This window comes from Armigeres subalbatus, chromosome 3, assembly GCF_024139115.2.
Source record: "Armigeres subalbatus isolate Guangzhou_Male chromosome 3, GZ_Asu_2, whole genome shotgun sequence".
NCBI classification, from domain to species: Eukaryota; Metazoa; Arthropoda; class Insecta; order Diptera; family Culicidae; genus Armigeres; species Armigeres subalbatus.
Window position 1 is genome coordinate 112,258,857 of NC_085141.1, and position 69,021 is coordinate 112,327,877.

The 69,021-nt window shown below is 41.2% G+C and overlaps 1 protein-coding gene across 1 annotated transcript; it reads right to left on the bottom strand.

The window, feature by feature from the left end:
- Positions 1 to 11,246: 11,246 nt before the first annotated feature.
- On the bottom strand, positions 11,247 to 34,200 carry LOC134227971 (glucose dehydrogenase [FAD, quinone]-like). Its single transcript, XM_062709689.1, has 4 exons — positions 33,864 to 34,200; positions 12,994 to 13,303; positions 11,613 to 12,931; positions 11,247 to 11,547 (listed from the first exon to the last, which is right to left on the bottom strand). The coding sequence occupies exons 2-4, from the start codon at positions 13,301 to 13,303 to the stop codon at positions 11,338 to 11,340; spliced, it is 1,839 nt and encodes a 612-aa protein (XP_062565673.1). The 5' UTR covers positions 33,864 to 34,200; the 3' UTR covers positions 11,247 to 11,337.
- Positions 34,201 to 69,021: the final 34,821 nt, after the last annotated feature.

A 69,021-nucleotide genomic window follows, 5' to 3' on the forward strand; every position in this document is an offset into this window, starting at 1 on the left:
AATGTGCAATGTCTCACCCATCTTCATGAGTTGGGATAGCTTCTTGGGGCATCATTGAAGCGTTATTGATACATTACAGATCTTGGTATTCTAAATAATCATAAGAAAAAGCGAGATGTCCCTGCCATTCTTTTGAGTGGAATTTGCTCCTTGGGACATCGTCACACCATAATGGAAACATTACAGTATTCCCAAGTCTTCTTAAACACTCCCAACTGCCCTTAAGTTCAGTATTTCATACTTTCAGTTATCAATCAGAAGATGTGCAATATCTCCACCATTATTTTGAGTTTAAGGACAAAAAAATCGTTTGAGTTGGATTAGCTCATTGGGATATCAATTCATTTTTCGGAGAAGAATCGTTTGACCGAATGCTACTAGGCCGAAAGTTGTTTGGCCGAAAGTCATTTGGCCGAAAGGGTCATTTGGCCGAAAGGGTCGTTTGGCCGAAAGGGTCATTTGGCCGAAAGGGTCATTTGGCCGAAAAGGTTATTTGGCCGAAAGGGTCATTTGGCCGAAAGGGTCATTTGGCCGAAAGGGTCGTTTGACCGAAATGGTCATTTGGCCGAAAGGATCGTTTGACCGAAATGGTCGTTTGACCGAAAGGGTCATTAGGCCGAATAGGACATTTGGTCAGATAGGTCGTTTGGCCAAATAGGTCATTTGAAAAGTGAGAAATTAGGAGTAAGAAGAGAGACGTCTCAATTCTCATTCCTCATTTCTCACTTCTCATTGTAAAATGAGGTTCTTACTTCTCACTGTAAAAAATAGAGGCGTGAAGTGAGTAGTAAGACGTCTCACTACCACTTCGCGTTTCTCACTTTTCACTGTGAAAAGTGAGTAGTGAGACGTCTCACTTCTCATTTCTCACTTCTCACTGTGAAAAGTGAAACGTTTCACTACTCATTTCGCGCTTCTCACTTTTTACAGTGAGAAAAGAAAAATGAAGAGTGAGAAGTGAGACGTCTCTCTTCTCATTCCTAATTTCTCACATTTCAAATGACCTATTCGGCCAAATGACCCTTTCGGTAAAATAACCCTTTCGTCCAAATGACCCTTTTTGCCAAACGACCCTTTCGGCCAAATGACTCTTTCGGCCAATTGACCCTTTCGGCCAAATGACCCTTTCGGCCAAATGATTTCGGTCAGATAGGTTTCAGCCTAATGGTTTGTTCGGCCTAGTGGCATTCGGCCAAACGACCCTCAATGGTATGTTGTGGGAACACTGTAGTTTGTATATAATCATGTCATATTGTTTCAACTCAGCGCCAAGACACCATAGATCGGTCTGTTGGTCACGTGCAACATCAAAATCAAAATCCAGAAAGGTTTGGAAGCTCCAGAGCATCTAACAAATCTTCGTCTACTTTTTTATAGTGCTAAAGAGAGCGTAGAGTGGAACGCTATGCAGAAGTTTTTATGCGACTGTTAATGACGCGCGCCATTGTATGCCATGTGCAATCAACGAGAGGGAAATTTGCTAATAGTGAAGATCAGTACTGGAATTTCTCATTTTCAATGAGAGAAGTCACACGATGTTTACATAATATCTACCCCTTTCTATATCTATTTCATTCATTTCATTTATTTAGTCTACATCTATACAGATAACACTGAATCAACAATTTGACGCCACAATACACGGTTCGAGGCCGCATCTCTCCATCCTCGAATACGCCCCACGCTCGCCAAGTCGTTCTGCACCTGGTCTGCCCATCTCGCTCGCTGCGCTCCACGTCGTCTCGTACCTGCCGGATCGGAAGCGAACACCATTTTTGCAGGGTTGCTGTCCGGCATTCTTGCAACATGCCCTGCCCATCGTACCCTTCCGGCTTTAGCTACCTTCTGGATACTGGGTTCGCCGTAGAGCTGGGCGAGCTCATGGTTCATTCTTCGCCGCCACACACCGTCTTCTTGTACACCGCCAAAGATGGTCCTAAGCACCCGTCTCTCGAATACTCCGAGTGCTTGCAAGTCCTCCTCGAGCATTGTCCATGTTTCATGTCCGTAGAGGACTACCGGTCTTATTAACGTCTTGTACATGACACATTTGGTGCGGTGGCGAATCTTTTTCGACCGCAGTTTCTTCTGGACACCGTAGTAGGCCCGACTTCCACAAATGACGCGCCTTCGTATTTCACGACTAACGTTGTTGTCAGCCGTTAGCAAGGATCCGAGGTAGACGAATTCCTCGACCACCTCGAAGGTATCCCCGTCTATCGTAACACTGCTTCCCAGGCGGACCCTGTCGCGCTCGGTTCCGCCCACAAGCATGTACTTTGTCTTTGACGCATTCACCACCAGTCCAACTTTTGTTGCTTCACATTTCAGGCGGGTGTACAGTTCTGCCACCTTTGCAAATGTTCGGCCGACAATGTCCATGTCATCCGCGAAATGAATAAATTGACTGGATCTGTTGAAAATCGTACCCCGGCTGTTACACCCGGCTCTCCGCATGACACCTTCTAGCGCAATGTTGAACAACAGGCACGAAAGTCCATCACCTTGTCTAAGTCCCCGGCGCGAATCGAACGAACTGGAGTGTTCGCCCGAGATCTTCACACAGTTTTGTACACCATCCACCGTTGCTTTGATCAGTCTGGTAAGCTTTCCAGGGAAGCTGTTCTCGTCCATAATTTTCCATAGCTCTACGCGGTCTATACTGTCGTATGCCGCCTTGAAATCAACGAACAGATGGTGCGTTGGGACCTGGTATTCACGGCATTTTTGAAGGATTTGCCGTACAGTAAAGATCTGGTCCGTTGTCGAGCGGCCGTCAATGAAGCCGGCTTGATAACGTCCCACGAACTCGTTCACTAATGGTGACAGACGACGGAAGATGATCTGGGATATCACTTTGTAGGCGGCATTAAGGATGGTGATCGCTCGAAAGTTCTCACACTCCAGTTTGTCGCCTTTCTTGTAGATGGGGCATATAACCCCTTCCTTCCACTCCTCCGGTAGCTGTTCGTTTTCCCCGATTCTGGCTATCAGTTTGTGCAGGCAAGTGGCCAGCTTTTCCGGGCCCATCTTGATGAGCTCAGCTCCGATACCATCCTTACCAGCTGCTTTATTGGTCTTTAGCTGTTGAATGGCATCCTTAACTTCCCTCAAGGTGGGGGCTGGTTGGCTTCCATCGTCCGCTGAACTGACGTAGTCATCTCCTCCGCTGCCTTGACTTTCATTGCCTGTACTCTCAGCGCCATTCAGATGTTCCTCGTAGTGCTGCTTCCACCTTTCGATCACCACACGTTCGTCCGTCAAGATGCTCCCATCCTTATCCCGGCACATTTCGGCTCGCGGCACGAAGCCTTTGCGGGATGCGTTGAGCTTCTGATAGAACTTGCGTGTATCTTGAGAACGGCACAGCTGTTCCATCTCCTCGCACTCCGCTTCTTCCAGGCGGCGTTTCTTCTCCTGAAAAAGGCGGGTCTGCTGTCTCCGCTTCCGTCTATAACGTTCCACGTTCTGCCGGGTACCTTGCTGCAGCGCGACCGCCCGCGCTGCGTCCTTCTCCTCCAGAATCTGTCTGCACTCTTCGTCGAACCAATCGTTCCGTCGACTTCGACCCATATCCCCGACGTTGTTCTCCGCTGCGTCGTTAATGGCTGCTTTGACTGTATTCCAGCAGTCCTCAAGAGGGGCCCCATCGAGCTCACCCTCTTCCGGCAACGCTGCCTCGAGATGCTGCGCGTATGCAGTGGCGACATCAGGTTGCTTCAGTCGCTCTAGGTCGTACCGCGGCGGTCGTCGGTACCGAACATTGTTGATGACGGATAGTTTTGGGCGCAGTTTAACCATCACCAGATAGTGGTCAGAGTCGATGTTAGCGCCACGATATGTCCTGACGTCGATAATGTCGGAGAAGTGCCGTCCATCAATCAGAACGTGGTCGATTTGTGATTCTGTCTGCAGTGGTGATCTCCAGGTGTACCGATACGGGAGGCTGTGTTGGAAGTAGGTGCTGCGAATGGCCATATTCTTGGAGGCGGCGAAATCAATTAGTCGTAGGCCGTTTTCGTTCGTCAGCCGGTGAGCGCCGAACTTTCCAATAGTCGGTCTAAACTCCTCCTCTTGGCCAACCTGAGCGTTCAAATCTCCTATGATGATTTTGACGTCGTGGCTTGGGCAGCTGTCGTACTCACGTTCCAGCTGCGCGTAGAATGCGTCCTTATCATCATCAGTGCTTCCGGAGTGTGGGCTATGGACGTTGATTATGCTGAAGTTGAAGAACCGGCCTTTGATCCTCAACCTGCACATTCTCTCGTTGATCGGCCACCACCCGATCACGCGCCTTTGCATGTCGCCCATCACTATGAAAGCTGTTCCCAGCGAATCTATGACAAAAGGTCGAGGGACAAAAGGTCGAGGGACAAAAGGTCGACAGACAAAAGGTCGAATGGACAAAAGGTCGAAGGGACAAAAGGTCGACGGGACAAAAGGTCGAATGGACAAAAGGTCGACGGGACAAAATGTCGAAAGGACAAAAAGTCGAAGGGACAAAAGGTCGAAATTACAAAATTGGTTAAAATTGAAAAGCCATAGTATTGAGAACAAAACAAATGAAAACTATGATGTGAGTGCCGTCATCAGGGGGGCACACGTGGCCAAATAAGGGTCATATTGGCCCATGTTTTCAACAAATTCAGCATATTCATTCATTTATTTAGCTTACATCTAAACAGAAACCACTGAATCAACAATTTTACGCCACAATACACGAGTTAATAATTCGAGAACACGGAGTTCTGTTTAAAAAAAGTTAAACGTCTCACTACCTTCACTGTACACAACCAACTGATTTATTATCCTTAACTTAACTACATTACAAGTATGCTAAGTCTGCACTGGCTCGGTAGGTACAGGTTTGATGATCGCCTTCGATATCGTTCGCCTGGTTCTGCTGATGCGCCTTGATGTTGCCAACTCCAAAATGCTGACACCGATGGGAACGTCGATGGAAATTCACAAAGTCCGGTCGGCAACGACGTTAACTTACGGATCGATACCGCATCTCTCCAGCCTCGAATGCGCCCCACGCTCGCCAAGTCGTTTTACACTTGGTCTGCCCACCTCGCTCGCTGTGCTCCATACCGTCTCGTATCTTCCGGATCGGTAGCGAACACCATCTTTGCAGGGTAGTTGTACGGAATTCTTGAAACATGCCCTGCCCATCGTACCCCTTCTAGCTACCTTCTGGATATTGGGTTCGCCGTAGAGCTGGGCTTGCTCGTGGTTCATTGTTCGCCGCTACAAACCGTCTTTTTGTACACCGCCAAAGGTGGTCCTCAGCACCCGTTTCTCGAATACTCCGAGTGCTTGCATATGCACAATCATGATTTTATCCTGAAACACTAATGCAGGATCGTTCATGCTGTGTACCATGAGAGAGATTTTTTCGTTAATGTTGTATAATATACAACATCACGCATGTTTCAGTGTTAAAATGATTCGTACGGTTGAATCACCGAATAATGTGCATAATGTAAACTGTTATATACGGCTTAAGGCCAGTTTTTGTGTACATGATTCAGTGTTTATTTCTTATTTAAAACCAATAATAACGTCACGTTGAATTAAAACCAATAATATTCCCATCTAATACATGATGATGAGTGGAAAATGAATTTGACACACATTTATTCAAGAGACTTCTGATTCTCCATGATCGACATCGGAATGTAATGTATAGGAATGTATAGGAAGTCGCGTTGGTGAAATAATTAATTATACGACACTGAATCAAAGATACCAAAACCAACGTATTTCACTCAAACATGCACTCGAAGCGACACGTGTTACAAGAGCACGATCTAACAAGTTTTAATTTTTCAGTTCTCGAACTAATCAAAATCATAAATGGTCGCCCTGGCTGTTGAATATTCACCGTAAATTGGTTAAAGAACTGCCCATGAAATAAAGAAGGAGAAATCTCTGGGAAATGTAACAAGCTAAATTTTTTTCAGAAACATGTTTTCAAACTAGTCGTATATTTAGTATTTTTCATGTATACAGAAGTATGAATTTTTAAATTTTGTCCATTCGACTTTTTGTCCCTTCGACCTTTTGTCCCGTCGACGTTTTGTCCCGTCGACCTTTTGTCCCGTCGACTTTTTGTCCTTTCGACCTTTTGTCCCTTCGACCTTTTGTCCCATCGACCTTTTGTCTCTTCGACCTTTTGTCCGTCGACCTTTTGTCCGTCGACCTTTTGTCTTTCGACATTCTGTCCCAAAGCCGTTCCCAGCTCGTGTTCCCAGCTATATCTATAGAAATGCTAAAAAAATTTAAAAAAATATTTGTCCCGTGACAGTGCATGAAAGTGTGGAACATCTGATTTATTTTTGTGTTTATTACCACCTTCAACTCGGTTAACTAAAGGAATATAATTAATTTATCGACAAGTCACTATTCTTCGCATACAACATCTTTTCATGACTGCCTTTCATGCGAAATTGATCTAAGAACCCACGATTCTTTTATTTGGTCGCCTGAAATAGAAAAAGGCGCTTTGCTTTCTGTCTTATGACGATTACGATCTTTTACAGTACTGATCAAGATTATGGCAGCCAGGTGGAAGGAGTGCCTCGAGGATTTGATAAAAGATAATAATCCGATTAACGATAGAACAGATGGTTAACCTACCGATGGTCCTTGATAAATACCATGAGTATAACTTGTAGACTACCCATATGTTCATCGATTACAAAACAAAAAATGAACTGTGGCAGATAATATCTAAACATGGTTTTCCGATAATACTGATACATGCAGTACTTGATGGCTAGGAATCAACATAGAGGAACAGATGGCTTTGGCAGGTTTTGTTCTATTATTGGCAGGGGGGTTTTTGTCGACCGAATTTTATGAAATTTGGCCACAATATTCTTTGATATGCAAAGAATGTTTGGGCCAAATTTGAGCATAATCAGTCATAAAAACCCCCTGCCAATAATAGAACAAAACCTGCCAAAGCCGTCATTACCCATACTCTGTTTTTATTTCTGCAACTCGGCAAAAATCCGCACAGCCGTGTTCCCAGCAAAATAAAAACTTATATGACGGACAAAACGATGTTTGTAAGCTGATTGTCAGCCACTTTGACAGAAATCTCGGCGAAAAACATGTTTGCTGGGCTCGGCTGTGCGAATCTCGGTAAAAGTTTAACTAATTGCTGAGATCCTGGTAAAAAAAAGTGTGAAGATTTCGGAATAAAGATGAAGCGTGGACAAGAGCGTGGATCTCGTTTGTGACCTTAGATTGAAGTAAGGCGATGCGCTTTTTAAATTTGTTGTTCAGCATTCCACTTGATGGTGTGATTAAGAAATTTTGCATTCAGAGGAACGGCACTATCATCACAGGATCACATATGTTTCTGGGCTTTGCGAACAGTATCGACCTTATTAGAGTCGATCGCAGAACGATCCGCTAAACATGGAGATGTTGAGGGTTGGTTTAACCATTAAATCTTTCAAGTCGAAGTACCGAGATGAAGTGGAGTTGGTGATGATGTGTGCTAGATGGAGATATGTTTGACGTAGTTGAATAGTTTGTTAACCTTGAAACGCTTGTGACATATGACAACGATGGTATCCGTGAAGTGACATCCGCTGCGCTGCTGCGAATAAGGCTTCCAATGGTTTACGTAACCAGCTTAAGGACCGTATCATGCAATCATAAACTATTGCGTAATATACGCGTAATACATCCAGGTTTTTTTTACGCGGTTGGAATTCATTTATTTCTCGGTTAACCCAAAATTTCACAGCTTTTTAAATACCACCTGAATTTTCTTTATTTTTTTGTGAATTTTTTCGTGGGGTTAACTCATTGTTTCATTGACTCTAAAGGTCTTAAACGACTAAAACCAAACCGTGTAAAAAACCTGGGTGTATATAGCGGGAAACTAGTAAACTATCGAGTGTGAAATTGAGAAAATAAAGTAAATCATAGAAAAAGACTTCAGGGGGCATGCAAAAGATAAATAACTTTAACGTTGCTCATGCATCTGGCACAATTTATTCATATGGCCGACGGTTTTTCCTTGCTGATTGCGTTGAATACGGAATTTTAGTTAAACACCATATAGGGTTGAGGATGGTATTCCAGGCTGGGTCCACAAAACCCGGCCCAGGCTGTGAAACCAAAGTTAGGAACATTAGTTTGCCAAAATTTTTCCATAATCATGTGTGCTTTCTTGAGAACTTAGGACGCAGCTTGATGAATTTAAACTTAAAGATGCAATTGTAGGTGTGCCGAAGCGCAATAGCCTGCCAGGAGTACATACTTGCCAATACCCAATTTTTTAAATATAAAAAACTTATATGGCGTAGCCACTTTGTATCTTGAAAATGCGAGCGTTATGGAGAAATTGAGCATCCTAGAAATTGACCTTCCTCATCCAATTACCTCAATGCATTGGCTCGCATCAATGCAGTCTCCCAACCTCCTATCCGATCCCACCCTTCCTCTGGAGATCAAACCCTACCTCCAGTGGAACATTAACGGATTTTGGAATAACTTACCCAACCTCGACATGTGACATTACAGGCGATTTTTCTGCCCCTATCCTCTTCTTGGGGAGATAAAAGGTCATTACCCAGCCTGGGGAGATCTTAGGTCAGATCCCCGAGCGATCGCACTTCTAGAAGTATTTGAGACGGCAGACCTAGTGCCTCTCAATAATGGGTTATCCACCGTTCAGTCCTTTCTCCCTGCTCTCAAGTGGGAAGTGTATTTCGATTTATTTGGGAGCAACCACTTTCCAATTTTGGTCACCGCCCACGCATCTCCACCGAACATCTCCCGAAGGCCGCGATGGCGCTAAGATGCAGCCGATTAGAAGGCATATGACCACCATATTCGAAGCGCACAAGAGCAAAATAAACCGTCAACTCTACCCAACTTCACCTAAACCATGTTAGTTGCAGCCGGTGTTACAATCCCACAATCCAGTAGTCGGCCAGGGCGGAAGGCATTCCGCAGGTGGTCTGATCAAACGCGTCGGATGGTGAAAGCAAGAATAAAAGCCCTCTGTGCACTCAGGAGGCTTCCCGCTGGTCATCCAGGCAAGTTAAGTGCGTTACAGTTGTACAAAGAGAAACATTATGGATGCAGGTCAGTCATTCAAGAGGCCAAGAGGAAACAGTCTGAAGATTGTATCAACTCTGCTAACCCGACTCAATCCGCCGTTGAACTATGGTGAACAGCGCAAGTGGCAAGCGCAGATTCTTCCCCATTCACCTCGATGCTCAAGATCGTACCATCTCCGATCTACTTGAGGTAGCTAAATCACTAGTGAATACTTCCCAACATTAGCATAGTTCCAGAGGACCATCGTCCTCTGCCAAACTTTCTAAGAGTAGCGGACAGTCGTCAGGTCCAGATGGAATAGGGTACCCCATGTCAAAGAACCGCCTCCCCCAGCAAAATACTGTTTCTCGAATTGGTCAATCAGGCTTGGACTGGCCAAATCTTCCCTGATGAGTGGCGATAAAGTTTCGTTATTCCAATCCCGAAAACCAGCGTTTCCTCTCGAGAAACTCCGCCCAATCTCGCTGACCTCCTGCGTATCCAAGGTCGGCGAGAGGTTAGTAAACCGCCGGCTACGTGAAGAACTCGAAACAGATGGCAGATTCGGTTTTTGGCAGCACGCCTTCCGCCCAGGCTATGGAACGGGCTCCTGCTTCTCTGGCTTGGGAGACGTCCTACAGGACGCCTTCAAGAAGGGCAGACACATGGACCGACATTTCGAAGGCGTTCTACAGGACATGAACACCTTTCGTTTTCAACTTTGTCCGGAATTTCCAAACAGGTTACTCCTTCCAAGTACTAATTGGAAATCAGGCTTCGAGAAAAAACTACCGCACCCCAAGGGTCTGTCTTGGCTGTTACTCTGTTTCTCATCACCATGAACGGTGTGTTTCGCTTCTTACTTCTTACTTACATCTACATTTTTATATACGCCGACGGAATTCTGTTGATTGTCGTCGGTGACACTCCAGCACACAAGCGGATAAAAGCACATCCTTGCCTTCAGTGCCGTTCTCCGCTGGGCTACTCGGTGGGGTTTCCATGACCGCCAGCAAGTCCGTCCGTAGGCACGTTTGCTTGCAGAGCGAGACATGAGCTATCCGGTCCGAACATAAAGTTAGGGGTACACCCCATGGTTTTACGGATGAGTCGGGATCGTGGTCACAGAGAAAAATCTGGAAGTCTCGGACAGCTTCCCGAACATTTGCAGCATTTTTTCCGCTAATGCCGCTTTAATTTTCGTCGCCGCATAGAGAAAACCGATCTTAATCTTGACAGATTCTGCCAGCGAAATTTGAGAGCATCCTTGTCAACATCCTTGCTCGAACACAATGTTTTCCTGAATTCTAGGGCACATCCGTCCCTCTGGGGGATACCAAAACCTGGATAAAAAAGATATTGTGGGAAGACTGGGACCGCAGTTGGTGATCGCCACCACCTCTTCCTGGACACACCTCCCTTAAATGAGAAATCAGCAGGTCATCTCCCGGCTGGTCACACTGTGAAACCTGCGATGTTCCTAACTAAGTATGTACAACATTACCTCTGCCAGTACCCCAAATACCAAGCCTGCAGGGAGGCGTATGGGATACCCAACAGCATCAGGAACGCTCTTGCATACGATACCGCCAGTATCACCGCCCTCCTCTGCTTTCTCAAAGCTGGGGGCTTAATTCGTCACATTTAGACACAACATTCTTCGGGACTCGCGAGTAATATTGCGGGTATAAGACCCAGTATCCGAGGCGCACGTGCACTCCTGGGCTTCATCCAAGGTTTTAAGTCACATCCTACCAGTAATAAGGCAGCCCCAACCCGGACCTTAAGTCCCTTTGCGTTTTTTCAACGCTGCATTATTCCAAAACGATCAGTTGCTAACGAGTCATCAGATTCTTCTCCAATCGCTATGATCCCATGGCTTGCGAGATCGACTTGACTTACTATGTCGATTCTGTCTTATATGACAGGTGCGAATGGATTTACATTTTTCTGTGGCGTTGAAGAAGGATGTACTCTTTGTGGATTTCCCAAACTTGCATCTTACGGATGATCAAAGCTCGCAGACGCCCAGGCTGGAATTGAACCAATGCCGACTGGGTTGGAAGTCAGGCATGCTTGGCACCAACCAAAACATCGCTGATAATAAAAGCTTAATAAATAGGTAAAAGGCAGAAAGTAGATAATCCTTTTTTCGGAAAGTAATAGTACACCAGTAAACAGATGCAACATACTATGTATTTACAATTACCTTTAATGACTAGAAATTAAAGAAATGTTCACCTGGACTTCAATAACATCGAGAGCTCATCAACTATCAACCTTATTGGCCCAAGCCTTCTTCACCATATCAGCAGCCTTCTCTCCTATCATGTAAACCACTCCATTGGTATGAGCTGCCGGCAAGAACGGCATTATAGAAGCATCCACAACCCGCAGGTTCTGAATGCCATACACCTGCAGTTCTGGATTGACAACTGCTTCAGGATCACTTGATGGGCCCATTTTACACGTTCCAGACTGCAAGAGAGGAGTATCGTAAGTTCTGTGACCTATTTATACAGACACATTTTGCCATTTTTTACCTGATGTTGAATGCTGGCTCCAACCTGTTGCAAACAGCACTTCCAATAAGCATCACTTCGAAACTCTTCCTTCTCACACCCAAAGAATGGCGCCTCTAATAGCTTTGCCCCGTATGGAGCAAAGCTCTTCGCTTCTCCGATCCTTACCGCTAGCTTGATACCCTCAATCATTGTAGACATATCCTTCGGATGATCGAAAAATCTTCCCTCCATCTGGGGCCAGCGGTAAGGATTTGTACTCTTCAAATATAACCGCCCACGGCTGCGAGGACGCATCAACACCGGTGCGATCCCGAAGGCATGGCGTCCCCTTGCTGATTCGAAAGTTTTTCTGTAGAATTCCTCCGTCATTCCGAAGGTATGTCGAAGGGATCCGGATTCGTCATTGTTCAGAGCACCGGTTCCCAGCACCAGCTCCATATCCGGATAGTCGGCTGGCAAATCAGAATCTTTGGTTTTCACGAACGCGATGCCTTCCGCTCCACCTGGCACCGTGAACGGTCCCTGCCGATTGAATATGTAGTTCAAAATATGCTCAGGTTGTCTCATGTCCTGTTCACGAATGGTGACAGGTTTGTTAACAGTGAACACCAATCCGGAAAGCGTTGCATGATCCTGGAGATTATATCCAACCTTTAAATCTTGAATGACAGGAATACCGAGAGATTCAAGATGTTCTTTGGGACCAACTCCGGATAGCATGAGTAACTGAGGGGATCCTATAGCTCCTGCTGAGAGTATCACTTCTTTTGTAGCTTTTATTTGATAACGCTTTTTATCTTTCGTGAATTCTACGGCATATGCTGCCTTCGTTTGGGAATCAATTAAAATTTTGGTAGCCCATGATTTCATCGATATGTGCAAATTTGGTCTGCCTGCAACAGGTCTAAGGTAAGCCCTGGATGCACTACAACGCTCTCCATTGTTCATGGTTGCTAGTGCTTTATAGAAACCAAGCTGAATCGACGCTTTGGGGTCGATTTCATTGTATCCCAATGATTTTCCAGCTTCAATGAAACGCCTTAACATTGGAGTCTCGAAAGAACTTTGCCCGATGTGTACGTATCCCTGAGAATTATTTTCTCGACCTTTTATTATTTCTGCCTTTTCAAAGTACTTTACGACGTCCTTGTAGCTCCAACCATAGTTGCCGTTTTGTTCCCACTCGTCGTAATCTCGCTCGTGTCCTCTGCCGTAGAGGAGGAAATTTATAAGACTTGTTCCACCCAAGCCTCTTCCTTTGGGCCAGTAACAAACGCCTTTTTCCAGACCCTTACACGCATTTTGCATTGGAGCTGAGCGATAGCCCCAACTAAACTCTGAAAAATAGAAATTCTAATCACTTGGTCACAATGCAATTATAGAATGGATCGAAACTTACTGGTGGCGGTTGTTAAACCAGCAGTCAGTGGCACATTGACCAGAAAGTTTTCCTCTTTTCCCACTTCCAGCAGTAGCACGTTCCAGCTGGGATTCTCACTGAGCCGGTTTGCCATTACAGATCCCCCAGAACCGGCGCCGATGACGATGAAGTCATACTCTTTCAGGAACGAGGTCGTATCTGGGATGCGAGACGATCGGTTGCCGTACAGAAACAGAAAGCTGATGTCATCGAAAATGGTTTCAAATGGCATTTGCGGGCACGCAAGATGGATGATGAGGAAAAATGGCACCAAGGATAGTCTCATCATCTGCAATTGAAGAAAAATTAGAAGCTGGTAACGAAGACCTAGGCTAAGAGAAGGAATTCTATTAGTGTGGAACATAGAAGAAATAACATTATATCCATCCATATAGGGAAAGGCCCCCAGCGCCGGACACCTCCCAATACTGAACACTTCTCAAAACGATCCCCATGTCGTAAGATTTTTTTAACTTGAGATTGAAAAAATGTACCCACAATTTTGTTGCTTCAGCTTACTTTGCAAGGTTGTAATCAACGCTATGAAAATTCTTCTTCAAGTCCCTTTAATCTTCATATATAAAAATGAGTTCCCATTTCCTTTGAGGCAATGCAACTCACGAACGAATGGACCGATTTGTATGATTTTTTCACTAATTCAAATTCAAAACGGAAGCCACGCATAACTGTCATTTTTATTATTCCAGCTTTGCAGCAGCACAGCATGCGTGGAATAATATAAATGGCAGTTGTGCGTGGCTTTTGTTTTGAATTGGCCCTTGAAAACGCGAGTGCAATTAGTTTTAGATTCCATGAGGATTGTCCTTTATATCGATCAGCCCCTTTCAGATTATATAAGATGATACATTTGAGTCGTATTTTGGTTGACGGTCATAATTTGCTGGATATTTTATGAAAATAAGGTCTAAAACTAATTTCGATATCCGAGCAGTTGTCCCACATATCCAGACAGTATGATTATTCATGTGACAGTCATTTTTAACACCTGTATTGTCAAAGTTACACTAATTTTGCTCAGGTTTCAGGTAGCCACAGAAATAAGCAGAATAAAAAATTGAAAATGACATCGGAAAAGGTGGGAATTTTAAGTAACATGTATGCAATTAATCAGGAATTAGGAGAATCAAAATAACCTCTACTCACACATTTTAACGTCTACAACTCATTGTAAGTGAAACAAATGGCCACCTAAAATGTTTTCTTTACATTAGAGGTTTGGTCATCTTTGAACATGCCGCAACTGTGTCCGGTATGAAGGGACAGTTTTATGAACCGCAACATTTTGATCCAAATTCATCATCAAACTACATCTTCTTAAAACATGTTCAAATGCTGAAATATGGTTCGTGTGAATCATAAACTATCATATTTTGTATTTACGGTGTGTAGAAGTTAACATAACCCGTATGGTTATTGAATTTCGCGTAAAACACTGGGAAATCTCCCCCTACTAGGCTAGATGTACCAGTTGTGGCTATAGCACCAGTTGTCGCACTAGTGCTTTATATGCCAAATGGCCAATCAAATCATCGCAAACCAAGTTCATATCGATAAAGCATATTCATATGATACGATAACACCTTTGATCTCCTCCAAAACAAGCAAAACATAATTGTAAAAATTGATTTTGCTTAATTTTTGACGTCCTTTGCACCAGTTATCGCACTAGTGGTCCCTATTTGGCCAGTCCCATAAGAAAACAATGGGATTTGCCAAATAAGGAACCAAAATTAAGAATAGTGCCACAACTGGTGCATGCGTTCCTATTATGGATTAATAAATTATGAGGATAATAACAAATTTTATTGTGGTTTTCACAGCTACTCTAAGGAGCAGGAAGTAAAACCTTTCGCTTGATATATAAAGTCCACCCACATGCCTTTTACTTATTTTTTTAAAAATAGTTGTTCTTGTGTATGGCGACAATTGGTACACCCACCCTATGTGGAGAACTTGAGAAGTATCCAAAGCGATATGATTTTTTTAGAAATATTTTACAGTTGACACCGCTGAAGCTCATAACAATTTCAAAACTTTGAAACGAAGCACGGAGAAAGCTCAACATATTACAATAAGGAAGGTAGATCCTAATGACGGGGGCCTTCTTTAACCGTGCGGTAAGTCGCGCGGCTACAAAGCAAGACCATGCTGAGGGTGGCTGGGTTCGATTCCCGGTGCCGGTCTAGGCAATTTTCGGATTGGAAATTGTCTCGACTTCCCTGGGCATGAAAGTATTATCGTGTTAGCCTCATGATATACGAATGCAAAAATGGTAACTTGGCTTAGAAACCTCGCAGTTAATAATTGTGAAAGTGCTTAATGAACGGCTCTGCCCCAGTGTGGGGATGTAATGCCAATAATAATAAGAAGAAGATCCTAATGTCCACATTACACTTCCTCTGATATGCTGTTGACGTTTGTAGTTGTGTTGAATTTAAAATAAGTAAATATCTGTCAAAGTAACTGTATAGAAAGTGGTGGAATTATATTTATTATTATTATTATCTTTATTAGTCAGGTTTTCGGCCCTGGGCCGGTCCACCTCGCAAAGGTGGTGGAATTATAAATATTTTAGTTTCATATACCCTGTACTATAATGTGGTTCCATCAAGTACCGAATTTTCACTGTATACGTAATAGGGATGCTCAAAATTTGTTCTCATGCTCCAGGTGATGTCTTTCATATGTTATTTTTCTTCCATATCATCACTAGATAGATATCATTTTTGGTAATGAAATGTGAATACATTGCCAAAATTGTATTTTTCCACATCCATTACTTTGCTCCCACATCTCTAGCGGAAAAATGAAAGCCCCTTGACAAAATATTTTGTTATGTCCAAAAAACTAGAAGAGATGGCTACGGGACTGGTTAGAAATCTGAGAAAATCTGTTGGAAAACCACCGAGATATAGCCACTGAAGAAGAAGAAGATAGCCACTTGAACATTATTTTCATTATAACTAAATTTTAGTAATAACGATTCTCTGAACGTATAAATCTTAGTGTTAATTGAGTAAACACATGGTGCAAGAAGAAAAGTGGATATTTGAGTTCTCTAAATGTCACTTCGCGCCGGGGACTAAGACAAGGTGATGGACTTTCGTGCCTGTTGTTCAACATTGCGCTAGAAGGTGTCATGCGGAGAGCCGGGTGTAACAGCCGGGGTACGATTTTCAACAGATCCAGTCAATTTATTTGCTTCGCGGATGACATGGACATTGTCGGCCGAACATTTGCAAAGGTGGCAGAACTGTACACCCGCCTGAAACGTGAAGCAACAAAAGTTGGACTGGTGGTGAATGCGTCAAAGACAAAGTACATGCTTGTGGGCGGAACCGAGCGCGACAGGGCCCGCCTGGGAAGCAGTGTTACGATGGACGGGGATACCTTCGAGGTGGTCGAGGAATTCGTCTACCTTGGATCCTTGCTAACGGCTGATAACAATGTTAGTCGTGAAATACGAAGGCGCATCATCTGTGGAAGTCGGGCCTACTACGGGCTCCAGAAGAAACTGCGGTCAAAAAAGATTCGCCACCGCACCAAATGTGTCATGTACAAGACGCTGATAAGACCGGTTGTCCTCTATGGACATGAAACATGGACAATGCTCGAGGTGGACTTGCAAGCACTCGGAGTATTCGAGAGACGGGTGCTTAGGACCGTCTTTGGCGGTGTGCAAGAAGACGGTGTGTGGCGGCGAAGAATGAACCACGAGCTCGCCCAACTCTACGGCGAACCCAGTATCCAGAAGGTAGCTTAAGCCGGAAAAGTACGATGGGCAGGACATGTTGCAAGAATGTCGGACAGCAATAATCCTGCAAAGATGGTGTTCACTTCCGATTCGGCAGGCACGAGACGGCGTGGAGCGCTGCGAGTGAGATGGGCAGACCAGGTGCAAAACGACTTGGCGAGCGTGGGGCGTATCCAGGTCGTATCCGTGGCGTTCCTCAAGGAAGCAACCTAGAACCACTTTTGTTCTCAATTTTTGTCAACGAGTTAGCCGATATACTGCCACCGGGCTGCCGGTTATTTTACGCGGATGATGTAAAATTATATTTTGTGATAAACTGCATACAAGATTGCCACGTATTACAGGGTCTGATCAACAAATTCGCATATTGGTGTACCAGGAACAAATTGACCATATCACATGACCCTCGGAAATTAAATCCTATAATTTATGACTACACAATTTTGAACCAACGATTGGAGCGCGTAGATCACATTCGTGACCTAGGAGTCATTCTAGACTCAGCTTTATCATTCCGTCTACATTATGAACACATGATAAGTAAAGCAAATAGACAGCTGGGGTTCATCTTCAAAATTTGCGACGAATTTCGTGATCCTCTATGTCTACGGTCATTGTTTTGTGCACTAGTCCGTTCAATTTTGGAGACTAGTTCAGTTGTCTGGTGCCCATATCACACCAACTGGATTGCCAGAATCGAAGCCATACAAAGAAAATTCGTGAGAAAAGCCCTACGCAGACTTCCATGGCGTGACCCGACAAACCTACCACCGTATGAAGATCGAAGTCGCCTCTTAGGATTGCAAACGTTGGAACAGAGAAGATTTATCAGTCAAGTGAGCTTCGTTGGAAATATTTTGTTGGGAAATGTAGACACGATGGAAATATAAAGTCAGCTGAACTTATATGCCCCTGAGAGGAACCTTCGGCAGCGTGATTTTCTTCAGCTACAGCCCCGTCGCGCTGTGTATGGTCTTCACGACCCTATCCGATTCATGTCTGCAAGGTTCAACGTAGTATTTCATCTTTTTGACTTCAACTGTTCTGCATCCACATTTCAACGCAAACTTCAGTAAAGAATACCATCACTATTGAATAGGTGAGTTCCAGTCCAATGCTAATTAAGAAGAAGAATCGTTCTACTTGATGCCTTTTCTTTTCTCGATAATTACCATCGCTGAGCATATTTCCACGGATTCCGGAGAACCCCGACGACGTTTGATAAGGCAGGATGACCTCAAATATTAATAAGTTAATTTTAGTATAACTTTGACTCACTCTGTTTGTTTGTTTGTAAAATCTTATTTATGTACTCTACTGTTTTGAAAAGATATGAGGTTTTTATGCCAATTTGAGTAAGATGTTAGTCTACTCAAACTGGTTTTTTCTTGTCACACTTCATTAAGCATCAAGCAGATGAAGTTGAATCAATAAAATAAATAAATAAATAAATAAATCCGAGGATGGAGAGATGCGGCCTCGAACCGTGTATTGTGGCGTCAAATTGTTGATTCAGTGTTATCTGTTTAGATGTAAACTAAATAAATGTAATGAAAATGTCACTTCGATCTGTCAAAATTGCGCAAGTCGCACATCTAATACACCGGTGAGTATTATACGCCGGTGTATTTTTAATGCGTGCGCCGGCGTGTACTTTTTGGACAGATCGAAGTGACATTCAGAAAACCTAGATATTCATGAATAATTTGCACTCATTGAATGAACTGTATTTAATTGAGGGGGTTAAGAGCAGAGGGGTGTAAGTGGCATTTTATTCAAAATTTAGTTGACTATAGCTAAAAAGTCTTAGATCTAGAGCTTTGCGGCAATATGCTGATATAGTTTGTACGATATTTATAATAAATGTAAAAATTTGTATGAAACGAAAAATATTGAAAAACTTTGCACCCATTTTCATCAAAACTAAGCTTTTGTCACTTACATTCCTTCGCTTTTGACCTCCTCAATTGTTAATTTTGTTTTTGTTGTTTTTTATTCCTATCAGAACTATCTAGATATTCATAATATTGTTTATAGTAATTACTCTTTATTTGAAAACTAGTCGACCCGGCAGACGTTGTCCTGCATAGTAGGCGAAAATGTGCGTTGTGAACTGGCTATGCGAAATCCCCATACGAATCTTTAGTTTGCCATTTCACTATTTAATCGACTTTAGTAATGATTTTGCATGAGGAATTATCATATAAACCCGTCGGAAACGATAACGAACGTATCTGCTGAAGGAATGAGGAAAATCCATCCAGTCGTTTTCGAGTTATGCGGATACGAACACAGACCATTTCATTTTTATTATATAGATTGCTCATTCTTCAACATTAATTATTGAGATTAGATCTGCTTGAAGTTAAATGCATTTCATAAATTATTTTGAAATACACCCAACTTGTTGTCAACTTGTTCTTGATAGACTATTTGTCCCTTTCAACCATTTGTCTTTTTTGAGCTTTTGCCCCTTTAGACCTTTTGTACTTTTCGACCTTTTGTCCGGTTCGACCATCTGTGCCTTTTCAACCTTTTGTCCTTTGGACATTCTGTCCCTTTCGACGTTTTGTCTTTTCAACCATTTGTCCTTTCGAACTTTTGTCTTTTCAACCTTTTGTCTTTCAACCTTTTGTTATTCGACCTTTAAATATTAATAATTCTAAACAGAGTAATTGGTTTTAGGCCCACTATATCAATATTTTTATGATATACCCGATCAAACCCGATAAACTTCGATTCGCCTTAAATTGGTTTTGGTTCTCGAGTTATGCAATAATTTTAGGTTCATTTTTATGGGAGCTCCCTTTCCGAAGAAGGGAGGGGCTCGAACCATCTGAAGAACCTTCCCTCGCCCCAAAAACCTCTGCATACAAATTTTCACGCCGATCGGTTCAGTAGTTTCCGAGTCTATAAGCACAGACAAACAGACGTAACACTAGAGAAATTACCATCGACCATGACTTCAACGACCAATTTGAATTTGATTGATTGCGCGTTTCACAACTAGAAGCGCTAGCGTCGTAATCCTTCGAGTTTGACATTTCACTCCAGCGTCTTCTGGTGTCAATGTCATACGAAACATTGCTTCGTGCAACATGCTCGCAAGATGGTGGTAGAGGAGCTGGGCGATGGATTTTCCTGAAAAATGTTCAAACTGTTACGTCTGTTTGTCTGTGCTATAAGGATCAGACTGACAGAAATTAATTTTTATATACATATATAGAAGAAGATTAAAATCAACCAAAAATAAACGAATTTGCCAACATGACTGAAGAGTTAAAAACCACATTTAACACACGTTTTAAACCACACTTAAGCTCCGTTAAAAAAAATCTAATCAGAAATAGCATATTGCCTTGAAACTTTAAAAATCTTTTAAAACTTTTAAAAGGCATACTAATGGTATTCTCTCATTCGAGATACAATAATAACGAATACAAAACATTCATTCATTCTCTTCACGTACAAAAAATAGCGAATATAGTTATAAACTTTCAACAATAAATAACTCTTGTACCACAGACAAACAGACATAACACTCGACAAATTTCCATCGTTCACTGATTTACTGGTCAATTCAAATAATCATTAGTTGGCCAATCGGTCACTAGTGGCGCGCGCATCGGATTTCCTCGAGTTTGACATTTGCTCACTATCGCCATCTGGTTCGTGATTTGCCCAACTAACTGAAATCAACAGATGTCGTTAGTGTTTGAATTACGATGAATTTGATGAGTGAATGTTCAATGTGTTATGTCTGTTTGTCTGTGCTTGTACTATCGAGTATCCATAATGCAAAAACATCTCGTTATTCTCGTACCTCCTCGAACGATAATTCGTTTTCGAATTCGAATCGAAAGTTGTATGCTGTACATGCTCGGTTTGATAGAATTTCATTCAAACCGAGTGCGCAATAGCGCAATGCCACCCCAGCTTTCCCGGGAAGCTTACGAGACTCATAAAAGCAACGATGGACAGTGTGTAAAATTGTGTGAAGATTTTGGGTGACAAAGTGATGGACTTTCGTGCTTATTGTTCAATATTGCGCTTAAGGGTGTCATGCGGAGAGCCGGGTGTAATAGCCGGGGTCCAAGTTTCAACATATCCAGTCAGTTTGTTTTTTTCGCAGATGATATGGAAGTTATCGGCCGAACTTTGGAAAAGATGGCAGAATTGTAAATCTGCCTTAAACGTGAGGCAACAAAAGATGGGCTGGTGGTGAAAATGTCGAAGAGAAAGCCCGCCTGGGAAGCATTGTTACGATAGATGGGGGAACCTATGAAGTAGTCGAGAAATTTGTCGACCTCGCATCCTTGCTACCAGTTGGTAATAATTCGCATCATCTGTGGAAGTTCTACAGGTTCTAGAAAAGGTCAAAAGAGATTCACTCCCGCTCCAAATATATCATCGTTCATTAGACCGGGGATTTTCTAAGGAAAGACTTGAACCATATTTGAGTAGGACTGATAATCCCTCGGGGTATTCAAGGGACGCGTGCTTATGACCATCTTTGGCGGTGTGGAAGAGAATGGTGTATGGTGGCTTTAAGCGCAGCGTGCTAGGTGAGCTAGTGCATTACGATTTGGCGAGCGTGGGGCGCAATCGAGGATGTGTGACCTTGCACCGTGTATTGTGGCTTCCAATAATTGATTCAGTGTTATTTGTTTAGATGTAGGCTAAATAAATAAAAAATCATGAATGATCAATCATTATTTGTTCCAAATGAAGAAGCAGAAGATGATTTGGCTGGTGTTAGGGCGCCAGTAGCTTCAGCTAATAAGCACGCCGGAACTTGAAGTACCGTAACACGGTAGATCACTTTGACGTAGTGTGTTGCGGTGTAAGATCTACCAAACAGAGCCCTAGCTTAATCCATTTTCTAGCTAGGGCAATGAGTTGTGGTAATTAAGGATTCATCGTATTTAGTCCCAGCTACCAACAGCAGTCTCAGAAATAAAACATAATTAATGTTACCTTGCAGACAGTTGAAAGACTCGAATTCCTCTTGTTTGAGGCTAAACTGTATGCAGCGGAAACAACTTTTCAAGCAATTAGTTAAAAATCCTCGGTACCCGTCCCTAGGCTGAACTGATTGCTGGAAAAATCGAGTTAGGGGTTTAAATACGTACTAACTCTTCTCGAACTGGTGAACAATGGTAGTGAGAGGAACACACGGAAGTTCTTATTACTGAACAAATTCTCTTGCTTGAAATGGTCTTGTAGACAGAGCTAAATCCCGGGTTTGTAGCTTTACTGGTGATACTCTAGAAGCAAGACAAGGATGTGGCTAGGGCTCCGATGCATGGCCAAAAACAGTATTACTGTTATGTTTTCTCAAGACAGGATTGATTTCCTATTGATAAGGGGCGCGCCTTCAATGGGATTGCTCTCTGTGAAGGGTCTAAATAGCGGGACCTTGTCATGGTGCTCTTAAGAAAACAAAACAACAACTGTATCGAAACCGATACTGCATTGCTTATCAATAGTAATGGAGTAATTCGACATGCACTTAAACACTAAGGATACGGGTAACGCTACAATAGATCTAATAACTGGTCGCAGTGGCACACCCGAACAGGAGAAAAAAAAAAGATGTGAACCAATGGTTGAATGATCAAGTAGTCGATTATGAGGGTAATTTGGTATGTGGCACAAGCTAGGTGTTTGCTAAGAGTTTTCGGTGAGTCAGTTGTTTTAGTAGAATAGTGGACGAACAATTCCGATTAAAATACTCAAGAAAATACATCTCCATTTTATTCCATTTCACCAGAGATCTCAACTTAGTCAGGTATTTCTCTTATGCTACAATGCGCTCTATAACATTATTAAATATGTTAAAATTGATATTTTATAGGTTGTAAGCCTAAAATCTGTACGTAGCACGTTAATTGAAAGCGAGTGAAAATGGCGCAATATGTAATTTTATACTACACTACAGTTCTGGTTCCCCAGCAAAAAAATCAACTTCACTGATGAAAATAAAAATTTGATTAAAAATTATTTTCATTCATTCGCAAAAGACATAGGCAATTAAATGATGCACAATCAGTAATGGTACTGATATCCATTCTAGATTAGAAAATTTCGCCGTATTACATGTAATTGTTTCAAAAAAGTCCGAAGTATATTTCAATAAACATTATTTTATATTTTGATTTTCATTTTCTGATAAATAAACTTGACTTAGGCTCGAAGTTTGGAGCCATATAATATTTTTTGGTTGACGTATTCGCAGTACCTCCTCTATTTTAGAATTTTTACTGCTCCTGGACTTGTTTCTTATTTTTGTGATTTTGACGTTGGACTTACGTCTTTCTTTACTATACTGGGTGTTATTTAGATTTTTGGAAATCGAGAGCGTTACGCTGGAAGGGAAGATTTTGAACGTTACTAGCGCCTTTATCTTTCGATGGATTTTGAAGATTTATACATCAATCGACTCGGACACTCTCCAGCATTTTGCCTATTTCACTGAAACTTAAGATTATTACCGATAAGCTATTGAAAATTTCAGCCAGCAAAAATTTCATATGTAACCAATCCCGTGCATTCCTAACACGGACATCAGAATGCGGTATGTCACAGTGCGTGCGAGTCATTACAATTTGTGACAGCAGCGCGTACTGACGTGCTTTTAGCTCGCGCATTTTTTGTTTCGTTTGTTCGTTCGCTGTGTTTACCTACACAGCGACAGCATGCAGTCACCAGCGGTAGAACTCATGCGAATATGCATGAACGAAGTGGGCGATTTTTTTTGTCATTCTGTGCTTGATGATGGTCGCGTGCAATGGTGTCCGTTGCGATGGATGCAATCGCCTATCGCATCGCTCGGAGTTCGGTGGTGGATGAAGAAGAATAAAAAGAGAGAGAGTTGGTCTGCTTATTCAGGTGATTGGTTTCATAATTCAAAAGATCCCGGGATGAGTACGAGTCATGTCATATGACTGACCATATGTTAAGTTGTGCTTGGTACTAAACGACATGTACATTAAAACATGGTTATACTATAACAGTTCTGATTTCATATAAAAAAAATCAACTACACTGATAAAAATGAAAATTTGATTAAAATATTTACTTTTATTTATTTGCAGAAGGTATTAGCAATTCAAGATGCACAATCAGCAATAGTGTTAATATCCATTTTAGATTAGAAAATTTTGCTGAATTACATGTAAATGTTTTAAAAAAAGTTCGCAAAAAATAATTTCCAGGAGAATATTTAAATAAACTTTATCTTATACTTTGTTTTTTTATTTTCAGTAAACTTGACGTAGACATGGAGTTTGGAATCAAAACATTATATAATTTTTCGTTGATGTTGTGTAGCTTGCTGCTGCGCCAGGAAATCACCCATTGCGCATTATTGCACTCGGCGAAGGTATCGCCTTACTCGGATAACTGTTGGACTCTAACTGAGGGAGAACGATGCTTGGCTGCTTGCTCGTCACCAACACCAAGACGGCATAAACAGCATATAATATAGAGTGGTATACAACAGGGCTGTCTCGCCCCACACATCCCCCTTTCTCTCCGGCTTTTTTTATTAGGCTCTTGCAATTATAACTTGTCCTTGGTTTTCTCTTTTTTTGTACATGCATTATTGAGCTTATATTTAATTAAACACTCGGTAAAAATACCACTATAAAGATTTATTTGCCGAAGGCACCATTCCAAGGCCAAGGAAATCGAAAACCATTTTCTACGGAATATTGTCTTATATTCAGGCAACGTACAGATATTTCCGGTTTGAATAGATGAAGTTTCCTCCAACGGTTGTTCATTCGCCTCATTCATATGCTCCAAGATTCAATTTGTACGTTGGTCTTCCTGGTCTTCAACCCATAGAGGGCCATCGCACTTTGTAGGTGGTTGTAAGTACGATTTTCTACTACAATTTTGGCGCGTCAATCTCCAGCTGCTGAGCGAAGCACATCAACTCAACACCACGACCTCCTACCAAATATTCCACTCTCTCATTTGTCACTTTCCCATCTAGGGCTAATGCTAATGGCTAATATATACGAACTTTATTCGGTTTATGTCATTTACCATACCCGTCTTAATCCCTACAGATGCGTCGTCGCTGGTTAATTCATTTCATTTATTCAGTTTACTTCTAAACAGACAATACACGGTTTGAGGCCTGCACCTGGTCTGCCCACCTCGCCGCTGTGCTCCACGCCGTCTCATTCCTGCCGGATCGGAAGCGAACACCATCTTTGCAGGGTTGCTGTCCGGCATTCTTGCAGCATGTCCTGCCATCGTACCCTTGCGGATTTAGCTACCTTCTGGATACTGGGTTCGCCGTAGAGCTTCATTCTTCGCCGCCACACAACGTCTTCTTGCACATCGTCAAAGATGGTCCTAAGCACCCGTCTCTCGAATAATCAGAGTGCTTGCAAGTCCTCCTCGAGCATTGTCCATGTTTCATGTCCGTAGAGGACTACCGGTCTTATCAGCGTCTTGTACATGTCACATGGTGGTGCGGTGGTAAATATTTTTTGACCGCAGTTTCTTCTGGAGTCCGTATTAGGCCCGACTTCCCCAGATGATACGCCTTCGTATTTCACGACTAACATTGTTATCAGCCGTTAGCAAGGATCCAAGGTAGACGAATACCTAGACCACCTCGAAGGTATCCCCGTCTATCGTAACACTGCTTCCCAGGCGGGCCCTGTCGCACTCGGTTCCGCCCACAAGCATGTACTTTGTCTACGATGCATTCACCACCAGTCCAACTTTTGTTGCTTCACGTTTCACGTACAGTTCTGCCACCTTTGCAAATGTTCGGCCGACAATGTCCATGTCACCCGCGAAACAAATAAATTGACTGGATCTGTCGTCGCTGGTATTGATTCCGTAGATCTGCAGTCAAACAAAGTACGCGAACACAATAATCGCCCTAGTTTCAGCTCCGAACTTCTTCTGAAACGAACTTTCTCTCGGAGTTTGATCTGTCAAACTAAATGATGCGTTTTTTAATGCAATTTTATGAGAATCTAGCGCACTTCGTCCGAAGTTGGGTTTCTAGCCTATATCTTGCATGCTATGATGGCATAAACACCAGCTATCTCGCATCGACAAAACACGCTAGCAGTGCACCACTATCTTGTGCATCTTCGCATTCGTTCAAAAGCCTTCATTCCTTACACAAGCAAAATTATCGGCCACATATAGCAGATAAGCAAATTCTGCATTTATTATCCGCTCTTTTTGTCCGTTATTCAATCACACGCCCATTCTATAAAACTAGTGATCGACATCACTATATGTGCCATATTCCGAGTACTGATCAAATTTGACACGATATTTAAGGGAGCATCAGGGCTAGCGAAATATCAAATTCTTTTTTATATGAAACTGTATCTGAATGATAAATACATCTCAAGACAAGACTGGCATCACCATCGATGCAAACTCATGGTGCAGCTACATTGTCTTCTTTTATGTCTTTTCCTGTCATGTACATCGTTTTCCAGGTGGTCATGACTGTAGCAGGTTTCCTCTATCTTGTCGTTCCGTGTCAAAGCACCAATTCCGACATTGCTAAGCGGTCCTTAAACAAATCATACTAATAGAGTTATTCCATACCAAAGCGTAACTCTCTGAATGTTCCCGAAAGGATCGAAACCGTTCGTGTAATTTGAAATACTCGTTTTTCCCCTTTCCAACGTCGGCTTAACTAATCTTGTTAGTTTATCCGAAAGTTCACATTCGTGCATTAAATGCCATAGCAAACGAACATAACAAAACGATACAGATTTATTTTTAGTATTCTATTCTGTAGTGTGCTCATAACATGTACGGGAAGGTCATATGATCATATGATAATTACTTCTGGCTCATACGCAGCTAGTCGTGGGATCAATCCCAAGTTCAATTCTCCTACTTTTTTTTCTCCATATATTTCTCATGTTTTAGCAATCGCTAAGATTAAAAATAGACTGAATACCGGTTCCATCTTCTATTCTTTATCTACAACTTGACTAATTCTAGCCGTAACTGTTAGAAATCGAAAAGAGCGAAAGGAAGCTCGTTTTGGCATCCATTGCAACCTGTTAATCAAGATGAGCCTCTTCCATAGAACCTATCCGCTAGATTCCAATAATATTCTCGTGGCGAATGCAGAAGTGTTCTTGGTTTACAATGTGGCGAGTGACTGCATCTTTTATCAATTCCTTTACATCTACGGTAGCCCGAAAGGACGTGGCCAACGCCTTTTGTTAACCCCCCTAGAGCTTTTGAACTGAGCACATTGAGGTGCAATTGTTTTGGTAAAACACGGAGTAGCAACTACGACATGTAAGGTTATCATGCTCAGGCTCTACTTTGTTAATGCAGTGTTCTTCTCATAAGACAAGAACCTCGACTAATTCTATTCGCTTTTGGAGCGAAACATCGTGATTTCGCATGAATTAAAACTCAAGCATAATCCATTTCTTCAAATTTGCGAGCAAGTTCTCCAAAACATTAGGACTCCAATATTAAGATCTGGGCAGGGCTCTGGGTATTATTTAACCACCATGGTTGGAGATACATCCAATATTATTCCCGACATTCGATATTAGCTGCACCAAGTTGGGGTCTCCAGTTAGCCTTGTGAGCAAAAACGTAGGATTGCCACTGCTTATAGAATACGAAGTTGAAATGCAGAGCCATAGATGGGATATCACAATTGCTAAACATTACTTTATTTTGCAATTTGAAATCAAGGCTCTTCAAAAGCGTCATTGCGGCATCCACAACTTCAATATTACTTTCTTACAACGTGCCTTTGCAGTTTTTTTTTTAATTCGCATTTTTTATTCGGTCGTTCAGTAAAACCATGCTACAATACGCTGAATTTGGCAGATTATTATGCATTATGTTGTAGTGTGTGTTTTGTTTTATCACCAACATCGATTTGGCACTTATGGTACTGGTACTTTGGCTGCTAGGCTGAGGTAAACTGGATATTTGATACGTGACCAGGTGAGTCATTGGTAATCTTGAACTAAGCTTAGATTACGCAAGTGAATTGAGCAAGTCGCTTGACTTGAACATCTAAACTCCTCCGTTCAACTCACTTGCACGAAAAGAAAGTTGAACATGTTCAACCTTTGGCAAGTCAAATGAATTTAACTGAAATGATCAAATTACTTGCCTTGTCAAAACCTCGGTTAAAACAGCATGATACTTTAGGATCAACGCCCCATTGTTGTTTCCTCAAAAACTTGCTTTGTGTTTTCTAGTGCTTTTAACACACCATTGTGTTTTTCGTCATCAAACCATTTCAACTATGAACAACAACAAATCGCCCACGACATGCTTTGAACTGTGTTCCAACTCGCAAACCTTCAGCTATTCAATTTTTCTGGCTGTCATCATAACTGGCATATCATTCCAACTTTACTATGCGGTCTTCCCAACACGCCATTACGGTTCTCAAAACACGTAAAAAATCTCAACTTTTCTTGGCGGTCCACCCAACACGACATTTCAGTTCTTCCACACGCAAATCATTCAAGCTTCACTTAGCGAGCTTACCAATACGCCATTATGGTCCTCAAAACACGCTAATCATCAACCGTCTAAGACGAGTTATGTAACTCCATTTAATTCCACCAATTATTTCGATATCTTTGCAGATACGTATTTCGACCACAACTGTGTGGTCGTCTTCAGTGTCTAGTACTTGACTCGACGACGCTAATCATTTTTACTTTGCTTGACGGTCTTCAAAACATGCAAGTCATTTAATCTTTACTTGACTGTTCACTAAACACGCCATTGCGGTGCTAAAACACGCAAATTCTTTCATCTTTACTTGGCGGTTCTCCAAACATACCACAGCAATTCTCAAAATACGCAAATGATTTCATCTCTACTTGATGGTCTTCCCAACATGTCATAGCGGCCTTAAAAACCCGCAAAAAGAAATCATCTTTACTAGGCGGTGCTCCAAACACGCCATTGCGGTCCTCAAAACTCGCAAATCATTCCATCTTTATTTGGCGGTCCTCTAAACACGTTATTGCGGTCCTCAAAACTCGCCAGTGATTTCAACTTTTCTTGGCGGTCCTCCAAACACGCCATTTCGGTCCTCAAAACTCGCAAATCATTTCATCTTTACTTGGCGGTCCTCCAACTATGCCTTTGCGGTCCTCAAAACAAGCGAAACAATTCATCTTCTTGGCGGTCCTCCAAACACGCCATCCATTGCGGTCCTCAAAACTCGCAAAACAATTAATCTTTTCTTGGCGGTCCCCCAAACTCGCCATTGCGGTCCTCAAAACTCGCCAATCATTCCATCTTTATTTGGCGGTCCTCTAAACACGTTATTGCGGTCCTCAAAACTCGCCAGTCATTTCATCTTTTCTTGGCGGTCCTCCAAACACGCCATCCATTGCGGTCCTCAAAACTCGCAAAACAATTAATCTTTTCTTGGCGGTCCTACAAACTCGCCATTGCGGTCCTCAAAACTCGCCAATCATTTTATCTTTTCTTGGCGGTCCTCCAAACACGCCATTGCGGTCCTCAAAACTCGCAAAACAATTCATCTTTTCTTGGCGGTCCTCCAAACTCGCCATTGCGGTCCTCAAAACTCGCAAAACAATTAATCTTTTCTTGGCGGTCCTCCAAACTCGCCAATCATTTCTAGGAACTTTTTTCAAATAGGCGTAACTGTGTTTGACCTTGAAATTTGAAATGGCTAATACTCTCTTAATTCAGCATATTTCGTTCAGCGAACGGTACTACCAGATAGATCGGAATCTATTCCCTCTGTCAGGCACATAAGTTCACCAAAACAGTTAAATTTATGAGCACAGTCGCCGTTCCAAAAATCAAGCTTAGAATCATGTACGCCCATTTGAAAAAAGTTCCTAGATTTCATCTTTTTTTTTGGCCAAACGCCATTGCGGTACTCAAGACACGCAAACAATTTCGAATCTTCTCCGTTTTACTTACTTACGCAACCGCGTCTCTCCCAATTTGGAGCACCGGTCCCCACGTAAACACTGCAAAAAGCAAACATCCTTCTTGGTTCAGGAATTTACCTTTTCTTCTGAGATTGCGCAGTGGGTGATTTCCATGACGCAGTATTTTTATCAGGCACATTAGTTTTAACATTATTCCACTTGATACTAACAAAAAATGAGTAGTAAAACCTGCCACTGTCGCCAAATGTGTAGCTTGCTGCTGCGCCAGGAAATCACCCATTGCGCATTATTGCACTCGGCGAAGGTATCGCCTTACTCGGATAACTGTTGGACTCTAACTGAGGGAGAACGATGCTTGGCTGCTTGCTCGTCACCAACACCAAGACGGCATAAACAGCATATAATATAGAGTGGTATACAACAGGGCTGTCTCGCCCCACACAGATGTATTAGCAGTTTCTCCTCTATTATAGTAGGGTCACTGCTCCTTGACTTGTTTCTTATTGTCGTGATTATTTTTTCAACAGTAAGCACGCATGGTAGCAAAAAGAAGCAACGAAATTGGTGCTGCATTTCTTTGTTTGGAAAACGGGACAGTTCCCCAAAATAGCACATTTTGCCCAAGTCTGGAAATTTTATAAATGGAATTGTTTAACTTCAAATACTATCATCAATAAGAGATCAATCAATCAATCAAGATCAAAAATCAATAAGAATAAGTATAAATGCCCTACACTTACTTGAGTAAACAAGAGCTTAATAGTTAGGAACAAAGCAATTCTTATTATGTATTTAATTATTAGTTTTATTTCCAGAAGTTTTGAATACATAAATTGCTAATCATTCTACACAGCATGGAAGTTGTCTTTCCAATATCAATACCTCTATAATCAAACTCTAAAGATCCAAAAGTTAGAAGTCAAATGTAAATACGTTACGTTTATACAAGTCCTACGTCTACTCGCGGTTATGTTGAAAACATTACCCATTGCTCGTTTTTTTTCAGCAGTAAGCACGCATGTTGGCAAAAAAATTTATGCTGTATTTCTTAGTTTGGCGAAAAGATGAATATATGTTCAATAAGATGGAAAACGGGACAGTTCCCCTAAAAAAGCACATTTTTCCCAGATCCTTCCCATTTGCTTGAGTAAATAAGGAGGGCTTAATAGTTAGAAACAAAGCAATTCTAATTATGTATTTCATTATCTGTCTTAGTGAAGATCCATTAATTACGTAACGCGAAAATTGACCATTTTCAACCCCCCGTCTCCCTATGTGACACTTTTTGTATGAAGCATCTTCAAATTTTGTTTGGATCGTCACACTTAAAGCAACCCCCTTTCTATCTTCAAAAATAATGCATAACAAACATACCAAAGAATATATCAATATAATTCCATTTCAATTGGTAACAAATAGAGGGATGGAGCAATTAGTAGATTTTATTTACTTTCTCAGAGAGCGAACAATGGCACTCAACCTAGGCCAACAAGCCAGAGTAAGTTTAATAGCTTCGCCCCATCCCTTCAACAACGGTGTGCTATAAATTTCTTAGCATGGCCATTCCCATTCCTACCAATTATGCAACTCCTTGACATCTATGAGGGCGTCGGTGAGTTACTGGCCTCTCGTTAAGTAAATGTCATATCATTTCCTTATCTTCCATAGTACCGGAGAGGAAGTGCGTGGTCGGCAATAGTAGCACTCATGCTTTACCATTTTGGGCCTCTAATTGAGTTCGTATAAAAGTTATTCATATTTCCAAATGCGCAAATCGTCTTGCAAAATTGATATGTTTGTGGTGCCAACAAATTAGTAACTGCATAAAGGCTCCCCCAGACCTAAGCGATTTCATCGTCACGACGGCGACAACTAGTCGCCGCGATTCTATCGTTGGGTCGCTGCAAGCAATGTTCTATTTACGATCCCATACCAACGACGACAGAATCGCTGTCGCCAAGCGATAGAATCTCGTCGTGACTGTCGCATCGCGTGTGTTTGGGGGAACCTTAATGGTCATATGACTAGAGTATCTATATTTAAAAATATGCCAGAACAAAACTACGTTGGTTCTCGGTGAATCAGGGAGGGGGCGGGGATTCTCCCCAGGGATCAAGTCTCCTCTGCTTCCCCTATTCTCATCTCTAGTATACAAAACATGAACTCGCAGACCAATTGAGTGTGTTTTTCTGGCACTGATTTTGGCCGAACATTGACTGATGGCAGAATGCCAAGTTTTTGTTGCGACATTTTGCAAACCAATCCGAATAACTCACAAAGCATGACGAACATTTTTGGGGGTTTGATTTCCTGGTTTCTGTGCGAGTAGAAGGCATGGGATAATGCTGCCCAACAAAGTTCGCGAGTATTTTGCTTCGCTGCTTTTCGTTTCGGGGAGTGTGTCTCATACTGGTCCAAATCTATCAGGTTTCCATGTTTTGAAATATTTATGTATTGTTAAACAAAAAAATAGCCTGAATTGGTCTACCATTGTGTCCAAAACGAAATCAGGCGATGGAAAAACAATTTAAAAAAGTGTTATTGAAATTTAATTACAGGTTACTGCTCCTGGACTTCACCTCATAGCTCTTGTGTTCAACCCATACAAAAAGATTGATTTGTTTCTTATATTTTTGTTGTTTTAGCAGTGATCACGTTCGGCGAAAAGAATCAACAATGTTGGTTCTGTTTTTTCAGATGAATATATGTTTAGTGAAATGGATAATTTATCCATCTATCAGTGGTAGTCACTTTCTTTCTAGTTATTGACCAAGACACTTAAATCTGTGGGACTATTCACACGTTTAGTTATAACTTTTGAACACTTAAATCTATCCCGAACAAATTCAATACCATGCTATCAATGTTATGGTTAAGCTCAAGTACATGGACACAGGGTGAGATTGAAAATTGTCCATACAGTCAGCATCACAATTCGTCACTGCTAGGAGGGTCTCTAGTTGTTTGTATAATTTAGCAGTGGCCTGAATTGTCACTCAACAATTTTGATACTTCGACTTACGTTCTACCGTGCGGGACCGAAATCCGTACAGCACCGAAATCCGTCCACCTTATGAGATATCAATAAATTAAAGGAGGTTAAAGGTAATTAATGTAGGAATAATTAATCTTATCCTGTTCAGATACTTGACAGTAAGCTTTTAGGGCATAGAATTGGAAAGAAGGCTTTGAAATTAAAACCACAAAAATCAAAAACAAATCTCCACCCACCAAACGCGGAGTTTGTGCCGCCATTTTGTTTTTGGGTAGAGCATAATTGCACCAAAAGTAACTGTGTTTTAATTGCTAATTGCAAATCATTACATAAGATAAGCGGAATACAAATCGAAGGGATCGCTTCTTAATGTGCATATCGAACTATGTACAGTGGTAGTTTAGTCAATCAGACTGTTTCAATTTAAATATTTAGTTAAGAAATAGCTGTACGGATTTTGATCCTTTGATTCGAAATCCGTCCACGGTGGACGGATTTCGAGTCAGGAGTAGTTGATTTAATTCATTATTTTATCATGTTTTTCTTAGTTTTTAATGAGTCAATGTGAAACACTTCAAAAGTAGAAGCCTTCATGCGCCTGTGTCAATGACAAACGTTTTATTTACATTCGATTCCAATTTTCTAATGACTTTTTCATATACTAAGGTGCTTAAGTGTACGGATTTCGATGCCCCACGGTAGTGTAATTTTTTTTGTTAGAAACAAAGTGGAGTGCAATCTGTCGCGATCAAAAATGAAAATAGTGAATTTTAAAATGTTTGAATCACTTTTTTATCACATACGCGTATACAGACATCTTCCTAATCCTTTTCTGTTCTTTTATGCATATTTCGTGTGTAGAAAAAAAATCAATGCAATGCAACGCATCGCAAAAAAATAAATCAGACGAAGTAGTTTGAACCAAAACATATAAAAAGACCAGGATAAGTTGCTACATGTAAGTGCTCCAGACACATATGACACTTGTTCTAATCACGTATCACCATCACATGCATGTGTTGTTTGCATTTGTTACACCTAAAGACATTAGTTGAACACGTTCCACTTTGTTACTGATGGAATCCAATAACGCATCATTTGCGTACGCCCACATTCCGCGGGTTGAGCTTTCGCATTGAACTTGAATACGTACTGAAATTACGCGATTGCGTATCGTTATCCTCACTGGAAAACACGTGTTTAATCCAAACTGGTCACGAAGTGTGCTATTATTTGGCAAATCACTGATCGCACAAACAAACCACGGTTGCACTTTATTTAATATCCTTCCAATCGCGATGCCGTTTCACTGAAGACTGTTAAGCTGGCAGGCGTCTGAAGTTGCGAATCGCATATGCATTTTAACTAGCTCCGTTGAAGAACTGAATCAGCAACATGATCGATGCGGTACACATTAAGCCACTTCCACTTTGCCGTTCCGATTACCGCTGGCCGTAGGCATCCGAGTTGCGTTTTGCTTCATGTTCTGTCGAAAGATCGGTTCCAAATGCGGCTTTTGGTATTTCTGTTCTGGTTTTTGGGGTGGGAGCCTCGTTGAACGAGTACCCTGTCACTGCTGGACATTGGACTGGGTCTCATAAAATGGTGTAGCGAATTCAATTGGCTGCCGTGGGATGACCCTGGTGATTAAATTAATCGTCGGTATCCACCAGCTACTGATTTGATGCTCACAGCGTGATTGTGATGATTCTTCTGTTTTTTTTTGTTTGGTGTTCTAAGTTGTAGATTCTGTTCTACTGAGAAGCCTTGAAGCAGTACAGCATGTTGCTTCCTTTTCATTGTTTTATGCAAAGTTTTTTTTCCTTTCTCGTGTTATTTTTTAATTTAAAGAATTTTCGATAGATGGCTCGAGGGTTCGAGTGTCATACACTTATCGACTTAACTTGATGACGGATGTGTGTGGACATGTTGAATTTTTCAATAAATTCGAAATATTTTTTTATTTCATTGATTTTATTAATAATTTTTAATTCAAATATTAAGAAATGGCGTAAACGTCACTTACGGCAGGCTTCCCTGAGATCAATTCCATGAAGGACATTGCCATTTACGAAGCCCAGGAGCATATTCGTCCGTAGGGGAAGGTGGGTAGACTTGATCCCCGGGGAGACTTGATCACCCCCTGTTTTATCGAGAACTAAAGTAGTTTTGTTCTAGCGTATTTTTTTAGTATAGATCCTCTAGACAAATGAACTTTATGTGGTGAGTTGTTTTTTGGATTGACAACCTTATTTATTCTGCAAGGCGGTTTGTATGTTTTGACCTTCCTAAAGATTTTTTTATTGGCCACGCAAAATTTGAATAACTTTTCATAACAATGACCAAATGCTTTCGTTTTTTCACAGCACAAAGCCATGAATATGCTTAATGATTTGTACTGATGAAAATGTCAACATTCCATCAAAGTTTTATGATATTTGGATTTGAAGTTATTGCCTCAATATGGGGACATTTGATCTCCCATTAGTCATCCATACAAAAATTTGGCGAAAAAATTCAAAAAAATATAAATCTGTTCACAGGCTTCTAATTTTTTGTAGATTGTACAGATTTGATGAAGGGCTCTCAGGAAAAATTATTTATTGCATAGATATCAAAGAAAGCGGATCAAGTCTCCCCAAATTTTAAAATTTCAAGTGCTGCAGAATTCAATAACAAAAATCGTTTATGTATACGCACAGCCAGTCTTGCAAAATGTCGTGACCATCACCAGATGATCAGATATGAAAACAAAAGCACCACGCTTTTAAACGATGTTCTTTACTGACAATCACTGCAAGCGCATCGTGACATGTAGAAGCTGACACGTGAGTACCTTCGGTAAGCGTGACACCCAGATTGACAACCACAAGCTGAGAGCCATAAAGAGTATCAGGTCGGTCAGCTGTCAAAAGTGCAGGTGAGCACCGTTATTGATTGATTTTGTTGTCGTTTGATTGGACTGACGTCGTTTTTAATTGATAAATTGGATAAATCAATAGTTAAATTAAGAGTTCATTCACAAATTACATAACGCTAAAATGGACCTGGGGGTTGAAAGCCCCCACCCACCCTCTCGTAACGTATTTTGTATGGGAGGGTTCTGAAATTTGTATGGGCCGTATTTGTGAATCGTGAATGGCTCTAATACTAAGGACACACCTGTGGTACTTGTACCATGGTACAAGAGAACAAGAAAATTATTCCAAGACTAACTTCAATAAAGACAATAATTGGTATGGCACTCATTTCAAGATTCTTGTACCATGGTACTTGTACCACCAGTGTGTCATTAGTATAACTAAGTTTTTACCAATTTGATCCAGACTATCTTTTGAAAAAGGCCAAATTTTTTTTATTGATTTTTTCAAATGGATACAATCAAAAAACGACGCATCCTACAAACAAATGTTATATGGGTGACTATCGCAAAATCAGTCAAAGTTTCTAATAAAGATATCGGAAACAATTCAAATTGAGCCCTACACTGAAAAAAAATCAGTTTCAACCGTTAAAAAATTAAAACTCGATTTGCGAAAAAACGCTTTTTTGATTTGTATGAAATTGTGTCTCAAGATAGGTGATTATGTTCCCTACCAACCGTCCATACATCGCAAGCTGGGCACTTTGAAGGAAAAAAAGTTTTTCTAACAAAAACTTTTTCTTGTCGAAATTAGTTTCAGTGTATTTTTATCCGTTGCGATTGGTTACGACCTATATATTGTACTCTGCTTGACTGTACAGGAATATTTAAATATATGTATGTATATGTTAAATCAACTGGCACTCCTTGACACTGAGAAAAAAAAATCAATTCCGACAAGAAAAAAATTTTGTTCAAAAAACTTTTTTCCCTTAAAAGTGTCAAGCTTGCGATGTATGGACGGTTGGTAGGGAACATAATCACCTATCTTGAGACACAATTTCATACAAATCAAAAAAAGCGTTTTTTCGCAAATCGAGTTTTAATTTTTGAAACTGTTGAAACTGATTTTTTTTCAGTGTAGGGCTCAATTTGAATTGTTTCCGATATCTTTATTAGAAACTTTGACTGATTTTGCGATAGTCACCCATACAACATTTTTTTGTAGGATGCGTCGTTTTTTAATTGTATTCATTTGAAAAAATCAATAAAAAAAATTTGGCCTTTTTCAAAAGATAGTCTGGATCAAATTTGGAAAAACTATGTATGTACTTTTCTTTTAATAGCACCTCTTAAAATATTGCACAAAAAGTCAATATAAACAATAAGAACACTTAAATGTTCCCAAAAATTCTATTTTGGCTTCATCATGAAGCCTTCATGCATTTTTATCACAGCAAAAATCCATTAAATCCGCTAAGTGGATTATTCCATTGCTGTCGAGCGTTGATTTCGAACCAAACACCGCATAGGTCAAGTGATCATCACGATAGTCAAGATGACATGGATATGACAACCACAACATCAGGAAAGTTTCCTATCATTCATGCTGGTGATCACAGGCAGAAGAAGTGAAGACATGGTGAGTGACCAAGCGCTAGTTGCTAAAATGTCACTTTCATGGTGATCGTTACACCAAGCATGTGAGATCCACATTGAGCATCACAATTGAGTACTTGACACATGACCTGGATTTTGTTATTGTCACGCTTTGCGTGACTTGTACGGTGACACTTTGCAGCACTGCGCACAGCAATTCGAAAATTGCGCGTATTTTGAACCAAAAATTCAAAAAAATCTGAAGGCACCCTTCTAATTTTATCAAAGCAAGTTCTTGGAGAGGTATCAATTTCCCCCGAATATTTCAAAAGTAGTTTTTGACAGCACTCTAAAAAAACGATTATGTATCAATAACAACAATAATTTAAGGACTGTCATACATCAGTAAAGTTAAATACTATATTTCTTAGAGAGTCTGTGTGGAAATTGCGTATGTTTATTTATTTTTGGCTGTGATACATCGGAAATTAGAAAAGAGGATCAAGTCTACCCAGTCTCCCCTACTGTGATCTGAATGCATGCATGTCAGATCTCCTGAGCGGTGCAAGTGCAAAGCTGAATTTGAAGGTATATCGGCCTGTTTTAATCAACATAAGATTCTAAGGTCTTGAACGTCTGCAATTTGATTGGTTAACTACTTCAGTTTGGAGTCATCATGCATTACAAGTAATAGGCGAATTGGTTGTTTGGGGGTATAAATGTTAACATATTTCAAAATTTCAAAAAAAGGAACCAATCCTAAATTTCTCAGAACAATTAATTGTGTATTTCAATGAAATTACTCTTCTGCAATCATTTTTCAAGGCTCTCATAGATGACCGAATTTCTCCACTATACAAATAGCACGTGCTACCACAGCATTCATCGGTTCGCTTCACCACGTGGCGATCCAATTGTTAAAAAAATGTCGAAGTAGATACTTCTGCAGGTTTGTTTTTTCTTAAGCGACTATCTGGCGCTCGTTGTTTGCTGCGATTAGAAGTAGTCGGACGAGTATTAGATTAGTTTTTTATGCGCTGTGCAATATAATTTACGTATATATGGGACTGAAGCTCAATCGAAGTAGTCATCGTGCTGAGTTGTTTTGTGACCTCTCTATTTTTTTTCATTTGAATTTCGGCTGGTAGGTATTTCTTTGTTTAATAAGATTATAAGAATTATTCTTCGCGAACATGGTGGTATTAGAAAAGTTGAAATTAAACAACTTTCGAATGTTGAATACACTCAGGTTGTTGCTTCTTCTTCTTGTTCTTCTTCTTTAATGGCTCTGCAACTTTATTTAAATGGCTCTACATTCCAGAATCGAACTTGCACGGCTTTTCAACTTAGTATTCTATTAGCATTTTCTCAGCTATTAATTGATAGCTTTGCTATGCCTGCTATTGCATGAGTTTGTATCTTGTGTGGCAAGTAAAATGGATCCAGGGTGTTGAGAATGTTTCCAGCCCGAAAACATCCTAGACCGGACCGAGAATCGAGCTCGTCATCTCCGGATTGGCAATCGAAATCACGAGAATATATGGGGCGGAATATATGAGAAAATCATCGAGGCACAGTACAAGGTCTTCTCGTGTAGAGTGCTGCACAATGGGGTCTTGTCCGACCCTATTCGGGTCGTAGCTGGTGTGAATCAAGGATGTATTCTATAAACGTTACTGTTTTTCATCGTAATCGACAAGATTCTGGTAGGTGCGATTGACCGTGAACCAAACCGCGGATTGCTATGGCAGCCTATAGCCATGGAGTACCTAAACAACTTCGAATTGGCTGATGACGTTACACTCCTGATATGCAGAGTAAGCTTAACGACCTAGCCGAGCGCTCCTCTTCGGCAGATTTAGTCATCAACGGCAACATAACCAAATCGTTGGATGTAAACATGGGGACCTTTTCCAGTTTCACAGTAGCCGCGCAATCAGTGGAGAATGTTGAAAGCTTTAAATATCTTGGTAGCCACATGGCGAAATATGCACACGGATCAAGAAAGCATGGGCTGCCGTTGCGAGTTTAAAAAAATCTGGAAAACAGGCAGATAAGTGCGGCCACTTACCAAAATACGTAAGTTTTTTTTTCTGTCTCACATCTCACCACTCACTTCTTACTTATCAACTTTTGGCTTTCCACTTCCTGATTATCATCTCTCACTTCTCACATCTTGCTTGTGTCTTTCTTACTTTTCTCACATATCACATCCCACTCCTCACCGCTGACTTCTCACTTTTCATTTTCTACTTTTTACTACGTATTCTTACTTACTTCTCATTTCTCACTACTCACATCCTACTTGTTACATCTAACTACTCAGTACTCATTTCTCATTTCTCAATACGGGGGCAGCAGGGACTTTGTCCAAGGGCTTGACGACCCCTCCCCATGGCCACTGCGAGTTAGACCGGGACCATCGTCCCTAACCCCTAACCCCAAGGCGTCAAGCGACCCGTGCCTAGGGGATGCATGGCCAGGGGGGTGAAATAATAAGCTAGGCCTTTAACAGAGCCTGTGGGGTACCTGGGCACCCTCCACAGTAATTGTCCCTTACCGCGTCATGCTGGGCTCTGGCGTGGTGGACCTCTTTTCCCGAGCAACTCGTGGGACCAAAATGGAAAACCAAGTCAATTCTTCAATTAGTGGTAGTAGTGTAGGCAACAACCCCTGACGGCCCATGGCTTGTGGAGGCGATGAACCGCAAACGCGATGGGCTTTCGACTTTGCGTCATCAAAGCATAATATCAGCAAGGACCTCAAGAGGAGCTTGCAGAAACTTCGAAAGTCGATGCTGGACGCCAAGCTGGAGAGGGCGGTCGGGACGGCCAAGTGTAAACCCGTGAAATCGGTGGAGTCGAGGTCTACCCAGACTGAGGCCCAAGGATTCGCGGACTCGGGCAAGGTCGAATCGACCGAAGGCGTGCCAGCGAAGACGGTGGTGCCAAAGTCTACCCAGACTGAGGCTCAAGTATTTGCGGGTACGTCGGGGTGACTGCTACTGCTACTGCTCCAGTAGTAAAATTTATTCATATCAATCGGCCGCACGCTCATCTTGCTTCACTCAATTTTGGAACAAACTTTATTGTTTATCAAAGTGGCTTAAAACAAAACATGAATTTTAGCCTTGGCATAAATTTTATGTCATGTGTTGATATTGACATTTTCATAACTTTTACCATTTTCAACCTATTTGAATAATGTTGGCCATTTTGGAGAAGGGAACTTATATGCTTTTTGTCCGCTGCCAAGATTTACATCTTTTGTCTTTTGTAATGCCTTAGAGTCGTAAGCAAAAGTCTGTCAACCAGTTTCAAATATACAACTTGCTCTTTGCGGTCCTTACATGATATGTTTGTTTCATCAACAAAAAAAATCATGGTGGTTGTGTACAAGACACGACCACTCGACGTAAACTACGTAAAACCAAATCTATACACATAAGAATGAATTTTTGTCTGTCTGTCCTTATATACTAAGAAACGGCATGAACATTTGTATGTAGAGGTTTTGGGAACGATGAAGATTCTTATGATGGTATTAGACCCTCCTCTTTTGGAAGGGGGCTCCCATACGAAGCTCGTCGGTTCTGCTAGTATTGTATATTAACAATATATTCCACATCGTGAGTCTTTATATGTTGAATAATGGACAGCATTGTCCTATCCAGCCGCTGGAGCCGCCCCATTCTTACACTACGTTTCACAGTTGAATAATAGATAATACCCTAAAAGTAGGCAATTATTTATGGTTGAAATGCGCTATGTTGGAACGGGAATGGTTATGATTTTTTTGATGAGCTTGGAAAGTATTGAAGTTGCAAAAGGACAACTTATTCAACTGAAAGCTTAGACTTGAAATTGTGTGATTGAATCAAAATTATGTTCATAAATAGTTTATGTTTGCTGGAAAACGCAAATATTGTTGAGGGTGCCAACAACTGTCGCACCCTGCCAATGCCGTATTCTACCCTAGTATAAAAGAAAAGTGCATTCGCTTGCAGAGCATTCAGTCTTTTTTATACCATCACTAGAAATTCGCGGTTATTTGAAAAGATCGTTTTCTTACTTTTTGCACTTAGCCGAAGCAAACAGCCTTTTTCAAGGCTCTAAGAGTTAAAAATAATGTTCTCCTTCAGTCGCTATCGCACGGATTAGAAGGCCCTTCAGTGGAAGGGCTGAGATACAGTCTACATCCCTTGCTGAGCCAACTTGTGGTTTATTTCAGGCAGTCCTTCAGTGGGAAGGTTGCCACTGTCGAGGCTAATATTTCGTGACCGGACAGATACTTCCTGATTTTTTTTGATGATTTTTGTTCGAGGTAGATTTGATTTCTGTGTCGGTTCGATGAGAAGATTTTGCCAAGGAATGGTATGCAACGCCGATTATTTATCCAAAATAGTTGATGTGAGAAATTTGGACATATTATGTATCTTAAAGGTATGGTCAAGTCAAGTCCTACGTCCACTTAGCGGTTATGTCACAGACATTACCCACTGTTCGTTTTTCTTACGGAACTTCCATAAATTACGTCACGCTTTCAGTGGGAGGGGAATCAATTTTTTTGATATTTCATACAAAAAGTGAAACGATTAAGGGATGACAGATTGAAAATTTATAATTTTTGCGTGACATAATTTAAGGACGTTACCTTGATGTACTCCTTACTTGCCAAGACCCTCAACCATTGATGTTCAATATACAATAACTTTGGTCTCTTTTCACTAACCCTTGTCTCCCACGAGCATGTTCACGTGGTTTATAGACAGTCCCTTAGCATTTAAAAATGTTAGAACCTGCAAATCTAACATTTTCCCAGCAATATATCATTTTTCTAAAATTTTGGCAAAAAAAAATCGTCTTAGAAAATTATTCCGATTTTGTCACTGTTCCGATTTTATCAACTGAAACGTACGGACCGTGTTGATAAAAACGGAACATAACTGTACTACCTTTAGGCACATCAGTCATAACACGTTGGTGCAGTTGAGATGCAGAAAAGTGCAAATTTGAATTTTATTTTCAAAGTTTTTGGAAAAATGCGTCTCTTGTAAAATTTACTCAATGTAACATGTACCTGCAAAATGGCTGCAAATGGGCTGCAAAATGGTGGGTTGACATCAAGGAAGGAGCGCCCAACAGAGCTCTGGTCCCCACAAGTTCCTATCTCACGCTTCCACGGGTCGTCCGATGACAAAAGACCGCCAGCTAAGGGTTGTGTACTTAGCTGGTAGTGCAGCCTGGGCACTGTTGCCCTTCTGACATCAGCTAGAGTGAGAAGGTACGCCTCGAGCGTCTGTTCACCACGAGGTGCGGCTCAAACAGCGTTTGCCTGGTACCCAGCGGCTGATTAACGAAATGCTGTATCGCGTCAGCTACACCTAAGGTGGCAGCCCCATCATCGCGATGTAGGTAACGCGACCCCGGTAAGGTAGCTTACTGAAGCCTCTCAAATACCACGAAAAATGGAGATAGAAGAAAAAGAGAACATTATTTTTGGCAACCGACCCGGCAACGAAATAAGGACTATGATTGGAAACTCGGTACCTGGAATGTCAGGACCCTAAATGAACCTGGACGAGTGAGCCTTCTGGCTCGTGAACTGCAGAAGGTTGGAGTGAACGTGGCTGCTATTCAAGAAGTCCGATGGCCTAGATCCGGAGAACGTGAATTCCGAGCCGTGGACCCCACGACCAATACTGCATTCAAGTATAACATCTATCACAAAAAGCAGAGCATGGAGTTGGTTTCGTAGTGATGGGTAAGCAGATGAAGCGAGTGATGCGGTGGAAACCCATTAGCGAACGAATCTGTGTGTTGAGGATACGGGGCAAATTCTTCAATTACAGCCTAATCAACGTTTACGCACCGACAAACGATAAATCCGACGACGTGAAGGACACGTTTTATGAATGTCTTGATAAAGCCTATGGAGAGTGCCCAAAGCATGACGTGAAAATTGTTATCGGAGACACTAACGCTCAGGTCGGTAGAGAGGACTTTTTCCGTCCCATAATCGGTAGGGAGAGCCTTCACTCCGCTACCAATGACAACGGCCTACGACTAGTAAATTTTGCTGCTGCAAGAGGGATGGCCATCAGTAGCACCTACTTTGCACGAAAGAACATCCGAAAGCACACCTGGAGACACCCAAATGGCGAAACTTGCAACCAGATAGACCATGTTCTGGTGGATGGGCGCCATTGACTCTGATCACTACCTCGTTGTCAGTAAAATTCGATCACGGTTGTCAACTGTATCGAACGAAAGATCACGAACGATGCGTTACAATATCCAGCGATTGTCGGCGGAAGGAGTATCGGCTGAGTACCGCCAGAAGCTCGACGAACGGATAAGTGCAATCAACGTTAGCGACAACATCAACGATCTATGGGAGTCGATCCATGGAGCGGTGCGCACAACAGCACGAGAAGTGGTAGGCACTGCACAGAGGCAACCCAGGACGGGTTGGCTCGATGTGGAGTGTCAGAGAGTGACAGACGAGAAGAACGTTGCCAGAAGCCGGATGTTGGTGTCAGGTACCCGATCGAATAGAGATCGGTACAAGGAAGCAAGAACAGCCGAAAAATGAACCCACCGCAATGAAAAAAGAGTACGAAGAACATGTTATTAGTGAGGCGCAGGAAAAAATGGAGCAGAACGATATGCGGAGGTTTTATGAGTCTGTCAATGGCGTGCGGAGAAAGACAGCGCCATCTCCCGTCATGTGCAACGACCAACAAGGGAATTTGCTGACAGATAAAACTGAAGTGGCTGCCAGGTGGAAGCAACACTTCGAGACTTTGTTGAATGGAGGAAGTGACGGTGCATCGGTGAACAGAATAAATATTAGCGACGATGGACAAGCTGTGGAGTCACCTACACTAGATGAGGTTAAAAAGCTGTCAAAGAGCTGAAAAACAATAAGGCTGCGGGGAAGGACCAGCTCCCGGCTGAACTTCTCAAACATGGCAGTGAGCAGCTTTATGAACTTCTGCACCATATTATGTCGAAAATATGGGAAGACGAGGAAATTCCTGCTAGCTGGTTGGACGGCCTCATTTGCCCTCTCTTTAAGAAAGGGCACAGACTGGAGTGCGCCAATTACCGAGGAATAACCCTCCTTAATTCGGCGTACAAAATTATGTCCCGTATTCTGTTCAACAGATTGAGACCGCTTGAAGAGTCCTTCGTCGGCGAAAACCAAGCAGGTTTTCGTGAGGGCTGATCAACGACGGATCAAATGTTTACCCTGAGACAAATCCTTGATAAATTCCGGGAGTACAACTTGCAGACACATCATCTGTTTATTGATTTCAAGGCGGCGTACGACTCAGTCAAACGGAATGAATTATGGCAAATTATGCTTGAACATGGTTTTCCGGCGAAACTGATACGGCTGATTCGTATAACGTTGGACGGATCGAAATCAAGTGTAAGGGTTGCGGATGAAATATCGACGTCATTTGTTACCTTAGATGGATTGAAGCAGGGTGATGCACTCTCGAACCTACTGTTCAATATAGCGCTCGAGGGAGCGATTAGGAGAGCTGGTGTGCAAAGAAGCGGTACCATTATCACAAAATCGCATATGCTCCTAGGATTTGCGGACGATATAGATATTATCGGAATTGATCGCCGTGCCGTGGAAGAGGCTTTTGCGCCTTTTAAGAGGGAGACAGCGAGGATGGGACTCACGATCAATACCAGCAAAACGAAGTACATGGTCGCTGGCAATCAACGTGGGTTCATTAGTGGTGGTGGTAGCGAAATGGTGCTGGATGGTGAAAAATTTGAAGTGGTAGAAGAATTTGTGTATCTTGGAACATTAGTGACGTGCGATAATGATGTTACCCGCGAGGTGAAAAGGCGTATTGCAGCTGCAAATAGGGCTTATTACGGACTTCGTAACCAGCTTATGTCCCGTAGTCTGCAAACGAAAACAAAACTCGTGCTATATACTACTCTGACTCTTCCGGTGGCTTTATACGGCCATGAGACATAGACGTTAAAGGAATCGGAAAGCTCTCGGAGTGTTTGAGCGTAAGGTGCTACGGACAATACTCGGCGGTAAACAGGAGAACGGTATCTGGCGGCGTCGCATGAATCACGAATTGTACCAGGTGTATAAAGGGCTGGATATTATTAAGCTTATACAACACGCCAGACTACGGTGGGCTGGTCACGTTGTTCGTATGCCGGAAGAACGTCAAGCGAAGATAATATTTAGTAGAGAACCCGGAAGAGGCCGCAGGCTTCGTGGAAGGCCGCGTACACGATGGCTTTTTGCAGTTGAAGAGGACCTGAGGGCGCTCAATGTTCAGGGCGACTGGAAGCGATTGGCCCAGGATCGAGTCCAGTGGAGAAGGATACTCCATTTGGCGTAGGTTCATCGAAGAGCTGTAGCCCATCAAGTATCAAGTAAGTAATATGTACCATTTTCGCTTGCACCGGTTCAGTTAATGAATTCTTATATGAGATTTGCCCTTTGAGAATGTCCATAAGTTACAAAACGCTCAACATTGGTGGGTGGGTTGTGAGATTCATTCATTTTCATTCATTTATTTAGTCTACATCTATACAGATAACACTGAATCAACAATTTGACGCCACAATACACGGTTCGAGGCCGCATCTCTCCATCCTCGAATACGCCCCACGCTCGCCAAGTCGTTCTGCACCTGGTCTGCCCATCTCGCTCGCTGCGCTCCACGTCGTCTCGTACCTGCCGGATCGGAAGCGAACACCATCTTTGCAGGGTTGCTGTCCGGCATTCTTGCAACATGCCCTGCCCATCGTACCCTTCCGGCTTTAGCTACCTTCTGGATACTGGGTTCGCCGTAGAGCTGGGCGAGCTCATGGTTCATTCTTCGCCGCCACACACCGTCTTCTTGTACACCGCCAAAGATGGTCCTAAGCACCCGTCTCTCGAATACTCCGAGTGCTTGCAAGTCCTCCTCGAGCATTGTCCATGTTTCATGTCCGTAGAGGACTACCGGTCTTATTAACGTCTTGTACATGACACATTTGGTGCGGTGGCTTTTCGACCGCAGTTTCTTCTGGAGCCCGTAGTAGGCCCGACTTCCACAGATGATGCGCCTTCGTATTTCACGACTAACGTTGTTGTCAGCCGTTAGCAAGGATCCGAGGTAGACGAATTCCTCGACCACTTCGAAGGTATCCCCGTCTATCGTAACACTGCTTCCCAGGCGGGCCCTGTCGCGCTCGGTTCCGCCCACAAGCATGTACTTTGTCTTCGACGCATTCACCACCAGTCCAACTTTTGTTGCTTCACGTTTCAGGCGGGTGTACAGTTCTGCCACCTTTGCAAATGTTCGGCCGACAATGTCCATGTCATCCGCGAAGCAAATAAATTGACTGGATCTGTTGAAAATCGTACCCCGGCTGTTACACCCGGCTCTCCGCATGACACCTTCTAGCGCAATGTTGAACAAGAGGCACGAAAGTCCATCACCTTGTCTTAGTCCCCGGCGCGATTCGAACGAACTGGAGTGTTCGCCCGAAATCTTCACACAGTTTTGCACACCATCCACCGTTGCTTTGATCAGTCTGGTAAGCTTCCCAGGGAAGCTGTTCTCGTCCATAATTTTCCATAGCTCTACGCGGTCTATACTGTCGTATGCCGCCTTGAAATCAACGAACAGATGGTGCGTTGGGACCTGGTATTCACGGCATTTTTGAAGGATTTGCCGTACAGTAAAGATCTGGTCCGTTGTCGAGCGGCCGTCAACGAAGCCGGCTTGATAACTTCCCACGAACTCGTTCACTAATGGTGACAGACGACGGAAGATGATCTGGGATATCACTTTGTAGGCGGCATTAAGGATGGTGATCGCTCGAAAGTTCTCACACTCCAGTTTGTCGCCTTTCTTGTAGATGGGGCATATAACCCCTTCCTTCCACTCCTCCGGTAGCTGTTCGTTTTCCCAGATTCTGACTATCAGTTTGTGCAGGCAAGTGGCCAGCTTTTCCGGGACCGGGTTGTGAGATATAAGTCATATAAAAAACTCAGATACAAACATTTTCCCAAAAATACATCACGCTTTCAGTGAAAAAAAAAACAAAGGCAAACGCCAGACAACAGTGAAAACAGTGTTTCGTTTTAATTTGTTTTCAATTGTTGGCATGTGAGAAAAAACAACGAACCTTTCCCTGCATGCATCCCACATCCCACCGCAACAGCAAGATCTGGTTCAGCTTCGTTGCCAGAAGGCAATAGGTTTCGCTTGATCCTGTAGTCAAGAGATCATCCACCGGGTGGCGATCAAACACTGGCGGATGCCCATTGTCCAGCGAAGTATATCCCAGAGTTCATTGAAATAGTTAAAGAAAAAACACTATCGGGGTGGGTAATGGTTGGTCACGCTAACTTTTTTGGTCCCTTGCGATGATCGTCAAACCCTAAGCTGTTTTGCATGGGATGGCAATCGGGCACGACCGGCTACACACAATAAAAGTTGTAATTGATTCGCACAAAACGGGACTTTATTTAGAGTAAAAATATGATGTGTGCACTTTGATATAAAGTTTACAATTTTGTTTTAGTAATAAACGGCTACTCAGTCTTTAATTTAGTGAAACGAGTATGTTATTTACCCTACGTTTCGACACGGGGATTGTATCTTCCTCAGGGGGAAAACTCTGTCGTTTTTTTGTATCCCCCCCTGAGGAAGAAACAATCCCCATTTCGAAACTTTATGTAAATTATATGCTCGTTTCACTAAATTGAAGACTGAGTAGTCGTTTATTACTAAAATACCAAAAAAACAGACGTCACACAAACAGTGTTAACTGTTAACAATACTAAGTAATAAAGCTGGTAGTCCGGATATTCAATAATGACCTCTTGTTGAGAAACATGCATAGATATTGGCATAAGTACCAGGATTATGTACCTACTATTAAAATGTAAAAAAGAAGGTTTTCATTATGTGTGATATAATTAAAACTTTTTTTTTGTAATCACATAGGGTTACTGCTCTTGGACTACATTTCATAGCTCCGATATTCATCCCACAAAAAAAAACAAAACAATGAAAAGGTATTTGAATTGTTTCCTATTTTTTGATCAGCAGTTAGCAAAAAGAAGCGAAATTTGTGCCGTATTTCTTTGTTTTGGCGTAGAGATGAATATAATGTTCAGTTAGATGGAAAACGGAGCAGTTCCCCTAATATTTCTGCCAATAGTTTTAACCGTTATGTTCTTTTGACGTTTGCTGTGCTAAGCACTATTTGACACCTTTGAACTTATAACGACATGTTCGTCTAAAACGATAATCATAGTAAAATTGATATTAAAAGGATCAATTATAAGCATCTGCCACCGAAACATCACGATGAATAGGTCAATTCAAACAATAAATGTGTTTTGCTCATATATCAATTCCTTTTCCTAGAGGCGTTCGCAGCGTTTATCCAATCTATAACCACAGCGTAGCGAATCGCATGTCATCGGGCCATGACTCTACTGATGGTCGTCACACCAAGTTGGACATTCTCTATGAGCGAATCGTCGTTATTAAGTATCCATCTCAATCTTAACCATCTTGTAGTATCACATCACTTTGGCGCCACCATCAGCTTCACCATATTATTTGTCCAGCGCGGTAGTGGATGTTTTGATCTTCTCTGAAAGACCCAATCAATGCTACTGAAACGATTAACATTGACCGGTATGGTGTTTACATCTGGTGCACCGCACACAACAAAGCTCCCAGTAAAATAGACTCGAGGAAGAAAGGCTTTAACCTTGGCTCGATTGACCACCAACGTGAACTGTGTTGCGAACTGAGAAAGAAGAAGTTACTTTATTTTGTTTTAAAAAACCAAATATGCGATCGAAGTCGTGGGCTCCCCTTGAAATCAGGCCATAATTATGACCGACACTGTCCGTCCGAGGCTTGGTTAAGGAGTAAAACGACAAAGTGAACGTTAACGGTGTGCCGATTACGCAATCGGTCAGCTGGTCACCAAGTATGAATCGGAATTGCCCCAACAGGCTCGCGGTATCAAGTTCTAGAAGAACGATCGACCTAGATACAGCCGCGGCGACGACAGACGTTCGTGTCTAGGTAGAACTAAGTTCCTCCGAACCGGTTTTATCGAAAATATCTTAAACATGTGACGGCTTCTTGATGGGACCATTAATCGACGGGGGTCGATGCACATTGCTTGCCTGGGGAAATATATAGGCAGTTCAACTCGAACACACAGTTGTTTTGAATCAGATGCCCCTAACCGGCGCTGTCGGCGCTTTCCGGAACCTATGGTACGCTCATTGGCACAATATTTAGACGATGAGACATAGAAGCTGGTTATGGATAAGAGTAGGTTAGAATCTATTAATTATGTTAAATTGGTGTTTTTTTAAAATAAAGCAATAAGTATTCTGTTTCAGCTAATAAATCACGCCATGTTAGTTGTTCAATGCCAAATATAAGTGACATCGTAAAAGGGATACAGCATTTTATTTTTTTTTTAAATAGAGAAAACAAATCTTTTGTCCATAACGCTTGAACACAATGGTATCGATCGGGTAAATTTTCAACAGTCTACCAGTGATGAACTAACGCATGGGCTTATCCTTCTGACGCTAAAAACTGGGGCAATTCCGGTTTTTGTACGAATCAATTTGAGAATAACGATTAGAGTTCAACATGACACACGTTGCCTTCGTTTTGCGTCAGCGCTCATACCATCCTTCCGAGATGAGCATTCCAGACGGGCTATGCAAATCCAATTTTGGAATTCCCACTTTCGTGGTGTCGTAAGTTGTCTAACAGAGGCTAACTGCTCATTTGCGATTGAGATCATATCAAACATTTGACTATGGACAAATCTAGACCAACATTTGAAAAGGGCGTAACAGCTAAATTTTATTCCTTCTGATTCTTCGTCCCCATACCTATATAGCTATATATCTAGAAATGTGAAAACATTATTTTATAAGTGCTTGATGTCCAAATCTATATTTTTTCTCGAAACACAGTTAATGCTTTTAATTCGATTTATACAGATACTAGCTGTTTGCAGCCGGAATTGCTTGACTTAGCAGTTTCATAAAACATTGAAAAAATAATAAAATCATGATCAATCGTTCATAAAATTGTTCTAGGCTATCTTTTGAAAAGAGCCAAATCAGGAATAGGAAAAATGAAATTGGATGATGTACAGTTTACACTCACCGAGCTTGCTTTTAAATTATCAATTGATAAAAACTTGCCAGCGAGAAAGATTTGTTTGAAAATCGTGTCATGATTTGAAGCATTTACCGCAACATTTTAAATTCATTTTTCTTCTTACCACAAAACCGTAACCGTCAAATAGAAGATTTCACGGGACTTTTTACATTTAGCTGGTGGTATTAGTAAGGTTTATAAACCTTATAAATGTATACATTTAAATGACAATTCTGTGTTTATTATCGTTCGATTCTTAAATTTTGGAAGTTATCGCCAAAAACAATTTAACAATTTAATTTTTCATATGGATTTCTGGTTGGTTCTCTCATCTTCTCATTAGATCCGATCATATGAAACTAATTACACACAACCAATTGTTCAGTAATCATGGAAACCCATCATGCAGAAAGTTCAGGTTCTCAAATTTAAAACCATGCTAGAAAATATCCTGAGGTGTTTGGCTCAGTTATAGAATGACGCATGAAATCATCCTTCTGACGATAAAAAAAACACAACCATTGACGCCATCTATTGATTTTGGGAAAGACGACTAGAATGAATACCAGCGAGAGTAAAGTTTAGCCTGAAACATATTGGCATTGGTTTGCGTCAGCAGTCACATCATCTCGCTAAGACTGCATTTCAGACAGCCTATGGAAGTCTAAGATGTGGAATTTCCACTTTCCGTGATGTCGTAAATCGTCCAAAAGCCAGAATGCACATTGGCGTCAGAAATCTCAAATAATAAGTTACGCAGGTATTTGGTTTTAGTGGTGGTATTTTTAAATCAGCAAGATTTTTTTTTTAAATTGTTGAATTTCCGTTGGCCTATTTCCAAATGACAACCACTGACGTCAGCAAGGTTGCCTTCGACTTTTAGGGTTTATTCAGTATTGAAATCCAGAAGGAAACTTAGAAGTGAAATACTGTGTGACACTTCCACATTGTTTCCAAGGTGATTCATTATAATAAAGTTACTAGCAACCATTACATTGTTCATTACATTCATATTGTAGATGATGCCTACTGGCTGTGAAATCACGATTTTTTTTCAAGATTTCAATTTTGTATTTTTTGATTACCCTGAAATTTTGAATATACATCCTTTATTGCCAAAAAAACATTATCTACATCATTGGTTTGCATTTTAACTCTGGTGTAACTTTTGACAAGGGTCTAAGCAAAATCACCTTGAACACTTTCAAAAAAATATATTGCGCATAAGCCCCAAAATGTTATTCCCACCTTTGGGTTTCCGCGCCGAGCACTCAGCGCCAGACTCGGCGACAAGGAGATAGTGGTCAAGTTGGTACTCCTGATTTTTTGACAACTGATGTCGATTGGTTGTGTGAGTGCACCGGTGTCAAAAAATACAGCTGTATGAGTGAATAAAATGTGCGAATGTTCTATCGCGGAAGCAGTCGCTGAAGACAAGTGTCAATGATTTCAGTGACGAAACGAAAAGTTTCAAAGCAAAAAGCAATAACTTAAAAACGGCTTGTCCGATCATTCTGGTGTCCTTGGCAAAGTTTTAGGTAATCAATGGGGCTATGTGAAAAAATATAGACTGTGAAAAAAAATTCAAACATTGTAAATAAAACTTAAAAATCAATTTTCTCAAAAACCAATTTTTCAATATTTTTTTATTTTTTTATATGTTGTAGCAAATAATATATGTATGTATTATTTTGCACTATGGGTCATGATGTAGAAATGATGGACAAAAAAGTTATATTTTTTTAAATAAGTTGGTTTTTCAAAAATGGTTGAAATATTATTTTTACGTTCTTATGGAAGTAGGGGGAATGACGGTTTTGGCAGGTTTTGTTCTATTATTGGCAGGGGTTTTTTTTAAGACTGACTAGGCTCAAATTTGGCCTAAGCATTCTTTGCATATCAAAGAATATTGTGGCCAAATTTCATAAAATTTGGTCGACAAAAACCCCCCTGTCACTAATAGAACAAAACTTGCCAAAGCCGTCTTTCCCCCTACGTTGAATTTCCAATGGAAAAGGTATACGTCAATTTTTTTTTCTAAGTACAGCCGTTTCTAAGATACATCGGTTTGAAGATAAAACGCACCGATTTTTTAAATTTCCAGTCTTTTTCGAATGTTTTTCATTTTCGTGTAAAAAAAATCTGTGTAAAAATAGAATCGGGTGTATTCTCATTTTGAACGTTTATTACTTATCTGCATTCCATCATGTTCTTGCGTTTTAACTGATGTTTGTTTTGATTCCTTTTGCCAGTCAACCCACGTGGTTTTGCTTTCAACTCCGATCTCGACTAGGAATGGGCGTTTTTCGGAAAAATATCGATACTGCCGAATCGATGTTTTTATTGTCGAAAAATCGATGCCGAAAAATATCGGCGATGAAACATCGATATTCCGATATATCGATACGCCCGAAAAATTAAAAGCACGAGCAAAAAAAAAAAACAGGGTTAGTTTAGATTTTTCATGTGAGGTCATCGCATGGCACATTAAAGTTTCGCTGTTTCGCAGTTTTTAACAGATTGTGCCTAATGTGCTATATTTTGAATTCAAAAATCGAAATCCGATATCCGCTAGAAAAATCGATACAGTCAAATATCGAACTTAAAAAAATCGATACGAAATATCGATTAATCGGAGCGAAAATATCGATTCCCGATATATCGTATCGGTATCGCCCATTCCTAATCTCGACTAGGCGTCGCGACGAAGCGAAGGGTAACGTCCCAAGCTTTTAGAATCATAAATGTATGCTAGACAGTAAGGAATATTTTTTATTACATTCGATTGACAAAAAAAGTGATCTAATGATTTTCAACTGTAAAAGTACATGAACATTCTTCCTAGCTTGGAATGGTATTTTGAAACAACGCCAAGCAAAAATTCGTTGAAATCCATCAAAAAAATTGTAAATAATCAAATATGTGCAATACTAATGCAAAGTATCCAGTAAAAATCCAGGGGGGGGGTGATTTACTTAATCCTACATGGGGTTAAAGCCCCTCCTCCTAACCCCCTGTAGCTACGCCAATGGATACGACCTAGGCGACGGTGCTTGGAACATGGAACTGCAAGTCGCTTTATTTCGCAGGTTGCGACAGGATAATCTACGATGAATTACATACTCGCAGCTTTGATGTTGTGGCGCTGCAGGAAATTTGCTGGACAGGGCAGAAAATGTGGAAAAGTGGACATCGAGCGGCTATTTTTTACCAAAGCTGTGGAACCACCAACGAGCTGGGAACCGGCTTCATAGTGCTGGGCAAGATGCGCCTACGTGTGATTGGGTGGCAGCCAATTGGCGCAAGAATATGTAAGCTAAGGATAAAAGACCATTTCTTCAACTATAGCATCGTCATCGGCGACATGAACGCTCAGGTAGGAAAGAAGGAAATATATTTACCGGTGATCGGACCTGATAATCTGCAAACCGTATCGAGTGACAAATTCGGCCAGCGATGCATTAACTCAGGCCTCCCTCGCGGAATGATAGTTCAAACCACTTTCTTTCCCTGCAAAATATCCATGCAGGCCACATAGAGATCACCTAACCAAGAAACGGAAAACCAAATCAACCATGTTCTAATCGACGGTAAATCGACGGACATTTACCGCAGTGCGAATATTGAATTCGACCACTACCTCGTTGCAGTATGTCTGCGCCCAAAACTCTCGCCAGTGTACAGCACGCGTTGAAGTCGAACGCCGCGGCCTATCATTGGGCGCCTGCAAGACGGTAGAGTATCCCAAGACAAGGAGAGAGCGTAAGGTGTAAGTATCCCAAGACAAAGTGTAAGGTGTCGTATGTCCTATATACAAAAAAGTCAGATAAGCTGGATTATAGCAACTACTGCGCAATCGCATATCTGAACGAAGACTACAAGATACTCATGCCGCCGACTTGCACCAATTGCAAAAGAGTTCGTGGAGCAGTAACAGGCGGGATTCATAGGCGAACGCTCTACCATGTGTTCGCCATACATTATTCGCCAAATATTCCAAAAATGTCGTAAATAGCAACGTGTCCCTGCCCACAACATCATCTATCTATTCGTCAATTTCAAAAGCCGGCGATATGATAAGCAATTCATCGAGATCAGCTATGGCAGCTAATGCGCAAACACGGATTTCCGAATAAACGGCGTAGATGGATCGGGTGATGTGCGTATTTAGAGTTTCAGGGGTATTCTCGAGTCCTTTTGAATCGGGATAATATCAGAGTTTCGCTTCTAAAGTTAAAACAAACAATAAATAGAATAGGTATAAGTATATACTCTTTCGACAGCCGGCATGGCAAGAGTTTAAATTAGGAAACATATAAACAACATATGCTATGGGTCGAATTGCCAGCTTGAGGCAAAACATCCCTTGACTCTATCTTTACCCTACCCAAAACACTCAACTCTGTAGAACTGCCATGAGGGCGTCGCCAAGTCGGGGGGCCTCTCACCAAGTAAGTAAGTCTTCTACATCAAACATTCCCTTCCATATCCCTAGTAGTTACGCGGTAAAAAGATGTAAGCGTGGCTGAGCAGTGATCCCCTCATGCTTTTGTTATTTTTAGTGTTAGGACTGAAATCAAGAATCCTTCCCTTCTTGATTTCTGATAAGCATTCTTGCATAGGGATTTCCTCAAAGAAAAAACATGAGTATCACTAGTGTCCAATCTACGAAGTATACCTGTAACAACGCTAACGCTAACGCTATTTCTTCGAGGTCCCTTGAATCGCGCAAAGGGTTACATGGAAAGCGTGATGGTCTTTTGTGCCTGCTATTCAAAATTGCTTTGGAAAAGATAATACGAAGGCCAGGGATTGACACGAGTGGTACGATTTTCACAAAGTTCGTTCTGCTATTTGGTTTTGCCGATGATATTGATATTATGGCATGTAACTCTGAGAAGATGGAGGAAATCTACATCAGACTAAAAAGAGTTGCAAACGTAGCGAAGCCGATCGGACCAGGCATCAACACGTCGAGACAAAGAATAGAATAGGAAGAGTCTCAAAAGAAGACAAAGTGAGCTACCCAACAGGAGTTTGCATCGGTGGTGACAAAATTAAGGTGGTTGAAGAATTCGTGTACTTGAGCTCATTTAAGATCGCCGGAATCAAAACCAGCAGAGAAACTCAGAGACGCATCATGGTTGGAAATCGTTCCTACTTTAGACTCCGCAAGACGCTCCGAACGAAAGGAATTCGTCGCCGTACCAAACTGACTAAATATCTACGATACGCTCTGTTCACGCCGAATATGAAACGCGATCTTTCTATATTCCAACCTCCAAAAAAATTGTCAAGGTACATAGGGCAAATAGATGTTTACTGTGTTCAATTCCATATCGTCCTCCCAGTGAGTTGGTGCTAGAGCAGCTGAATACGGACAGATAAAAGGGATAATAGTTCTCTTTGCAACAATTTCCAAGCTCGTTGGTAACAGACAACAGAAACTTTACTCGATAGCAATGTCAGAAGTACACTACCTACATCAAAGCAGCCGTGTCCAGCAGCAGTATACGGGACACAGTAGTGCTGTTCTGTCCTCTATATGCTTCCTCCCACTCGCCTAGCGGGCTTCTACAGAAATGATAGCTAGAATCAAAAGAAGAACATATCAGTGATGAGATTTTCCCTTGGCAATTTGTGTGTAAGAGATTTGTTTTTCCTTTGAGTGTTAGTCATGAAACTTTCTATCGGTTGAAAGCTTGCACTTTCGACTCTTCAAATGCTAACGCGCCATCTTCACGTGAAGCGAGAAACCGTGTGTTGCAAATCGGAAAAAAATATGTAGATTGAGTCTCCACCAGGGGGTCTCTATTGATATTCCCAGTCAGATGGATTAAAATGTTGGTAAAAGATAAGGCACAAAAAAAAAAACAAATCGTATGGTCAAGGACATTCCATCCTAAAAAACAGAGGAGGAAAAAGTTTCAAGCCCTCAAATAGCGTTAGGGGAAATGTGAGAGATGGCATTTGTCTGTCAAACAGCATCCGATACAGAGGTGTGGCTTTCGTTTGAAGAGATCAAAGAGGGGGTCGAGTGATATGAGGAGTCGGGTTTTTAATTTAATTTGGTGGAAATTGTTGGCTGAAGCAGTCGTTTACGAAAAAGTCAAATTAGCTACAATATTGCCTTCTTGTCGGATTAACATTGGTGCCTGCTATTGCTTTTTATGAAAGTAAGTGTCGAAACAAGCAGTTAATACTACTTCAAATTATTGTATAGCTTAATAAATGATTTATAACCAGGTGAATAGAATCCAGAGAACAATTAAACCAATTCCTTGTAGTAGCGCCAAAAAATTAAAACAATCTGGATTTAAAAGACATTCGGCACATGTTCGCAAACGGCGTATTTATTAAAGATGTTCGTTTTTATCACGCGTTGTTAGGTCGAAACCCCACCTTACAAACGTGGGTGCCGTGCCCGAGCGGCCACGTGGATAGTTACCCTTTTTCGGTGGTTTCACTGCTGTTGGGTGATCTGTGACAGTGGTCCAAACCTCACTGTGGAACGGTAGATCCGGGGAACTTAACGAAGCGCTTTTTTCCCAGAGCCACCAACGAGCTTCGTACCTCGGAAAGCGTAACCACAAACATCGCCGTCTATCTTGGCGCCACCACGTGGTTGGGTGTGCAAACCCTTGATCAAGTCTCGGTGGTAATTGTAACCCTTCAACTCGTCAGCTACCGTCAAATGTTAGGGTAACGGTCATTGCGGAAGCCCCGTGAGAAATTTTGGAAAAGCCTGGTGACGAGAGACGCTCTACCATACGCGAGAGGCAATCTGCGTGCAGTTTTGGCGTGCAACGGATCGAAACGAGATCGTGAGGATAGTGTAATAGAGTGCGATTCCTGCGAACATAGCGAACACGTGCCATGATCCAGCTTACTCACATAACAGACAGGTTGGGCTCTTGCCCAGTTCTAAGACAAAAATTGTAAAACCTAGAGAAACAGTGACGTCAGCTAGCAGGCAGGGAACAAAAACAGAAACGAGAATACATGCTGGTTGCCTACATCTAGAGCTTTTCCTTGTAAATTAGGCAGAGGTTCTCAAGCTTAAAGTTGACGTTTCCAACAAATATTAGGGTGTTGGGGAAGTTTTATAGAAATACACAATTGCCAGGGGAGAAGAATATCCTCTCATTATTTTGTAGTTTCCGTTAGGGGACCCAACGTTTTAGGGGCCGTAAGTCGTATTGGGAAATGCTAATGTGATTCGGGTGTTTGAGCCTCTAACAAAACCTGCCTTGTAAAGAGAGTCTTCTAGCCGAGTGCGCTCGAACAGCAACAGCAGCCTCTCCTTAAACGAGAGTGGCGCCGGTTGTTGTTGATTGTCTGGAAGCCTAAACCATTTCTGTTTCAATTAAGCTTCTCGCGCGTGACAGACGTTTTTCCTCACAGTCGTTCAGTGAACACAATTCCTCGGTTCTGTGACGAATCCACTCGGCGAAAATGTCGTATAGAAAAAACCCGCTGGTTGTGGACTTTAGTGTTCTCCCAAAACGACCCCATTTAGAGCAGGTAAAGAAGTTTCTTGAGGAGTCCATCAAACTTGACATGGCTAATGTTAAGAGTATTCAGCCGCAACAATCTCAACAACTGCGTGTTTATCGAAATGAACGATGCAGGTGTAGCTCCACGACTACAAAAGCAAAACCACCGAAAACACTCTTTCCATCACCTGGAGGTAGTCTATCACGTACCAGTGTACGTCGATGTTTCAACTACTACAATAAAACTACAAATAGTAGTTAGGCGCCGTAGTGCTTGCGGCTTGCTATCAGGAAATGCGAAATTGTTATACATTGGTATATTTGTCCAACTCAAAAGCGATTCTACATCGTTTCCAGTGTGTACGGCTCATAATGCTCCAAAGTGCTCTTTCATCTTCTTCTGACATTTTTGAGCCTTGATGATGGATGCCGAAATCTTCAACTTTGTACAATTCCTTCATCATTTCAGTTAGTCCTAAATCTTGATCACTTGAGCAAAGAAAAACGTGAAATTGATCAGAAATTTCTACTGTATCAATCAGATTCTATTTCTATTCTATGTCCAATCAAGATAGCACCGCGTTAGCTGTAGACCTCTTATTGAATATTGCACCGTTTTTAATGGTTATTTGTTCCAATCAAAATTTTTGGAGTTATATTTTGAATTATCTCCAGTTATCCTCATCAAGAAGCGGGTACGATCTTTTAATTTTGTCGATGTCAAGACTCCAAGACGAGGAAGTATTCCATATTATTGATGGTTTGGCACATTTTTCAGTTCAGCCACTTGAGCTTGCTCGGAAGGGCCTAGAAATTTGAAAAAAGATAGCAATATTGACTCAGAATTTTGTCAGAAATCCCATTTGTACAGCGGTGTGTTACCGGATACATTGGCCGCGTTCAGCTCCGAATCAATCATCGATAAAGAAGACTCATGCCCTGGGTCAAACAGGGCGAACACATTCTCCAGATCTGTTCTTTGGTTACGAATTCTACACTGGAACCGCGAACAACCTCACTTTATGGTTCCTTTTCACCAAATCTGTTCTTTGCGTGGAAGAAGTCAAAACAAGTATAACGCGAAAAAACTGTGAGTACTTTATGCCTTTACTCCAAAAGGAATTTTCACTCCACTATGAAGCTTTCACCAACTCAAATTTAATATGTTATTTTCACTCACCTGAGACTATGTTGAAAAACAACCCAAATTCTGGCTTCTTCCACGGAGCAGCATTATGTTGAGTCAGATGCAATCTTCGTTTATATAACAACATTCGCGTGAGAGGGAGTGAGAAAACCACGCCTTTTTGAGTTAAAAATTTTAACTTGCATACTTCAAAGTTGCGTTCTTTAAACTTTTTTTTAGGGTTCTTTATTTTTCTGTGTAAACTTTACCAACACGGAGGATAGTGGTTACTGTTACTGTTGACATAAAGAAATAACGGAAAGATGCCTTCCTTCACGTTTCGTAGAAGTTCAAGTCTGTTAGCTACTACCCACTCAGTACGTCCGAAATAAGATCTCCGCATCCGCATGATTAGGCTGACATTTTCAGTAGCAGGAAGTAGACACTCCACAGCTTTGCGTGCCTTACCTTGCAAAGCTTTGTTCAATCGCCTGATGTTCTCTCTATCGGATAACTTGCACTCCTCGGTGGATGTCTTGAATTCGTTCTCGAATATCGGCCAATCAGTGATGTTTCCTGAAAGCTGCGGTGAATCTTACACATGATGACCTTGAAGCGCCTTGAAAGCATGACACAACACTTCGTTCAGATCATTTTGGCACCTACATCACGATGAACAACATTCGTATGGACATTATTTTCTGCGTTTGTCATATTTGCATTCTTATCTACCCAGTCCTGTAGGACCCAGTTCGCTCATTTCAACTGCTCGTGCACGTTTCCTTTTGATTTAATCCGCTTTTTCTGTTGCACCTTAAGTTCCAAATCTTTCTGGATCCTGAGAGATTCCATTTGCTGCTCAGCTAAAATTCTATCCTGCTCTAAAGATACTCGTAGTTCCTCTTCTTCCAGTTCATTGACGAGCTCCAATGCTCTGATTTGGCTTTGTGACTTGCTTACTACCGATATTCTTGTAGATGCTGGGTCATTAGGCCGAAGGCCATTGGACCGAATGGTCATTAGGCCGAATGGCCATTAGGCCGAATGAGAACTGGGGAGTGAGATGTGACTAGCAGTGGCGTCTGGTCGGCCTGTTCAACCTGTTCATTGCACAGGTAGGCAAACTAATGAAGATTATATTTTGATCTTGTGTTCAAAAACATAGTTGCACTGGTTGGCAGAAAACAGAGCTGTTGCAACAGCTACGTTCAATTTTGTTTCTGAACCAGTCCACACATTTGAAACATAGGCAAATATGTAGCTTTCCTTTTTGTATTCAGGCGTTTGGTTGTTTGTATCATTCCAATGCACAAAAAGACAATATTGCATGAGAACACGTGCTTTTTTGTCTCTGCCCGCTTACATGTAGAACACAAAGCGATGCAAAGAACCTTGCAACGAAACGTTGGAGTTGCAGTTCGTTCATGTTTACGACGTGAACGAAGAAGAAAATATGAGAGAGAATTTTGAGGAAAAATTTCTCTTTGTTCGTCTGTTTGGGAACGAACCGCTGCAACACACTGCGAGCATAATATCGACGCCTTCTCACATTTCGTTGCAACTCGTTCAACTTCAAATTTGAACGAGCAAAAGACATATTCTTATGTCGCTTCAACTAATATGGAGTGCGCGGAATACAAAACTACACATTATACGGATGTCAGTAGTAACAACAGTACCAATAGTACATATTTGACTTAGTTCGTTAGGAGCAGCTTGGTTCAGCATAGTTATTTGAACGTATGTAGTTAATTAAATTGTCTTCAGCATATTAGGTGGCCGAGTTGTCACTAGGACTGCTCTTCTATTTCAATATTGTTTGTTCAAGTTCATACATTTTGAGGATGTCTCTGCATGTGGAACATTGCTTTACTAATTATCTGCAATAAAATTGTATCTTGTTTAATATATGTGGCTCAAATATAGCTGTAATGATCTGCATAACCTCACTTTTGAAATGAAAACTTATTCATTATCAGAGGGTTGCATGATACTTTTCCTTTGTTAACGGCCAACAACGAAAAGTGAGTTTTATAAAGATATTTTTCCGACGGTCACTGGTGGCGCCAGTCATAGTTATTTGGTAGGGCACAACGGTGCAAGAACGTTGCCTTTAGAAGCAAAGCGTGCTAGCGCTCCACCGCTCTTGAACCACTAGTGTACAACACCAACGATAAAAACCTCATACGAGCGAGCCTGCACGGGAGTTTTCAGGACCGCGCACGTGCTTAAGGGGTTAATAAGAATGTTATTTGATTATTGAACATTTTTGAACTGGTTCCCAATTATTCCACGCGACGCCCCTGGTGACTAGTGCGAAGTAAGGAAGAAGTGGGACGGAAGAAGAAAAAAAGAAAAAAGGAGAAAGAAGTAAGAAGGAAGAAGAAAGAAGGAAAAAGGAGGAAGAAGTAAGAAGGAAGAAAGAAGCAGGAAGAAGGAAGAATGAGGAAGGAAGAATGTAGAAGGAAGAATGGAGAAGGAAGATGAAAAGAAGGAAGAAAGAAGATGTAAAGAAGGAAGAAGAAAAAAGGAAAAGAGAAGAAGGAAGAAAGAAGAATGAAGAAGGAAAAAGAAGAAGGAAGAAGGAAAAAGAAAAAAGAATAAGGACAAAGGAAGAAGGAAGAATGAAGAAGAAAGAAGTAATAAGGAAGAAGGAGGAAGGATGAAGAATGAAAGAAGAAGAAAGAAGGCTAAAGAAAGAATGAAGAAGAAAGAAGGAAGAAGGAAAGAGAAGGAAGCAAGAAGGAAGAAGAAAGAAGGAAGAAGGAAGAAGAAAGAAGATAGAAGGAAGAAAGAAGAAAGAAGGAATAAGGAAGAAAACAGAAGAAGGAAGAAGAAATAAGGAAGAAGGAAAACGGGAGAAAAATGGAAGAAAACAGAAGAAAGAAGAAGGAAGAAGAAAGAAAGAAGAAGGAAGAAGGAAGAAGGATGAAGAAAGAGGAAGAAGGAAGAAGATAGAAGGAAGAAGGAAGCAGGAAAACGTGAGAAAGATGGAAGAAAACAGAAGAAAGAAGAAAGAAGTAGGGAGAAGGGAGAAGGAATAAGGAAGAAGGAAGAATGAGGAAAGAAAAATGGAGGAGGAAGAAGGATGATGAAAGAAGGAAGAAGGGAGGAGGAAGAAGGATGATGAAAGAAGGAAGAAGAAAGAAGGAAGAAGGAAGAACGAAGAAGGATGAAGGAAAAAGAAGAAGGAAGAATGAAGAAGGAATAAGGAAAATGGAAGAAGGAAGAAGGGAGAAGCAAGAAGGAAGGAGAAATAAGGAAGAAGGAAGGCGGGAGAAAGATGGAAGAAAACAGAAGTAGGAAGAAGGGTGAAGGAAGAAGGAAGAAAAAAGAAGGAAGAAGCACAGACAAACAGACATAACACTCGTCAAATTTCACTTTTCATTTCCATCGTTCACTGATTTATTGATGAATTCAAATAATCATTCGTTGGCTAATCGATCACTTGTGGCGCGCGTGTCGGATTTGCTCTATTTTGACGTTTGCTTACTACCTATCTAGCTCGTGATTTGTCCAACTAACTGAAATAAACAGATGTCGTTAGTGTTTGAACGACGATGAATTTGATGAGTGAATGTTCAATGTGTTATGTCTGTTTGTCTGTACAAGAAGGAAGAAAGAGGTAGGAAAAAGGAAGAAGAAAGAACGAAGAATGAAGAAGGGAGAAGGAATAAGGAAGTAGGAAGGAGGAATAAAGAAGAGAGAAGAAGGAAGACACAAGAAGGAAGAAGGAAGATACAAGAAGGAAGAAGGAAGATACAAGAAGGGAGAAGAAAGCAGAAGGTGACGAAAGAACTTCTCATTTTTCACTTTTTGCTTCTTTTTTGCTAATTCGGCCTAATGTCCATTCGGCCTAATGGCCATTCGGCCTAATGACCTTCGGCCAAATAACCTTCGGCCAAATGACCTTCGGCCTAACGGCCTTCGGCGTAATGGCCTGCCACCATTCTTGTACTATGTACATTGTATACCCTTACTAACAGCACGAACGGACGCGGAATTTCCTATCGATTTAGACAACGATTCATTGTTAATAGACTCTACTTACACTTGACCAATAGCCACGCTAACACCGGATTCTTTGGGTAAATTTGTTGCGACAGGAGTTCTTTGCATGATTGTTCGATCGAGCTTCGGAATTTGGGAGAAATAATCAATTGGATTCAGGTGATCTTCCATATAAACTAGAAGCTTGGCTTCGAAGGACCAATGTTACTTCAGTCGGTCGGTCACTCAGGATGGCTCCGAGCTTGAACAGGGACCCTGCCGGGGAAGAAGGGCCAATTTCTTAAGTCTAATCAGGGAACTCAGGATGACGGCTTGACGCAACAATGCCTTTCTTCTTCACTATACAAAAACCGTAGAACTTCGTGTGGGGCCCCAAATGGCCGGAGCGTATCATTATGACAGCAGCTTTCCGTGGGTGCGTGTGCACGCCGCGGAGGTCTGACCAGAAAAGGCCGAGTCATTGCTTGCTGCGCACTGATCGACACGCTGAGGTGTTAATGTATAATCACACGCTGATGGTAACTTACTTAAGCCCCACATTTTCCTTCTTCTTTCATTAAAAAAAGGCAAAAAAATCCTCTAGCGTTCTAATCCTCTAAAAAATCATTCCGTTCTAGATTTTTTTGAAAGTAATTTATGCGAGACGAAAATGAACATATTGCTTTTGAGAAACCGATAATTTCCATTGAAAACTAAACTCCAAAAGAAACTCATCTGATCATCGTGGTTTTCAATCGCAGAACAACAAAATGCAAATCAATAGGTTGTATCATTTAAATGTTAAATCACAGACAAACAGACATAACACTTGTCAAATTTCCATAGAACACCGATTTAGGGTAAGACGGTATAATGCGCCCCACCTGGCCAAAACGCCCCTCTTTGATTTCTAGAAAACTATAACCAACTAAGGGTCAAAATCAGTTGGTACCTATAAATATTTGTAAAACCATCGTACTATGTGAATGTGGAAGTATTTTTGTATTACATAATGAAAATAATAGCAAAATACAAAAAGTGACAGTTTTGATGTAACTTTTCATGTTTGTTTGCTCAACATTCTGGAGCGACGCTAGCATACTGTCCTGCAAAACTTGCACGGAACACTCAGTTGGGCAACAAAATAACTTTTCTCAGTGGTTAATATGATATAAAATTGCTTCCATCGTCAAAAACGTAACGATTTTCGAAAATATGTTTTACTGGCCAAAACGCCCCAGTGTAGGCAGGACGATATGCCCTTACCAACTGGACACAAGCGCGGCGAGCTTGCAGCAGTTGCTTCAAATTGTATGGAAATTATTGAAATGTAATTAAAACCTGATTAAATGGACTTATGTTGGTTTTTAATGTCGAGCACATAAGGATTTGTAACCTTTTATTATGGGATTGATGAAATACAAATGAAGGGCTATGGAACGTCTTTGGCTAAGGTGGGGCGTATTGCCCAGGCACCTTTTGAAATTCATTTTTCACGACTTTTCAAAAAGCATTACGTGTTATATCTGTAATATTTTTATATGACTACTCACGGGCAATGCATTTGCGACTTCTTGCACTACCAAATAACACAAAGTTTGCATAAATTGCGATGAAAAGTAAAAAGTTATCAAGGTTTTGCCTTAGGGGGGGGGGCATATTATACCGTCTTACCCTACTGGTCAATTCAAATAATCATTTGTTGGCCAATCGATCAGTCGTGGCGCGCGCATCGGATTTACTCGAGTTTGACGTTTGCTCACTATCGCCATCTGGTTCGTGATTTGCCCAACTAACTGAAATCAACAAATGTCGTTAGTGTTTGAACGACGATGAAGTTGATGAATACATGCTGAATGTGTTATGTCTGTTTGTCTGTGGTTAAACTAAATTGTTACCTAGTGTTATGGTATTGATCTCACAAGAAACATTTTATATTGTAGCAATAATCTAAATATCTTATACCGTCCATTAAATCCAACTATCAGCTTCATATACCAGCAAGCTGACCTTCAACATATCGATGTTGAACTTGCTAACAACCGCTTAGAACATGTGTTCCCAAACTGTGGGCCGCGACTTCCAGCGAGGTCGTGGGCTGATCAATGATGGCTTGCGAAAGATGAATCTTGATTCATACTTTTGTCCCTATTTTGACCAACAAATCTATCACAGCCATTAGATTTGGATCTATGTAGTGAATGGAGAATAATAAATTTTGAGATTTTGTCAATAACAATGAAATCCAAACAATTCAAATCCAATCCAAATTCAATCCAATTCCAATAAAAATCCAAGCCACATTCAATCCGATTCCAATCAACATCCAATCCTAATCCAATCTAAATCCAATCCAAATCCATTCCACAATCAATCCAAATCCGTTTCACATCCATTCTAAATCCAATCCAATCAAAATCTAATCCAAATCCGTTCCAAATCCAATCAAATGCAATTCTAATCCAAATCTAAATCAAATCCAATTCAAATCCAACCAAAATTTAATCCAAATCCGTTTCAAATCCATTCCAAATCCAATCCATATCCAATTCAAATTCATTCAAATCAAATCCAAATCCAACCAAAATCTAATCCAAATCCTATCTAAATCCGTTCGAATTCCAAATCATTAACAATTAATTGCATATTATTCGGCAACTCGGCCGTATGAAAACCATTTTTTAAATAATTATTTTCGAGCCATTTTTTTGTTAAATATCCTGGCTGTGCATATGAACAGCACATGTTTCGAATGGACAAACTGATGTGCAATTTGCGAAAAAGAATCCACGTGTCTTGAAGGGACTAGAACCCTCAATCTCCTACTCTCTAGATAGGCATGATAATCCCTACACAACAAGACCATTGAAAGGTCGCGTTTGCGGAAAAGTTATCAAAACCCGAGTATCAACCTCCACCGAGGTTAGCTCAAAATGAATATCTTTCGGATGCTTGATTTGCCAAATCGTCACATGTGCTAATGTATATCCACAGTCAAGCGAGTGCACATTGTTTATTAAGCGAGAGGATCACACTCTATGCACCCAACTACGGGCTGGACGGATTTGTATAGAGTTCGAATCAATCACACTCTACTGTGCCAAAGGCTTGCTTGGCTAAAGAATTTGATGAGTTTGATTGCCCTAATCATTTCCAATCCATTCAAAGTAATTTAATGATGGGATATGAAGCAATTCATAATGGTTTATTCAATCTAATGCGAACTCATTTTTATCCAAATTCTAAAAGCCAATTTGACAGGGTCGCAAGCAATATACGATTCTGCTAGGTGGGTTGCATGTACAAGTAGTTTGGGAACATCTGGCCTAGGATATGATATTTATCTGAAATTTCGCAGAGATATCATACTCAAATGAGATAGTATATACGTATTTAAGTATATACCTAAATTTTAGACTTATGTTAACCAGTACTATAAGCCAATAACTCCAAATTTATGACTTTGTGAATACTGGCAACGTTTTTGAGCTTCGTGAATGTTGGATATCTCATCCAACGGGTAATTGCGTTACGACTACTAAGTCAGTAAACCCCAAAATAAACTTCAAGATATTATATTAAGCCTTCTACATAAACAACTTTGTAGCATACGATAGATCTCCATATCTCTCAGATTTCGTTAGAACTAGCTTAACTGGAAGTCTCATGTGCACTAAAGTCGCCAAATTAAACATTTCAAACTAAATTTATTTTAATTAAAATTAAGCTTCCTTGATTTTCTAGATTGTCAACCCTTTTCTCGGCAGTCTCCCAGGCATGCCTTGTGGTATTGCAAACCACAAACTATTTTCCAGCGGTCTCCCTAGCTTTGTGATTTTCCAAACCACAATCCATTTTCCAGCGGTCTTCCAGACACGCTTTGTGATTTCCTAAACCACAATCCATTTTTCAGCGGTCTTCCAGACACGCTTTGTGATTTTCCAAACCACAATCCATTTTCCAGAGGTCTTCCAGACACGCTTTGTGATTTTCCAAATCATAATCCATTTTTTAGCGGTCTTGAACCACCTTCTTTATGATTATTTAAACCACAATCCATTTTGCAGCGTTCTTCCAGACGCAATACAAACCCATTGCCTTGTTTTTTTAATCATCAAATATTTTAACACATTAGCACATTAACAATTGAATTCAACTCACCTTTTGAAATCATCGTCAGGTTCCAACAAATAACCTGGCAGGATCGCCAAAATGTGAGGCCCCAAATGGCCGGAGCGAATCATTATGACAGCAGTTTGCCGTGGGTGCGTGTGCACGCCACGGAGGTCTGACCAGAAGAGGCTGAGTCATGGCTTGCTGCGCACTGATCGACACGCTGAGGTGTTAATGTATAATCACACGCTGATGGTAACTTACTCAAACCCCACACTTCGGAAACCACTATCTGAAAATTCTTCTTTGTTTTTTTTTTTTAAACTGAAAACCGACTTTTATACGGTGCGAAAATTAAACTAATTTTATTGATCAGCTCTACACAATGGTTGTTATGGTAATGAAAAATTTGACGTCCAGACGTCCTAATAGCTTACTGATCTCCAACATCGATCTCTTTGTCCTGCGTCCTCATGCTTCCGTGTAGTAACTGTCGCCGGGACCGGGACCAGGACTGGGTGCACAGATCTATCACTACAAATTATCTGTGTGCATAAGTATAAATAAAATTAAACTAATTGTACTTACTTGTACGTTGAACACCTTTGAAAATAGTTAATGAAAGAAGGTTAATTTATTCATGTGGCCTCTGCATCCGCGGCTCAAGAGTTTCCGCCAGTTTTCTAGTAATCGTCCTCACTTCTTCCAAACTAGTTCCCAACGAAGGGTCAAAAACATTATCTTGATTGAGAATGTCATCGAAGCTCCGTGTAACCTGGTCCTCAATTGAACTAGTTAGATCTAGACTAAAATAATAGGCACTCTTAAACTGCTGAGCTAGTTTTTGCGCCTTTTCGCCATTTGTTAATAAAATTTTATTTCTCTTTTAAAGCGCTGGAATTTTTTAAGAGTTTTCGTCACTTTCCAAAAAGGTTTCGAACTGGGGTTCAACTTTGATACATTATTCTCAAAGTTGGTATTTCTCAGAAGAGCGAAACGTTTTTTAAATTATATTTTGCAAATCGCGCCAATAACTTTCAAAGCGGGATAGCGGGTTCTTGATATTGCCGTCACCTCACATTTTTGAGTCGGACCAGTAGCTGAAAATCGTCGTCAACAATAATGGAGTTGAATTTAATTTTATATTTAGGAATTGTAATTTCTAGCGGCATTGACAATTAAATTTGTCAAAGAGACGAGATTTGAAAATATTACTATTGGTATCCATAGGAATATCAACATAAAACTCCTTTCAATATATGTTTTATAAAAATCCCAATGATAATTGAAAGTAGAGCTGATTTGTTCATGAATAGCTTCTTGTAAGATTTCAAACATCACAGGAAGGTGATCAGAGCCAAAGTTAGCATGAGTTATCAATTGGCCACACAGCTGACTTGAATCTGTTAAAACTAAATAAATTGACGAAGGATTTCGACTGGATGAAAAACTAGTGGGTCCATTGGGATATTGAATAGTATAATATCCCGCAGAACAATCTTCAAATAAAATTTTCCCGTTGGAAATGCTTTGAGCATTATTCCATGAACGGTGTTTGGCGTTACCAATTATGAAAAATTTGGATTTGTGGCCAGTTAGAATTTGAAGATCAGCTCTGAGAAGTACTGTGGAAATTAAAATAGCTTCGGGTAGTAATTTCTTCAGCAAAGATAAAAGACAACCGCTCAGCACAAGAATACAATGCGGTCTGATTTCCAACTAGTTCATTGTAAGTAAAATTATAACTGCTTTGCCATTTTTCATACGAAAATAAGAATCTTTCATACAAGATGGCAATTTTTTTTGTGATGCACTTAGCTGAAGGAATACAGCAGGACATGAATGCAAATGGATGGTGTTGTTGCAGTGAGTTCGCCCGAAAAATGACAATAAAAAAATCAGCTATGTGACCTTCGTGCAGTT

What these genes read in the sequence shown, in the direction of transcription:
- LOC134227971 (XM_062709689.1), bottom strand. Translation starts at nt 13,303, where the DNA reads ATGATGAGACTATCCTTGGTGCCATTTTTCCTCATCATCCATCTTGCG. An exon ending in TGGTTTAACAACCGCCACCA is followed by an intron (nt 12,932 to 12,993) that starts GTAAGTTTCGAT and finishes TCTATTTTTCAG; the next exon opens with AGTTTAGTTGGGGCTATCGC. An exon ending in GAGCCAGCATTCAACATCAG is followed by an intron (nt 11,548 to 11,612) that starts GTAAAAAATGGC and finishes CCTCTCTTGCAG; the next exon opens with TCTGGAACGTGTAAAATGGG.